We start from the raw sequence: 72089 nt of genomic DNA on the forward strand, positions 1-72089 counted from the left end.
ATCAGTTTCAGATCAGTGGTTAGGTTAGACAACAATCAGTCAAGTTCTTATCGGTTACTAGGTCAGACAGTAATTAGACAAGCTCCTCTCTGATGCACGCAGTGAGGAATAACTGTTCAGTTTTCTCTAATTACAGATTAGAATATGGCTTCATTTATTAATTGTGATGTTAAGTCTGTATACGACCCCAGCAGCAAGTATATATATATATCAGTAGGTTAACATTGCACGTTTCGTTCCATTTATTTAAAGCGAAGCAATCCCCTCAAAAATATCAAATAATCCTATCTTCATGTCTTCATCGTTATAAGGGTCAGAGGTTAGTTCATCGGTACAGAAGGAACAATCAAAGGTTAAGGCGAGGCCTCCATCAGGTCTAGGTCAAGGACAGTAAAAGCACTCAGAGAATGATGATGGCTGCAGGTCGGTAGTGTGGAGGAGGGGGAGGTCGAGATGGAGGGTTGTTTGCGTGGTCACGACTGGTGGTGGGGCGAGGGGGATGTGGTCAGGACATCTGTGAGGCGAGTAACGAAAATGGTGTCTGCGCCCTGGCGGTGAGTATTGTGATGAGATACCACGGGAAGCAACTCTGTGCCATGGCCACACCCTGACACAAGGGGGGAGTCTTTCAGCTCCCTCCGTCCGTGAAGAGGTCCCTCCTTGGTCTGGAGCTTCCCATATATCACTCACTGAACACTGTGTGTCTTTAGGGTTGAGGGGTTCTTAATGAGTTAAGGTATATTTTTCAATTAGTGTTCTATAGCAACATCCAATTAGCGTTTATTCAATTAGTGTTTGCAGTACTCAGTGCAAACCAGAAACCGGGGGATTGCTTATATATGTTAGTTTGGTAAACATTCTTTCACTTTATTTTAAGACAAAGTATACCATTTAGCTTTGTAGAAATGGAGAACTGAGTTCTGTATATGAACAATTGCTTGACAGTTATCAGCTCTTGCTGACGTAACATTTGTACATCGTGAGCGTCAGAAAGAAGACAAGACGATGAAAGCCAAGTGTGGCTAACCTGAAAGCATCCAGCACAATCTGCTTGCCTCTGTCCTTCCACCTTTTGACTAGTCCATGGCGAAGACATCTTTCATCTGATACTGTCATTGGTTATTTTCTTTCGGAGTGAGAATAAGATGCAGTTTGAGAAAATAGAACCATTTCTACCTCATATGAATTATAGATATACAGATATTTACTTGCGTGTAAACCACCTTCACGATAAAGCGATGTAAGTTCTCTTCAACCATAAGTAAGTAAAAGTGTCATTCAGCTTCGTTTGTATCGCGGACGTGCTTTGGGTGAGGCCGGACAGACTACAACTAAGTTTTACTGGCAACAACAGAATTTTAAAAAAAAAATCGGTTAAAGACGAAGACAGATGACCTTATTTGGCAAGAAATGGTTGAACCTCCCATTCGATGTAGGTTGCCATAACATGCTCGCTAATATGAATAAATGTCAGGAAGTGGGAGGTAGGGAAGCAAGGGCAACAACCTTCATGCGATATCACAAACTGACATCTGTGTCGGAATGACGACACTCACGAAGCCTGGAAACAGTATCCACAAGAGAGAAATACTGAATGATGAGCTCAGTTCACGGCAATGTAACGGCCTTCATTCCATCTTGTCGCGCATGACAACTTCTGGCAGCCCTCCCTCCACACCAGGGGAGACAAACCCTAAAAAAGGTGGGGAGAGAACGATGTTTAGATGTTGCTCACCTTCCATCTCTGTAAAAAGGAGGAAGACGTTTAGTTGTCCTGCTATTCAGGTTCATCCGCTTGTCTTTTTTATAATTAGGCAGAGGAGTGAGGCGAAAAGACAGGAGAGAAAAAAGGTGTAGTTAAGTCACTGTTTTTATTCTGTCTTTTCCTCCTTGCTCGCTACACTGTAATGAAAAGGTGTGGGGGGTTAGGGGTGTACACGAAGGGTGCACCCGGAAGGCTGCGGCTGAGGAGCGTCTGGCGACAAAGGTGACTACAGATAGTCGGGGGCAGCTCAGGCAGCCATGCAAGTAGAAAATTTATGAAAAAGGAAACAGGAAGGCTACGTGTTTGTGACCAGGCAGTGAGGAAGACAAATGGCTTGTGCCCCAGCCCGTCATAAGCTCCATCACTGGCGCACAGATCACGAACTGACTACACGTGGTTCCTGGGAATGCTGGGAAGTGTCGTGGTGTTGTCAGTTAGGACGTCGAACCTCCAGGTCGATCAACTGTGCGTGCGTGTGTGTGTTGAAAAGTTCTGGGAAATTATTTACCTGTCTAGGGGAAGTAAGCAGCGTTAAGTAACTGTCCTGGGCCTTATAAAGTTACATCTGTCCACGTTATCGTCATGCCCTTGCAGAAAGACAGATGCACATCAATGATGATGGCTACAGTTTCGCTGTTCCTTCTTTCGTATCTCACTCTCAGTGCCAGTGCCTATCCTTCTGGAAGAAGGGACCGTGTAAAGAACAAACAAAACAAGCATTGTTTCTTCTCTAAAATACATTCACAATATGATGTTTTTAAACGATGCATCATTGTCCTCATCCTCACCATCATCAACGAAGTTCTTATCGCTCATTCATTACCGGGGCGTAGAATAGCCGAAGAAGCTGTTGGTCATTCATTTCATGAATCGCATTGCAAGTTAGTAAACTGTGGCTAACCGGAAGCTTTGTACACACCTGCCTCGTTCTAGTAGTTAAGTGAAAAAAATCGTCTGCAAGCAGTCCATTAATACAAGTTCGTGGTGAGCTTCTTGAACATAGGGACATTTGTCCTTCTCATAATCGTGACTATAGGATGTTGGTGATAAATACACAGATAGTGTGTGTGCGCTGTGCACATATATATGTGTGTGAGCGTGCTTGTGTGTTTATGAGAGAGAGATGGCGGTGAGCTTATGAATAGAAAGATTACAGCTGAGAAGTGGAGGCGGGGTCCAGTCCCGCTAACACCGCTAACTACGCAGTGCTTGATGTACTAGCGCCTGGTCACACGCCAGGTAAAATGATCGGTGTTTATGACGAAACTGTAGAGAACCAATTAGTTTTAAATGTGTACTTGTGCGTTACTTGGTCTCGTGCCGAGCGCCTTTGAATTAGCACGAACCTCAGTTTCTCCTCCCCCTTTGTGTGACGGCACACTCTGACGGCCCCATCCAAGCTCCCCCTGCCTCGCACTCTCACAGATGGCGATAGCGTGACAAAGTTTTATTGTCCTTTGATTCCAGATTTTTTAAAAAAATAGTTCTTATCTTCACATATACGGTTACACTTCTTCAAAAGAGGTGTAACCTCTCTGAAAAAAAATTCACACATTCCTTCTGACATGCTTACAAACTACTATACAAATATTTATTGACATTATACATATTATATGATTACATGTTTAGATAGAGTAAAGATGGGGTACAAGAGAGGATGAGAGAGGAGACAACGTGAAAAGAACAGTTACAAAGTACACGTGATGCAGGTTCAGTAGAGAATGAAGCTGGACATCAAGCAATATGTCCGTGCACACGTGTTAGTGGATGCGGACAAAGGAAGTAGAGAGGTCTGCAGCAGACACCTGCGTGACGGAGTGCGGCCACGGTACGTTAACCTTAACCCAGAGGACAGGGCCAGGTGTGTGTAGTGATTAGTTCGTCTGTAAAGGCCTGGAAACGTACACCTGAAGATGACGAACGGACGGCATCCCATATACACCATAAAAAGCTATTGCTTCCATCCCAACCCTGTCCCTTAATTTTTTGTTTGTTAAAGCTATTACATGCTGAGTGATGGCAACGCTTAAAGCCTGTAAGTCTTCTAAATATTGTTAGAGAGAGCGAGAGAGGGAACTAGAGAGATAGAAATAGAGATCAAATTGTAAGAACGTCGTTGCTCAATTTCTGGTGGGCATCCATGCTCAGGTATTCCATATGTTTTACACTTATCCTTATGTTTCTTGTGATCATGAATTTCTTATGAAAGTGGTCACGCAGTGTTTAGTGCAGGACAGCAACATTTGCTCTACTTAATCTCCTCTAGCTCCTAAAGGATGGTTATGTCACTCACCAGGCTGGATGGCCTGAATCATCTCGAAAAGGTTGGGGCTGTACATCCTTCATAATTTGCTCTCTCTGGTGGAGACAGACAGACAGACAGACAGACAGACAGACAGACAGACAGACAGACAGACAGACAGACAGAGACAAAATCAGATGCTATGCTAGTTCATCCCATTTTTCCTGGATCCGGACCAATGCCCTAGAAGCGTGTTTTAAAATATTTAACGTAGTTGCACGTTTGCTTCACATCGCTGACGACCAGACGACGCCATCCCATCGTACCCTGGTCCTCGCCGCCTGTTTATTTCTCATCAAAATGAATGTTGGGGAGGGCAGAGTTCAGCTCCGCCGATCCGCTGTCTGAACAAAACTACAACCAGCTACAGGCCTGAGTTACAAGTGAACTTAGCAGCGAATGATGACAGTTCGTGCATGTGCTTTGCCCGCTGGATGCTTGCATACTGCACCTGCAGATGAAGTGTCGCTGTCATGTAGGGAGGGAATCTTGTAATCAAAATTTATGAGGGAAAAATTGCTGGCTTGCAGATATCGTCTTCGTAAAATTCTTACTCCTCTCAGCTCCTGCACATCAATTCAGCTGAACACAGGAGCAGTTAGACATGTGCACATGATTTCTTTACAATTAAAATCATGCTTTTGACCATACGTGTGTATAACGTACATGTGTGTATATATAAAATAAGTGTGTGAATGCCACAGAGAGAGACAGCGGGGACGGGACGCCATGTTGCCAGCATCATGTACATACACTGGCATTAAACAAGCACGCGCTTACACACAACGCTGTCTTTCGCTATCAAACTACGCCATTTGTCGATAAAAATGACGACAACATGGTACGTCACGACCTAAACTACGTCAATTGTCCCTTCTCCAAAATATAATTAAAACAAATGGACACTTGGTTGCTTCTTTGCACGGCGTAGCAAGACACTAGGCAGTCGCGTGAAGGTAAACTGTTTTTGATGTTGACGGCACGGAAACCGCCCGCCGGAGACAGTAGATTACTTCAAAGCAAATTTTGCTCTTTTTTTGTTGGTTTATATTTCAGTATCCAAAAGAGTTGTCTTATACATTATATTTAATGAAACTGTGTACATGATGCTCCTTATAACTTTATTACTCCAACTCCAAGGTAGAAATGCTGTACACTGATGGCAGGTTATTTTTCTAGACAGCTCCGCAAAAGAAATCTGTCAGGAATTAAACTACAACTAAAGTATCTTACTCAATTTACTTTCCATATAGGTTTCACTGTGAGAAGTAGTACAAATTGGTACACGCCAGCAAATTAAGTATCAGAATTATTTATCAGAAGCCATGATCGATTTTATGTCTCAGGACAAACCTCGTAGTCATGTTATGCCAGAAATCACCGACTGACATTGCAAAATTGTTTACTGTAAATGTTCAGCTTGTAGATACATACTGTCACAGGAATTTTAGTTCTAAGCACTATGACTAGACACCCGGGTTACATCAGCTATATCGCTCACATTATGAAACGCGCGGAGCTTTTGCGTCAGTACGACACGCCTGTTGTTCGCACTCAGTCCACGGCGTCAGACGCAGCCACCAAGCGGCTCGGACCCTGACGTCACCGCACGCACGGGGTCAGATGTGCTGCCGTGTCACGATTTTCCTCTGTAAAGTGTCGATACGAAATTCCAGACAGCGCAGTGCATCTCTAGGCATTCCATCCTCAGCAGCGGAGACAGGAAACGGTCGAACTGGTGTGAAGAGACATCGTGATGCTACACTCGTCCCGACAAATGTGAGTATCGCTGCCACTGAGCAATAAATAGTCGGATCGTTACGTGTTGCGCCTGCCACAGGAAGAAGCTGATCGATTTCTGACCTCCTAATCTGACCTAGTTGGGTGCATACATGCGCACTGGGGGTGAACCTCGGCGTACTGCTGACGCAATCACGCTCTGCGCTGCCGGCTTGTGAAAGTCGCTGTCACTGCACTAAATCCCGCATCAACCCAGCTGACTGGAACCCGCTACTACATTTCCACGATCGAGAGATTAATCTACTACGACTGTAAGTATACACTTCACGCATCAGATAGTAAAGTTTCCTTGACAGCGAAGATTTGTAGAATCGCTCATCTCCACTGCGGCGAGGGTCTAAGTGAAGGTGAAGGCCGCAATGTTTTCCGAATTTCAGGATTGGCTGTCGAGTTTAGAAGGGGGTTGTCCCTCGCCAACCAATGAGAATATCGTTTAGAGAAAAGCGTTGTGCTGTGTGAAAATCGACTCAGTTCACACCAAGTTTGACCACTGAGGCGAGTGGGAGAACTTTCGTCTGCTGTCGTGGAACATAAACTTTGTTTGGTAGCCAGCCAGCGTTGGTCTGGATCGTCTGTTTTCACACAACAGAAAGACCCGGACTTAACCGTTTGTGTAAAACCAGCCTTTCTGGTTGTGTAGTTAATATTCAGCCAAAAGCATTTCTGGATAGACCTATTTGTGCGTATCTTCACTGGCCACACCTGTAGGAGCTTTGAAGAAAAATGCAGGTGAGCTAAGTTTTACAACTTTTTGAATGATATTTCTGCGATTTAACTTTGCTGGCAACAGGTAGTCCTAGGCCCATATATTCTATGGCGATATTTTACTCTATATGCTGGCAGCTATTCATTCTATCGACATAATGTAGACGGTCCCTTTAATTAGTTATAAAACAATGATTGTCATGAACAACGACAGTCTCTTTCTCCGTTTAGAAAATATATTTGAATATGGATGTTATATAGCTCGTGAAAAAAAAAATTATCCAGATCACATGAACTTGCGCGGCTTTTAAACATCTTCCTCGATACTATAATGTAGATATTTTGTGTTACGTGCATATCATGATTTTCCGAAATTTCATAGAAAGGCAGAACAGAACTAACTCAATGAAAACTTAGAACAGAATTGGGAGGGGCGTATAAGGGTGGGGAATAGCACGTTGGGACAGTAATTTCAACAAGACTCTGAGCAGACGACGTTTTTCACGAAAGGGGAAGCTACTCTTGAGAATAAACGATTGACAACGCTAGTGCTAGCCGGAGGTGGCTTAACGCCGGTCGACTTGAGGTCTGTATTTTCTGCTTGATTTAATGCCGTTTTAAAGTACTAACACCGATAGAACTTTAAGTATTGTATATTTTATGTTGTCGCATAGTTTTACTGATCTACACTGACAGTTAACCAATGATCTGATAATGATTTAGCACCAGAGCCGAACACCATGTGACATTTTGCCATGATTGATTTGTGACCAAAACTAGCGAAAATGTGAAGAAAAACTGGAAAAGTCTTAATTTTTTTAAATATAAGAACTTTTCTTAGAAATTTGTTTATAAAACCTTACTGTCGAGTAAACTGAGTTGTCCTTCTGTCAACATAATCTGTATGAGTTTAAGGCAGCATTTCACGACTTGCAGTCACACGTTTCAGGAAAGTTGCACTTAGCCGTATTTACGGAGAAAGAAGAGAGGTTCATGATATACCAACACTGAGCAGAACCGTCAAACAGCAAATATATAATTTATCTAAACGCATATCGCATTGCTTCTTGTGAAATTGTTTTATAGATTAGTTACGAAAATGTTAGCGGAAGGCATCAGTATAAAGTGGCCGCGTGCAAACTGGTTCATCAATAATGAACACAGGAACCGCAGGGTGTCACACAAATATCATGCCGAAGGATTATTACTTTACCTTTAATGAGGTCTGGACATTTTGTGCTCGTCAGCTTGTACAGCCTCGTACAAAAGTCCGATAAATCGATACCGAATGGACTAGAAACGCGTAAAGCAGGGGGAGGATAATCGGAAACAAAGCGAAGACAGAGTACACTCAGCTGCCAAGCAGAGTAAGGCCCCGTTGTCATATGCGTGGCAGAGGCCACGTGAGTGGTCACTGTAGGGATTACCTAAAATTCCATTTGCAGTTGAGCTTGTGACGAAGTATAAAACAAATGCCTGCTGCTAATGTTACTCTCATTTACTGTCTTCTACCACAACATATTGGACGAAGTAAATGTAAATGAATCTCATTCCTTCTGCATTGCTGATATACACAACAGTGTGTGTGGTTGGTTGTCTACCTGACAACAGTGCATGTTCTTTTTAAAGTTCAGACAAAGAAAACACTTCTGCACATTAGCCTTATATTTACATATCTTTTCAAGGAAGCAACTATTTATTATTGATTGACAGAAGCTGTTAAATAAACTGTTATTATTTAAGTGTAAGGTGATTTGAGATAAAATACTTATAGCTGAGTTAATGTATACACTCTCCCATTATTCAAAGGATTTATATTGGGAGCATAGACATTGCTTTCTTAAGTAATTTAATAGTGTTTAATGTATGTTCTTAATGGTTAATGTGACCTTTGAAAGTTTAAAATGTTCACCACTTTTCTGTCCATACACAAAACAGTTTTTACCTATAATTTTCACTATAATCAGTGGTTCTCAAAGCATCTCAGACAACAGACCACTTTACTAAAGTAAAAAATGTAGTGGACCACCAAGGCCTAAAGTCACTCTGTACCGTGAATTTCAAATTTAAATTGCTGCATTTGTTTCATCACAATTCAAAACTAAATGTACTTTTGCAACAGTTCTGTAGTAATACGTTTACATAAAATTACATACTTTGCCAAGTACATATAAAAATGAAAAATAAGGAAGTGCACTGCATTAATAAGGATAATGGATGACATAGTAAAATGTCACAATGGTCACGCTGTGACATAAAGGCTTAAGCGAGTGTTTTATGTAAACTGCAAATGGCATAGATAAAATTAAAACTCATGTAAAATCAACTGGACTAATTAGCATATCTGGTGATTTAAACATCACTTTGCTGACATATGATGGTTGTTGGCTGCAGACCACCTGATTTATGTGTGCATCCCACACTTTGAGAACCACTGATTTTCATTTTGTTGCGTGTTCCTTGGGTTTTTGGTGTGGTAATTTTTTCTGAGTCCATAAGTTCTGACATTTTCAAAAGCATCTGGAATAAGGGCATTTGAGGGCAAAGTTTGCTGTCTTATGATCACTTTTGCATTGCATGTTATAAACTACTAAGCAGAAGTTTTACCATTTATATATTTGGTAGACACAGCAAGGAGACTGGATGTGCGATATATATCTCAAAATGTAAAAGTAATGTAATATCCCTCCCCCCCTCCATGTAGGCATTGTTTTTCATGTTTCCTATATTAGTATTTCTGTGGCACCAGATTTGGCGAATGTATGATTCTACTATTTTCAGACTGTTGGATAGATACATGTTACAAAGGGTAGGACCACCGTATAATAGATAATATAATGCTAAAAAGCTTATCAGAGATAGGAATCTTCTAATGCAATTGCAGCTAGGTAAGGAGCTCAGAAACTGTTAACACTTTGTTTTAGAGAACACCAGTTGGTAAACTAGAACTTTTTATAAATGTAGGCATGTCACTGCTGTATGTTCCATATCTGTACATGTATTATACTACCTATGGCCTTATCAACATTGAGGCATTTTTTAATCTAGTAGTTTGGTTCTTACAAATCTATCCCAGTCATGATCAAGTGGTGTTTACAGTTTAGAAGCTTTTCTTCTGAAAAGTTTATGTATTAAACTGTGGGGTGATTGAGGGAGGGATTTGTGGTTTGTGATGGTTTGATGGCATTGCTGTTTATCATTTAACAGTGCCCCCAAAGCCCTTAAATTTTAGTTCTGTCTCTTTCAGTTTTTATATCAAACATATTTCTTTCAAGATTTTGTCAAGTCTTTATGAAAGCTTAAATCATGTTTACTACACAGTCACAGAGATGTCATGGTTGAATGCTCAGGGTCAGCAAGTGCCATTAAGTACATGGCCATTTTTTGTTTTAACTCTTTCACAACCACTTGTTTGACTCAACATGTATTTTTCTACAGTGGACTGTCAAGCCATATTTGTTTTGGTCATGGTTTATTTCTATGGATTGTGCACACACTCAAAGAAAGCTTTATGGATTAGATATTTGGTCCATAAATTCTCATGCTGTTTTTGATTTTTTGTGCCTAGTAACCAGAATTGGTAGAACAACTATTTTGTTTCCTATTAGTATCCTTATTTTGAGAGGTCCAAGAATTTTCTGGTGGAAAAAAGTTGTGTTAGGTTTATTTGCAAAGGCTTTGAAAAAGTGGCATTGTACATGCCAGAACTACCTGCAAAAGGAATTGTTAACGTTGTGATGAAGCAGTTTTGAATGAAAAAATAAAGCTGACGAGAGATAACATTTTTGCAACATTATGCAGCCACTGAAGCAATGAAGGCATTGCCATTCAGAAGAAAATGGTCTTGTCACAGATCCCCTGTAAAATGAGCTTTACTGCTTGAATGTGTTGGACCAGATAATTCAACACAGACATTTTATGGCATGAATTATTAAAATCTTGATGTTTTAGTCCATGATAATGTTTGTCTGAAAGCCTAATAACCAGCCAGCAGGAATGGCTTCCTTTGTACTGGCTCTGGCAGTCAGTAGATTTAGTTTTTTCCACTGATTTTGGGACAGTGCCAGGACAGTTCGAAGACCGGCCTGCCCCCGTCAGCAAACACTGTGAGAGCTCCAGCTTACATGTATCTGAGATCAATGGCGCGATGCTGCTCCACAAGTCTGCTGAGTCAGTTTGACATTTGCAGCAGCCTCTCTCTCTCCCAGTCTCGCTCTCTCTATTTCGGGGCTCGCAGTTTTGTATCCACGGACACTAGTCCCTCGTCCCACCGCCCCCCTGCAGACCAGTGTGAGTGGTTGGATGTAGCATCGTAGGTGGTAGTTACTTCTTTCCTTTCCGTCCCGGGTGTCATCGTATCATCGATCGTCAGCTGTTCAAAGGGAGTCGCTGCGTGCAGTCGTCACTGCGTGCGCCAGTGTAAACACACACGTGGCAAGGAAGACACAACGAGGCATCGGGCAGCTGGTCATCTCGTCTGTGACTGCAAGGTGGCGATCGTCAGGTCTGGTAGCAGGATTCGGTGCACGGAGTCCAGTGTTATTGCTGTTGATGTTTTGTTGTTTTTGTGTGTGATGATACCGAGTAGGACAACGACTTCAGTGCTTATCATGGGAGGAGCAGGACCTGTGTATGTTCTCTTGCCGTTAGCAAGGTTTTCTTGATGAGGGACACTGGCTTTAATCGTCACATACAATATAGACAAACTTCTAGCGTATACCCTAGCTTTGTTATACTACGGTTGTGGCGGTGTGTAGGCTCTTACACAGCATTGCGTTTTAATACAATGCTTTCTGTCCTTCGACTTCGAACAGGCCGGAGGGTGGTATCGCTTTTCGTAGCCAGTATTTTATCTTTGAAGTGTCCGCGTTGGACGTCGGCGCTCGGCGTCAAAGTGAGGCATAAAACAAGGCACCCGGGCGAGCGGTACGACCTGGGTGTCACCCTGATACGTCACACAGCACCTAGGCGGGAGTCGTTCACACGGTCACCGCACTGCCCCTCCCCCTCCCACCTACCCACACCCGACACCTTTTTGACATCGTGTCTAGGTCTAATTTCCTTGGGATCTCATGTCAAAGTATTATTTGTTGAACGCTTGAATGCACCGACAGGCCAGCAACGACATTCTAAGGTTTCTAATATAATTAAGCACTTTGTACAAATGTTACAACATGTTATCATGCAAGCATGACGTCCACCCAGAGTCATCTGTAGGTACTAGCAGACTTAGCCTGCCCAGCATCGTATTGTAAAAGACTTGCAGTGGGTGCTACCGTGTGGTTGTGGGGAATTTCCACGAGAGATTAATCCCGTAACGTTGTTTCTCGCAGTGCCACATTCCTGACGCGTGGACTGATAAAATAAACCAGAACAGAGGGGTCAGCTGACGTACGTTACACGTGAACCGTAGCACGAGTGACTGGTGTGTTGTGCACTCTACGTGTCGCCAGCTGCGCAATTCACGAGGGGCGGCACTCGCCTCATTCCGTCTAACGGGTTGTTCCCGTACCTAGGGGGTAAAATGTTAGTAGTTATTATATCCTAAAAGCTCTACTTCACAAACAAATGGGGAGGGAAGGGACTGCACGTTTTTTTCTGTCGGATGGTAGCACACATTGATGAGAGCTGTAGATGTACGTCAACGCACGATACTGCACTACTTCAGTGCACTTAACCTGACCTGGGTGCACTTGTGGATGGTCTAGTTTGTTTGAAAGTGGAATCTGTCGGGAGTGAAAGGGATGATGCCCAGTGATATTCTTCTACTGATAATTTAGAACAAGGGGTGTAGGACACGATCAACCGCTTCACTGGACGAGTGACACAACGTGACGTGAATATGAACAGCTGCGACCCCAGGTTTGCCGACACCACCGTAGTGGGTTGTGTGTGTACCGCTGTAACCCACACTCAGTAGACACGTAGTTCGCTCTGACTGCTGGCATTGTGTTCGCAGCTTTTTATTGCCGTATTCAGAGAGTCTTCCCACATCGTAGCTAGTACACTATCTTATCACTTGCGTTCGTCTTGTCCAGTCCGTATGCGCACGCACACATGGGTAACGTTCACATCACGGAGGACCCCTTCAGATTGGAGTATTTGTGATCAAGTCCATCCCAAGCTGCCGACTTGCCGAATCTTGATCAGCGAGGTACATCACATGGTAGAAGGCAGGAGATAGTGTAGGGACGTGGCAGGAGATAGTGATAAAAATGACGACGTTCACACACGAGGTTTCTGACCACGTGCTCAGGCAGATTCTGTGACATCCCACGACTACACAAACACATAAAACAATCCTGCGAGAAGCTTGCAACAGGATAACAGGCCTTCCCCCCTCTCTCTGTCTCTCGCACCCATGATGGCATATCCAGTGGCGGTTTAAGGTAGTGTAGTTTTTTAATTGCCTTAGTTTGTGGTCACGTGATGAGACGCCGCTCAATGTTGGTCACGGATGATAAAGGTGTGTGACACATTCTGGAGACTGTGCTCCGCGCAGTTTGATGACTTGCTGTCCTGTGGGCGGCTACTTGAAGCGCATCTCCGCTGCACTACAGGCGCGTTGCCAGATCGTCCATCTACGATCACCGTAGAGACAAAAGTTCTGCGTGACGTCACGTCATCCTAGACGGGGGAGAGTATTTCGCAACAGGCATGCCAACTGTGTGCATGTCAATGCAAAAGGTGTTGTGAGAAATGTCAGTGATAAGGCTTGGAGAAGCAAGATTCTCTACAAACTTAAATGTGTGGCGATGAAATCGGATTAGATTTTGGACTCGAGCTTCCTCGCGCGCCGGACACGTAGCGGATCTTGTGTTTGTGTGTGTGTATAATAACACAGTCATACACACTTCGATAACGGGACATTACTTGTCTGGTTAATGACTGTCGACATGCTGCATCTGCACCCACAGCTCGCCCATCAGCTGAAGCTGTACACATCGCGCATTCTTGTTTGCTGATTTTGGCTTCGAATTTGGGAACGGATGACGTAGTCAGTGCCATGGGAAGTTTCAAACAGTAGAAAGAAGAAGAACGCTGACGTGACGTTTTTTGAACGGTATAGGAATAGCTTGTTCTGCTTCGAGACATTTTTACTTTTCAAAATTTCAAAAAGTTTGCCTTCTAGTGGGGCTGCCAAGAAGAGCGTGTATTTGTACATTTAAAAAAATCTATTTTTTCACGCTCCGATCTTCACAGGTCGTTTCACCAAAGGACAAGGACGCCGTCACACCCGCTTGTGAGCGTAGTCAGGCAGCCGGCGATCAGTGTGGTGTCGCCACACTCCAGGTGCGACTGTTCCTCAACATTGAGACTCGCGGCCTTCAGATAAGAAAACATAGCTTAGCTTGGACTGATTAGCGTGTCTGAGGTATCGAAGATCCAGTGTATTGTTGTCACGGGCTTTGTTAACACCGACCTAGTAACGACGTTGAGACCTGCCTGCAGTTGCGAATGTTCGGAAACAATTTTTGGATGTTTCATAACTTTTGCAGTTCATAGCTTTGCTCGTGGCGGCATATAGAAAAATAACTGGACCGTGTGCCATTTGACCTGTGTTTTCTATGGACTGGGCTCCAGTCGGACCGTGCTCATTCTTCCAGTCGCAGACAACTTGTGCCGGAACTGGAGTAACCCTTAACTCGACGTGCTCATGCAATTTTGGATTGCTGCCGTCTACAGATAAGAGATTGAAGTCTCCAGTGGTCTGGCACGGTGTGCACGCTCCTGCCAGACATTGACATTCTGAAGCCCCCAATAGTAAGGTAAAAGGTGAGACGTTAGGCAAGTCAGGTGGGGGTTCTGGGGGAAGGTCGCTTCCGTGGCGGTGTGCAAGACGGGCTGAAGCGATCGGGATTTGAAATACCAGCGCTCCGCTACGCGGTGCCGTCAAATATAGAGTGGTTGCCTACCTGTGTAGGTGTGTAGGGGTGCAGACCAGGTGTAACTGTACGGTGTGAACACTTAGCTTGCAGAGCTTAGCTGGATATCGAAGTGTTCGATTGTCATCAGCTGTATTTCGTGGTGCACAGTATAGGTGCAGGATAGCTGAGTGCGCTCTCCTGTGTGTTTGTGTGTAAAACGCTTACTGACCCATTCTCTTCCTACTGTCCCGTGCATGTAAGGGGTTACGCTTTCATCCGCAAGTCTGGAAAACCTACTCAGCAATCAAGACACCCTGCTTTCCAGCGGCATGTTGGATGCAGACTCAGTAAGTTTTTATTATTAAAATTAATATGCAATTATTAATAGTAATAATTAATTTTGCTTCCTGATTTTTTAACAGACTTTTGGTTGGGTTGGAGACGTTCCGTTAGTTTCCAGTAAGCTGGTGACAAACGAGGACTGGTGGATATCTTAAAGAGATTTCCGCCGATAACGTGCAGCAGCCACCGATGCTGAAAGTGTCAGTTGGTAAACAGTTCCTAGTTCTGCGTGCTGCTACAGGATTAGTTTTTTAGCCGAAAGGTTAGGTCAAGTGAAGACGATGCTAGGCGTGAAGGGTGAGAGGTCTGCGAGTGTAGCCTGTGGTTAGCGCCATCTAGCGAGACGGAAGTAACAGCTGTTGCTTTACGTAAGCTGGATGCTTCATAACCTCTGCTATCTTTTCACGACTATCTTGCTCTCTGTGCGTTTCAGGCTATACCCTTGCAGACAAGTCGGTGCTAGTCTAGAAGGTAGTTTTAACTGTTGCAAGACCGATCGTTTCCCAAAAGCGCGCGATAAGGAGCTCTATAAAACAACGACGTCAGTTAAAAAAAAAAAATCACCGAGTACTTCTTTGATTACTGCTTTCTTTTTCGTCTCATTCCAGCCCAACACACACTTTCCACGTTCTTTACGTTCTTTTTGTGGTACTGAGCACTTTTCGTTCCATGGAAAATAAACACCACCAAATGTTTACCTCCAGAGCAATGCATATTCATGAAATTGAAGGTGGTTTCTGTCTTCAGACAACAAGCTTTTGCATGTAGGTTAGGGAGGGAGTGATCGAAACAGAGTTGACCCTGCGATCGATTGTGAGGTTTGCTGATTGCACGTTGTACAAACTAATTAATGGTGGTGGTGATCTGAAGTGATGTGCACCCCTTCCCACCCCAGGTCCAACGCCTTGGTCGTGCACGTAATTTCACGTAACCCAGCACCGCACGATCGCCGCTATCGGCTATTGCGTCACCTGCACTCCACATTGGCTGCACCGTATTTATTGCTGGGTGCACGTAAATCTCTCATCGCGAGATGAAAGTCTTTCCTTCACTCACACACATCCACACACACACTTCTGAGAATGATTTTTTTTTTTAAAGCAGTTTTGAGCGAGTTGTATAAGCGTGGTGTTGGCAGTGCCGTGCTGGTGCAGCGTGCGGTAACAGGCTGTGGTGTTGCTGGCGCCATGTCAGGCAAACACGTCAGGGGCCGTTCGCTACCGGCATTGTGCCACTGCAGGAACCCGGGGCCTGGACTTGACGAAACGTTTAGGGAGGCCGTTATACCTGGTTTGTTACTGCCTTGCCGGTGCCGGCGGTGGCGGTGCGGACGGGCAATCAAACGGTGCTAGACTGGTGCCTGGGTCCAGACGCACGGCCATACTGTGGTAGTCTGTCAGCGACAGTGCTGGACGTGCAGGTTACTTTTGCACCTTTTGCGGCGAAGGCTTTGCTGACGAAGCAGACACAGGTGGGCGATGATTGCTTATTGTGTACCTGGCCTCTGGCATTTCAAACATAGAGAGGTGCGTGTGCGCGAATCCCGGTTGTCTATCCTGAAAAACCTGGTTGTGTTGTTTCTGAAGCGAGGAATGTTGGCAGCTTTCATGTTTGGATCTGGCGCAAGGTATCCCTGTTTCGCCTTTGATTGCGTCATAGCTTTTTGTGTGTGATTATGATTGGGTTGTTAGAGTCGGAGGTCAGGAAGGGCTGGGGTGGGAAAACAGTGAAGTGGAGATACTGTCATTCTTAAAACGTGCACTTGGCATAAAGAATATGGCTTGCAGAAACGATTAGCCGGAGATAGCAAAGTAGATGCTAACAGTTCCTAACGCAGCTTCTGACGTAACTAGAATAGTAAGGGCTGAACTGTTTATTTTTCTCTTTCAGTCCCACGTTGTGTGTCTGTGAGCGAATACTCTTCTGATATCTGAAGTCAGTAAGTTGACACACGGATTTCTTTCAAAAGAAAAGGTTACGGCTTTAACTCACTTAGCCGCTTTTGTGTTCAGTCTTCTGATCTCCGTCCGGCAGGTTCATCCAGTGCTTTACTACATGCATAAACACCTGGTTCAATCAGAATAATTCTCTCAAGGGGTGGGAGGGGCAGGAATTTCATATTATTACTGCATACCACCCCCGCGCCGTGTGGCGTTTTTGCTGCAGTCAATAATTGTAAACACTTCCACTCCGCCATTGACGTCATGCAGCACGGGCTGCCGTCTCGCTTCGTGCATCCGTGTGCTGTGCAGCAGCCTCTCCGTGTATCTCCGTCAGTGTGTAGCCTTAAACGCTCATTAATGCAGAGCAGACCCTGGGCGTGAAATTAGCAGACGTGAGTGGAGGCACAGGCCGCATACAATTAAAGAAAATCGGTAGGTGACTGCACATCTGGGCGGCCACGGCTGGTGCCGTGAGTGGTGCGGCGTGCCCATCGATTTCTGCCCACGTTTCCGCTCGGACGTGGAGAGACGTGGACTATGATTTCGATTCCCGCTTTGCGTGCTGTCTCTTTCTTTCTATTATTCTGCCCACACACACACAAACACGCACGCACGCACGCACACACACACACACGCCTACCATCACCACCACCACCGCCACCACCACCACCGCCACACTTTTCCTCTTCTCTCTCCGTCTCGTATGAATGCACTTAACGAAACACAAACATCGCTGAATACATGGATCGCTTACATTTAAAGTTTGCTACAGGGACACTTAGGAATGGGGGCGCTGGTTGCCTGTCTTTTGGCACCAAGCACACGTCCATGTCGCTCGCTGCTACTCACTTCTGTCACGCCGAAACGGCCCGGGCACGCCATCGATTGAGACAGCCCTGCAGGCATCGGCATTGACTGGCACTGGCCATTGCCAGACACGGCCAAGTGGCGAGATGGGGGCTGTCTGGCGACGCCTTCCTTCCCCAAATCCGTGGGTGTAGGAAGGAGAAGAGAGATGTGATGGGGAGGGGCAAGGGGGGATGGATTTGCCTGCGCTGCTGACTCGACGCTGCTACTGATGGTCCCAGGCATGCGTGTGCTGCCGGGTGGTCGTGGTGGTGTCGTCGTCGTCGTTGTTGCCTCTTGTGCAAGGGGAGGTTGCGTTGTGCGGTGTCGCTGGATGCTGTCGTCGGTGCTGACGTTAGTCTTGAGCGTGCCTCGTGGATTTTGCTAACTTGAGACTCATCCAAATTCTCACAGACTCAGCAGCTTCCACAAGATCCGTTAGCAGTGTTCTGTTGCAGTCTTTCTCAGCCGCTCTTTGAGGCACACCAGCGGCGGCTTTCGTGACGCCAAGTTTCTCGCACGTGATGGACTCGCGTGTCATGGCTCAGCAAGTGTTCAAGTAACAAAACGGCGTGGATCAATTGTAGTCGGCGAGGAGGCTGAGCTGACAGCAATGGCATTGCCAAGTAAACTGTCACTTATACCATTATGCTGCAGAACAGGCTGGGCGTGCTCGCAGCCCCATGCCGTCAAGCTGGATTGAAACGAACTTTTGAACCGCTTTCTGAATAATTTTTGTCAGCGAGGCGGAGGGACTTGTGTTTAGTCGGCGGTGACAGCGTGTTAGAAGGATGTTGCTTGCGTTTCCGGGAGCACCAAGGTGAAGAAGACGAGTCTCCTCCCAACAGCGAATGTTTGTTTTTCTGATAGCACAAACCTCTGGCCGCCGCCTAGGTCGTACCTAGATGTAACACTCACAGGTTCGGACTGTAGTCCGTTTCCGAAGTCAGGTATTTCATGAAATGTTTGAGTTAATTGTATGTGGGGTGTCGGGGGATGGTATGTGGACATAAAGTAAATAGCAGTCGTCCACGCGTATTTTTCAAAATGTCTATTCGTGCGAAAGAGTTTATTTTATGACTCACGGAAGTGGGATTATCATGTCCGGACATGTTGTTTTGTGGTAGCAGAAAGGTCTTAAATTAAAAAATCTCTTGTACCGATACTTCCGTGATAAGATTACCCTGTCGTTATCGGTTGGCGCGCTTTTAAGCTCGCAGTGAAGTACAACCCCCACTCCCCGAACGAAAGAGGGAAGGTGCGCCGTGTGCTGAGACGTGGTTGACAAACGTTTTTGTCTGTTGCAGGACGTGGAAGACGCTAGTATAGCTTACCACCTGGGAACGCTGTGGTCCAGCATGGATGTGGACACGATCAAGTGCGAGCCCACCAGCCCCTTCAGCCGCTGCCCACAAACCACGCTGGACGAGTCCTTCTCCCGCGACTTTTTCGCCGACTACCCCACGCAGGACGAGTACGGGTCGGACCGCTCGTACCAAGGCGACAGTCCCGAGAGCGGCAACATTTCACCGGTCAGTATAGAGAATGGCAAGATAGACTTCTGCTCCAGCAGCACCGTCTGCTCGGACCAGGACAGCCCCGATGAACTCAAGCGCTTGTGTCTTGTATGTGGTGACGTGGCTTCCGGATATCACTATGGGGTCTCTTCTTGCGAGGCGTGCAAGGCCTTCTTCAAACGTACAATTCAAGGTAGGGCAATGCTGTTTGTGATGGGATTTGCTTGGTTGCATCTTGGTCGTGTCGTGAGCATAAAGTATTAGGGTGAAAGGGAGAATGGGGGATGGGGAGGTCTTCGTTTTGTTTAGTTTTGTTTTGACTGTGAAGAAATTGCTGATTATCAATCAGGCCTTGGGTGTTTGCATCTACGTGCGTGCGTGTTGATTGCCAGGGAGCCTTCTTTGCGTCTCTGAACATGTCAAAGAAATATCTCTCGTGTGCCGTAAGAGGTTGATCTAGGTCAACAACGGCATGAAGTGAATATTTTGCTGGTCACGCCGCTATGCACACGGGGTGTCAGTGAAAGTCTCTGACGTCATTTGCCTCGATCCTGATTTTAAATTGCTTAACGCTTACCGCCGACTGTTGCCAGCAGTCTATTCAGGTCCGGTATTGACTGTAATAAGCTGTCGGACGGCGACTTTGTCAAACACCGTCGGCCGTATTGGCTTTGAGGCGATTCCGAACTCACACACACAGAGCTGCTAAAAAAGAAGTGTAGCGCCTTGACTTACCAAACACCACCGGGTTCAAATTAAAAGACTACTGTGCTCCAGTTATACTTTGCCCTACTTTCAGAGGTGTTCTCCGTTATCCCCCTACAGTAACCCACTCTAAAATAAAGGAATGCAAATTGTCAAATAAACTGCAGTCAACAGTGTTAGTAAGACGTGTCCTGGCATGAGGCTGCACCAATGCGATGTAGAGTCAGGCCTTCTGTACCACGCGTGTTTCTAGCGGAGAGATTGCTCCTTACAGAGGTCAGGGACACAAGCTGTATCCTACCCTGTGATTGCTGAAGCCCGCGTTTAGGACAAGGATTTCACCAAGAAATAAAAAGTGTAAATGTTACAAGGTCGCGGAGCACTAGCTATCATCCGGGTACACTTTGTCGTCTCATAAGTCAAATGCCAGTTAGCATTGCTAGCAAACGTTTGGTGAACCGTCGCTTCCTTAGTTCTAGTCTGATAGGTGCGTCTGGCAACTGTCAACCTACAGACTTTCAAATTGAGCACCACTCACCATCTGGAACAGTAGTTTTACTCGCTAAACCCACCCACTCTGCTACATTTTGGTGTTTGAACAATATGTTTTATGACACTTCAGTAGAGAATGTATTCTTATTAGAAGATAACGTACAAACTTAACTATACACAGTAATCTCAGAATGAAGTCGTTATTGAAATAGTGAACACGCACTAGCGAGTGTGTGGATCTTGTAGCGCGACTGTCTGGCGTGGGAACTGATAAAGCTCGTTGGTATGTTTGCATTACTAGACACGGAATGGGATCTTTATATCACACCTGGCTATCACTCTCTTTCTGTGTGTTGCAGGAAATATAGAGTACTCTTGTCCAGCCAGCGGCGAATGCGAGATCACAAAGCGTCGCAGAAAAGCATGTCAAGCATGTCGCTTCCAGAAGTGTTTACGAGTGGGCATGCTTAGAGAAGGTACGTCCACAGTCGCAATGCTCCGGTTACACACAGACACCTTGATTACATTCAGCCACGGCATTTCCATGCACCAGTGCCTAAACGTGTGATTAATGTTGAACAGTTAGTTCAGAAAGCTTCAGCTATAAGCATGTTTTTACCATACAGACGAGAGAGAGAGAGACCACCGTGGTGTTTTCAATAGGAGCGTACTAGTATGGATTTCATCATCTATTATGAGCCACCAATATTAGTTTTACACCTACCTTTTCTTTGAATCAAATCTTACACAAAGCTGTAAAACGTGAACGTTCCTCTTAGAAAAAGTATTATTACTTATGGCACACTTGACTTGCCAGAGCTATTCAAACCTATCGGCGGTCAGAGTGCTCTAATGAAGAGTGGGTCAAATGTAAATAGGAATAAAATCACGGGGGGAGTGGTAGCTAGAGTGCGTGCTTCTGTGACGTAAGTATACTGTTTTTGGTTTATTTTTTCCCAACATTCAGTAGTACAGTGGTTTTAATTAAAAAAAAAAAGCATTGTAACATCGAGTAAATAGCGACATAGGAGAGGGGAGACCTCCAGACAGTCATGTTCCTCAGGTGACGCACCTTACGTACAACACAACATGGCATGCTCATTACTAGATGGTAGTTGTGAACTTAAGTCATAGCTTTTTGAGATTCCTTCTCTGGCATGGCGATCACCTATCATTTTGGCGGCTAAGCAAGCCAGCATTTCTGTCTGCGAACACAGAGGAGTTATTGTTGCTGAGAAGACAGCGATAGCAGCCAGTCCTTTAATCATCCAAACATAGACAACCTCGTCAGCAGTGTCCTCGTGTTGTCGCTACTCAAGAGGGGTCTACGGTACACATGGCACATACTCGCCTATTTTCCAGCCAGCCGCTCTTGTTTCTGGTGCACACGTTAAACTGCTGGCTCGGCTCATCCGCGGACTGGCAACAGGTGGCGCAGTAGGTACGTCTGACGTCAACCGCGTCACCAGCGGTCTCCGGTCAAGCTGTTCATTAATCATGGAGGCCAAGACGAATGAGTGGGTAGGTAGGTAGGTAGGACCAGCAGGTATTAAAATTTGATCAGCAAGTCTATGGGCAGCAGTCTAGCTTGACGGAGACTTCAAATATTCTTGTTTAAAGCACAGCTACCTTTTAAGGGGTTTTTGGTGTTTTAGTTTTTTTAGAACGGAAAATTTGGTTGCCTGAATCATTCACACTCTTTCCTTATAGAAACTGCTGGTGTTAATGTAAGTAGGCGCCTGTTTCAGAGTACAGACGTACATTCGTCAGTGAGCAGTCAACAGTCGAGTTAGATTATAAGTGCGGAAAGTTTCCAATTGTAAATGTATGTAATATATATAATTTATACACATATTTTGATTCGAATTGCCGATTGAAATACCGCGATCGGTAAGCAGACGACAATGGGAGATGGGGGAAGATGGAGGAAGTTTTGACAAGATGCAGCATGTTTAGTGTAAAACAGTTTACGAACAAGATAAAAGACCGGGAGGGCATTGTGGGCCAGCAGACATGGGCTGTCTCGCACCACTCCCCCACTATAGCAGGTGCTGCTGTCACACGAGGTTCGGTAAGCTATTAGGCATGTCGCTACACGTTAAAGCCTGACGGCACGGCAGATTTATGGTCAGCAAATGGCACTCACCAAATGGACCGGCAGCTGCAAGAGGAGGTTCAGGCTGACACCAAGATGACGAGCACATTTTGTTGGCCCCCACCAAGAGGAGTTTTTTTTTTTTTAAAGTAAAAAGACAGTCCTGATCACCAACCATCTAGTGATATACTGTTAGTTTTTTCTAGACCAGGTTCCCCCTCCCACCACATTTTATGTGCTTGTGTGTTGGCGATGACAGCTTCAGTGAGTAGTCCTCGACCTGTCAGTTTTCCTTTCTAGCATTCTCGACCACACACACGTATGTCAAGAAACGAGTCAAGTGAGCAGTGCGTTGGTTAGTTTGAAAAATCAACGTAAAGCCTTTTTTTTTTTTTTTTTTTTTTTTGAAGTACGATATTTCGCAAGGCATAAAGCACAAAAACATCGATGAATTTTGTGAAATGATGCAACAGTCCATTATGATTCGTCACATCTGGGGTGAACAATTTACGAGGGCGTGTGTATATATATAGATAGATGTCGCCGATAAATCACCAAAGCCACGGTACCGATGATAAGAGTTTCCTGCAGATGACCGATAACAGGCGATACTTTTTTTGTCGTGTCAGACGAGACTCAGTTTATCTCACTTTTAAGAGGGACACTTTTGCGGTAGGTGTGTTTGCGTGTGTGAACCGTGCATCTAGCAATGACAGCCTGTCGCGCTTGGGGACACTACGACTGCGACAACTTGCGCATGTCTAAGCGCTGGGTGGAGGAGAGCTGAGTGCGCGAGTGACATTTTCACAGAGTTGATTTGCGCAGGTCGTGGAGCACCTAGCACGGCCTCGTGTTCAGTGAGAGGTCATTGGAACACTGCAGGTCACAGGTCACGCGGAAGTGCCCCACAAGGATTTGTACACGGCTCATGCACGTTGAGCTCAGCGTCTTGCGCCACCGTCACGTCCTCGTCACAAAGCGCTCACTACGGTGACCCTCGCACGTCACAGATGGTTCTTAGGCGAGTTGTAAGAACACGGAATTTTGTAAAATTATAGCTGATGGAATCCATCTTAGTCGCTGGTCCTGCCGGGTAGACACAGTTGACACGAAACTTGCGAAATATTCACAATGCTCGCTTTTAAAAAAAAAAACAACCTTTTACACGATCAGATTCAGTTTCCTTGATTCGGTTTGTGCGTGCGGAGGGTCGGACAAAAGAACAACAGAACGGTCTAAATATGTCATCGTCGTGTCAAGCATACATCTCGCGACACGTGACCCCAGTTGTGCTGACAGCCGGACACCATCACTTGTGTGGCTTGTCAGGCCAATTCCCATGTGTCATATATCCTAACCGCTTACAACGGTAACATTGAAAATAGTCCGCCATCGATCTGGCCTTCCGAGCCAACAGAGTAAGCATCTTTTATTGCAAGCTGTTGTGCAGCTGGCGACAGCTTTGCCTATTTAGCTTCCATCCTACATCCCTCCTATTTTTTGGTTACTATTTTGGACTAGTGAGCTACTTTTTAACGCCGCATGATGCAAAACTTTCAAAAACGAAATGTTCTGAAAGTAATAACATGTCGCAGCTGCGATCGAGTTTATGTTCAAGCCGCTTCAAGTCGAGTTGTATTAGGACTGCGACCTTTGGGTCAACCGCACTCTGTCCCATGGTGACGACAGAGTAAGCCCACCACCGCCTGCAAAGACTGCACGCTGTGGTGTTATGTATTACAGAATAAAGAAAGTCAGGCTGAGACTTAAAAACAGCTTTCTATAAGTGGGCATGTCGTTATTTAACCCCCCACTCCAGACATTGTGGCGGTGAAAATACTTGGTGGGCAAAATAACGACAGGTCGCGAGGGTCGCCTGCTAAAGGTAGACCGCAGTTCGCCCAGTGGCACGCGACAGGTAGTCTGGAATCCTGCAGGTCACTGGCGTTGGACACGCTTGCCGCCGACCGACGTTTCATCGATCCTCTGACGTACACATCACTGTCGTCAGGCGCGGGTGGCGTGACGTCACATCAAGCGCATGCTCGGAAGGCCCCGTCCCCTTACCCCACCCGGCAGGTGGTAGTCGTGCCCGGTGCGGTGCATAGCTATGACACCCACAGTTGTGTGCTAGTCCTAGCTTGATGGTGGGATGGATGCACAGCACATCGCAATGGGCCTTGAGACCGCCACATCCTCACAGCGAGTTTCAATTAGCCGAGCGTGCAGCAGGCAATGGTTAAGAGGGTTGAGGAGGCGGGAGGGGGAAGATTGTGAAAGTGATTACGTATATTAATGGAGTTACCCCCAGTTTACCTGCTTGGCCTTTTTGTATGCTGGAGGACACACCCATAACTCAAAAAGCTGACTGGTGGTGTCGGCTTGGCATACACTCAAATCTGGTGGGGTAGACAGCAGTTGGCGCACGCGCACACGCACACATACACACGGAAGGAGAAGACTGCCATGTCTCCAGGTTTGAATGTGGGCAGTTGGATTGTTGTGACAAAGAAAGGCGACGCTCCTGTACGAGACACGCCGGGAGCATGTAATGCGTAGGCCGTCAGCTCACACACACACGCTCACACACACACACTCTCCCACACAGACGCTCTCACACACACACACGCTCACACACACACACAGTCAGGTCTGTCAATTCCCCCAGTCACCTGTTTCCGTGGCAGGCATAAGGACGGCGTGGCGAAAAGACTGTCATTATTGCTGCATTCACAGTTCACGTCCACCAACCTCATACAACCGACATTCACTAGCCGCCAACACACATATTGCAACACAGGTCGACAGACGAGCGTCCGCAGTGGAAGTCTCCGCTGAAGGTGCTTTAACACCGTGAGTGTAAACCGCAGTTAAAGCCATCTACGAGGCCAAGTGTCTTCTACACACCTCCACAGCAAAAAGTGAAGGACACCATTGTTGTGACTTTCACATCCTGATAGCCTCCCTGTTCACTGAAACTCTTATACAAAGAAAACGCTCGTTTAATATTTCAAACCTGAATTTTTAATAAAGGAAATATTGAGGGATAGTCACTTTTCTATTTTTGATTAGTTCATTGTCCGTACAGTTCGTTGTGTGTTTGAGAGAGAGAGAGTCAGGATGTGTGTGATGTCTGCCATAGAATGGTGTTAGCTCGTACGCTCGTAAAGCGGTTTTGGTTCAGGAGAAAGGCGATGTAGAAATAAGATGCTGATGGTTGACGATAACGATGATGATGATGTTTGTTACGACATTCATTAACGTTATTTCTACATTTTTCTGTATGTTAACTACATCTTTAGCAATTTCAGAACTTTTTGTTATTTTTTGGCCGCATGACTTGAAAACTCCTGGATCTTTGTTGTTGTTTTTTTTTTGGATCGCAGACATGCCCTCAGAATAATTAAGCACACACAAAAAAATGCAGCTAGCGAGAGTTTCGTAAACAGGCATGCGGTGATGAGAAGCTGAGAAGGGAAGGAGGGAAAGGGTAGTGGAGCTCCTGTATATCAAGTCGGTTTGTTTACAAACCGGGATGAGTGAAGGAAAGGACACACCGTTGAGTCTGCTAAGCACTGACAGAAACGAGGATGAATAGCAAAGAGAGGAATGTAATCGTTAGTGACCTTTTTAACCCGGACACATTGTCGAACATGTTACATTGTTTGGGAAAGTTCTTGTATATGTCCGTGATGGAAACATGCTCCACGTTATGTGTCCGGTTTTGAAGGCCTTTTGGGATTAATGAGTGCATCGGGTAGTTAGGTCAGTTGCCTGTTTGATGTATTCATCGCCACACATCCAGATAAAGGTCTTTCCTTTCACAATTACCATAAGCCTTCAGCTGAAGATCTTTAACTTTTCGAATGATCATATCTGTCAGTTCAGCTTCACTAATCTCTCCTAGGTCCCTTTGTCTCTCTCTCACACACACACATACAGGGGAGAGCGTGAGAAAAAAAGAACAAAAACAAAAAAACAATTTACAGGTAATCACTTCATGTATTGAGGGCTTGCTCTGTTCGAGCGGAACGATCAGGGGTTATAAAGGTAGAAATGCAATTTCTTGATGAGAGGCGTTTGTAGTGTTGCTTACTTAAGAAACACCTATACTTATTAGCTGTACATGGTACAAAAGATGTAGTTTGATTAGGAGACACTAAGCAACAATCGTCTGTTTGTTTTGTCCAGGAGTGCGGTTGGACAGAGTACGAGGAGGACGGCAGAAGTACAAGCGGAGCATCGACAGCCAGATCACAATGGTGCAGCCCGTGGTGTCGGTCGTTAAGAAGTCATGCCAGGACTGTGAGTTGCCTCTTCTTCACTTTCTTGTTTAGTTCAAACTGTAAAGTTGACATGTAAATGGCTTATTGCGTCGCTGGATGGGATCTTAAGAATGGAAAGTGGCGCAGTTTGTCCTTGTTGCACTGGCTAATGGATACGGAATTGATATCCTTGTCCTTTTGGACTTTATACATACAAATACCACTCCGCTTGATGCCCGCAAAATGTCTCATGAATTGTACATGGTGCCAATTCTCGCACAAATCGCCACACGTGCAGTCAGTACAGAAGGACTTGTCTGTGCAGACAGAAGCGCCAGTGCCGTGGAAGGTCTGGTCATCAAGAACCTCTTGGTTTTTGCTCAGATTACGAACTTAAGGACCGTTTTCTTCCTCTTTCTTTGTCACTGTCCACGTTAGAGAGAAATCACACAATAAAATTAGTTTTGCGATTCTTTTCTCTTCGAACATTGAAGGACAGTGATACTTTGGAGATAATTTACAAGCAAAATCTTCTTCCAGTCTGCTGCTGAGAGTTCTCTCCGAACATGTTGCAAGTCTCACACTCCCCCTCATAATTCTTAGCATCTGTTCACCACGCTGCCATTGCGTACTTTTTATGCAGGGAAATTACGGTGATGTCGGTGGTATGAAGTGCGTTTTTACGATGACGAAACGCACGTGTCAACGGCCGACTGCTCACTATACTTCACCTCTCGGTAGCTGGCCCCATTTTCTGACAGGGCAACACCGAGGTCACGTGAATTTAGTTAGGTGGCTGGGCATAGGGCGTGACTGGGATTCACCAGAACGCTGTACACTTGCTGTTCAAGTCTCTTCCTCGCTTTGCACAGACGCGAGCGCCCGCGTGCACCCAAGTGCATATCCATTACCGCGCGCGCAACCATATAGCTGTCTGAGGATGAACGAACTTTCTTGCCACTCCACTTTATACATTTTTTAAAAGCGTTTGCTCGCTTGTGCAAGTTATTTATGAAATGATATATTTTCTTCGTTTACCGGAAGTAGCTATTAGTGTTAAAAAGTACAACGCTCATATTTCGTGGATGCCTCGAGACACTGGGTGAGGCGGATGTGGTAGGTCTGTTTAGCCAATCGCCTTCACCCTGCACACGAGAGGAGCTAGAGAATACCTTCGATGCATGTGAAGACGACGGATGTCAGTGACTGGTAGGGGACCGCCTGTAACGGCGCGAACGTTTGTCATTGTCAGTGGCTGACAGTGTGCTCACTGAAAAAACAGGGGCCTGCTTGTCCCTCCGCACTCCGGTAGGGGCAGCACTGATTGCACCCAGTCGAAATGTAATCGCACCTGGCATCTTTAGGGCCGTGTTCATTCACTCTCTTACACACGCACTCCCATCAGCTCAACAGCTGACTCCCTGTCGCCCCCTCGGCAACGTTGGACAAAGCGAAGTTATAGGGAGGGTGTGCACGGATTGATGTAAAAATAGAACGCCCTGTTGTAAACTGAGGACGGGGATACTCTTGATTTGAAAGGATGCTGAATGAACACCTATTCACTCGGTAGCCTTCTTGACAGATTTGCTCCCGGTATTGTTGTGTCCTTCTGCAGCCTAGCCTGTCGTATAGTTTGCTCTTGAAACAGTTGTTGCTCACGGATGTGTATGCGTGCTTGCGTGTAGCTGGTATGGGTGAGCGCTAGACATAACTATGGCGACTTAACGGGGGAGGAAATAATTGTGCGGAGAGAAAGGTGCAGTGACGACACGGAGGTGGAGAGAAAGAACTGTGCCTGAGGGCAGTAGGTTTGCTGACATGGCTTAGCAACGACACTTTTCATGGCTTGAGATTTCCGCGTCGCCGTCATCCGTCCGTCTTCTCCAGAAAGCCTGGACAATATCACAGGCCTGCAAAACACTGTCAGTGACAGGCCTTTGACCTAGTTGCGACTCGCGAACAGGATGTGAGGAGGTATGATTCATAAGCACTGAGTTTTGCGACGCCGTCAAGGAAGTCCGACATGACAGCTTTCTGGCCTGTGAGCTGGTTAGGGTAGCTGGCATACTTCAGTGTCATGGCGTCGACACCCAGGCCTAGCCCCTTGCTAGCCCTCGCCTTGCCCCTGCTAGCCCTCGCCTTGCCCCTGCTAGCCCTCGCCTTGTCCAGGCGTCTGTGGTAACGGAAAGCCTGTGATAATAGAAGCCAAGTCATCAGAGGGAAATGTGCTCTTGTAGTTATGGGTTTGGGGTAGCGCGAGTGGGCGATGCCAACCTGTAAGTAATGCGGGTATTTGTCCTTGTCCAGGTTCTCTGTCGTATTTATTTCGCCCGGTAAAGTCCCAGTTAGTCTGAAATGCGGATTGTTTTTGAGATCTGCAAATTGTTCCGAAAGCAGACATTTGCAAACAAGTAGCCAGGGCCATCTGCTAACAGGATATTATTTTCTGAGCCTAGAAGAGGTTCCTAGACGACGGCTCAAAACATCACTAGAATGTGTCCAGATCCTTGCTGCTAAACCTTATGTTTGAGAAGGGGTAATCATCGGAGGGGGGGGAGCAGGATACGGACACCTTGGTTTAAGGATCCTGCTTTATCAACCGAGGCACGCGACTACAGCAGCTCTGTCGCAAAACAGGATACAGGAGCAGCGCAAACACGCGGCCTTTTAGGCAAAGATGCATCAGGACCGACCAGAAAAGACCCCTAGACAGCTAATGCACATGCGCTGCTGTCCATCCCCTGAAAACACTTGTACAGAAATTTTCAAATATCTAGCACTGCTTTTAAAGCCATTAAAACGCCCCACGACATTAACTTGTACAAACTCAGTTTTAATATGGGTGGTGGTTTTTTGTGTGTGTTTGTTTTGCTACGCAACGGATTATGTGTACACAATTTATTTTGCTCCCACTTTTTTAAAATTATTTTTTTCATGGATTGGTCGGATGGGGATGAAGTAATAGTGGAGTAAGGCTGCTGAAGTGGGTATTTCATTCAATATCTGGGTTTGTTAATAGGCTGGTGACAGCTGTGTGTGTGTGAGAGAGAAGTGTTATGGTATCTAGCTGTTGCATGTGAACTGAACAAGTAAAAGTTCAGACTAGTCTTTCACTGCATTTGTGTGTGGAACTGGGTAGAGAACGTAACTCTAGTGGATATCCTATGGAAGATTTTCGTCATCTGTCGTTGGCAGTGTCGGACAACAAGATCCTGAACACTCTTCTCGCCCTGGAGTCACAGCTGGACAAACTGTTTGCATCATCCGACCCATTTCTACCCGACGACGACGTTAAGTTCAGGGCAGCTGTGTCTGATCTAGCTGATCGGGAACTGGTCATCACTATCAGCTGGGCCAAGCAGGTTCCAGGTAGGCACTTTTTACCCATTTATCTGCTTTTGATGGGCCCTCGGGCTTGGAAGCCTTAGGTCTGTTAAATGTAAGAGGATGGCATGATAAACAACAGGAGTCCAATAGGGGACCATGATCCCTTTTGTTGTTGGGACCGCTAGAGTACTTCGAGGGTTCCGGTATTGTTGTCTTTTGCTGGCATACACCTCTATGAGACAATCGGTTTGCTGCAGGTTTTACAAACCTATCGCTCATGGACCAGATGAACCAGCTGCAGCATTCCTGGCTGGAGATCCTCTGCCTCAACCTGGTCTTCCGCTCCTGCCCCTACAACGGCCACGTTTGCTACGCCGAAGATCTGCGCGTGCCCGCCAGCATGGTGGAGACCTACAAAATCCCGCCAGAACTCGACAATCTGACGCGCAAAGTTTGCAAGATGTTCACCTCCCTCGGGGTTAGCAAAGAGGAGTATGTGCTGCTCAAGGCTATAATCCTGTGTAACATAAGTAAGTGTCACCCTTACAGGTTGCAATCTAAGTAAAGCCTTAGATGTGGTTTTAGTTGCACTTTTGTGTTGTTGAAAGAATCGTTCTCGTAATTTCTGATGCTCGTTTGCAACCAGCAAGAAGAAAAAGTAACGGTACTTATCTGGGCTCAAGTTGATCTAAGACTGTGCGCATGTGTGTGCGTGTTAATGAGAACTTGGTTTAGCTGTACGCCTTAAACATGGTGGCTGTTCTTGCAGACGTGATGGTGGAGACGTGGGAGACCGTACGAGGTCTTCAGGACAAGCTGCAGGACTCCCTGATCGAGTGCATCAAGGTTCGTCACTGTGGCAACCCCCATCGACTGGGGCATCTCTACTTTCTCCTGCCCCTCATCAACCACATAAAGCTTCTGGCCAAGCAATTCTGGTTCGACCTGAAGAAGGACGGTCGTGTCATGATGCACAAACTGTTCTTAGAAATGCTGGAGGCAGATTCCTGAGGATTGGCCCGCCCTCCTTAGATAGTGAGGACTTTAGTAATGGAAATTGTAGGTATTTGTAAGATCCTCTAGCCAGCAGCCAGTTTAGCACGGTCCACGAAAAAGCTATTTTGGTTTGATTTTTGACGAAACAGTGAAGTCCTGTTTTATTGGGTTGATTTCTTAAGGCATTTTTGTGTGTTTTGTTGTCACTAAGTCGTAGATCATTTATATAAAATAACGCATGTACGTCTCACAGCCCGCTTGCGTCCGTAGGTCGTTTCATTTGAAGTTGATGTTGCTGTTGTGTCTTTCGTTTTTATGCAAATCATTATACACAAGAGTTTTAAGTATTTGTGAATATTGTGAACTTTAGTTCAGATTTTCAGTTTATTGTTTGGCTTTCTGACCGACATAACAGAATTTTGTCACCTTGTCAGAGCTGATCAGAAATAGTGATTGTAGGCTTTCAGATGTAAACCGTTTTCAATTTGTTTGCCTGCAGTGTCACTAGAAATAGCTGTGTGAGTCCTTAGCAGTTTTTTTTTAAACTGTATGTATTGTAGGCCCTGGGTCAAATTTTGTTTTTCGAACTGAACGAACTCTTAGAGATAACCTTTCGTGGACAATTGTTGGTCAGCCAAAATCCACTCCAAAGAGTACTTCACCAATCATTTCTGTGCATTGAGACAATGTTAACGTCAGCAGAAATAACAAACATTGTGTAGTTACTGTGGTGTATTCAAATACGCAGGGGAGAAAAAGCAAAGAAAGTGAAACACTTGAAAATGGACTGTGAGCGAGCTAGTGACGCTGGTGGCCTTTTCTTTGGAACACCGCCGCATAAATGTGAATATTATGACTTCTTTACGACAAGGTATGAAACTCAAGACCATAATTTGTGTTTTGTGCCATTTTCCCGTCGACTCTTGCCTCAAACTGCCAAGATTTGTTCGAGAGGAGTTGAATGGCGCAGGCTTGGTGCTGCGTGATGACATAAGGTGTAGTTCAAAGGGAGGACAGGCAGTCATTTACCGTGTGACCGGCAACAGTGAGTCATCCAAGTTGAGAGAGGCTGGAAAAACAACCACAGAAAAGGCTCCTCATTTTCTGTTTCACGTCAGCCCACTTCGAGAACATTCGATTAGACAAACTAAAAAATAAATTGAAAGAGAAAAAAGAGGTAAAGTCAGGGAAGTGAGATTAGTGATGACAACACGTGCTATCTGTGAAAGGCGATTGTGAGCAGTGAGTAAAGTTGTCACATTTTATCATCATATAGAAAAAAAAAAAGAGAATAATGCAGTTGTGATGGAGAAATCGGTAGGAGAGAAAAATCAAGTAGTGACTGGCTTGAGGCGTTGACTGGTACCTGAGAGATGGTCACTGAAGGGCTTACACCGGTAGCAGAAGTAATGACGGGCATAAACAAAATCAAGAACTGCCAACATTGGAGGCGAGAACACCTGGACGGTGCTTATTGCACTAAAAGCATGTTGGTGCAGAACTGGACTGAGCTAGACATTGTCAAAGGAGGGACGGAGTCGCTTGACTTTATTCCCTCTGTTGTCGCTGTGTGACGATGGAACGAGTTTCACTGACGACTGGCCTGCAGCACAGTCTGTGGTGAAAAGAACGCCACCTGAGAAGTACATAGAGGAAACTGGAGCGAACATCACTATGTAACTACCTGTTTGTTTGTTTGAGTTTGTTTGTTTTTTTTCTTGTACCATCTTAAGTCGCTTGGCTAATAAGATTGTATATGGATGTGTTTTAGCCATGTGATTCTGTAGTAATAGCAGTTGAATCATTGTTTGGTCTCCTGCAGTCTATGTAAACATGTTACCGTTAGCAACAATGTACACGTCAGACCGCTGTGCCACCAGTTTCCACATTGAGTATCTAACTTCACATCTACTTGTGACCTAAAATTGGGGGCGGTTCGTTCAGTTGCATTCATTGTTTATTTTTGGTTGTTTGCCATATAGTCGGAAGCATAAACAGCAAGATATATTCCCCACTATGTAGGCGCACAGGCAACGGGGTCTACCTACGTAGCGCAGACCAAAGCAGCAAATGTATGATTAGCAGCTGCTTTGCGATGGCGTTGGTGTGTTTGCTGGACTGTTAATTGGATTTCACCGATATCCATTTGCTCTCAGCACCCAGGGAAATACAGAATGGGGTGTGGCGTGTAGTCACGCAAAACGCTGAGACCAGTGTTTCCCGGGGGAGTGCGGGGCCGTTGACGTGTTCCACCATCCGAGTCCTTACAGAAGTCGCAACCCGACTTCGTGCTATGTTTTGACCGAGGCTGTGTAACAGGAACGTGATGACCGATTATAGGGTCTGTGGTCAGACGAGGCTTGATACAATCCGCTTAGGGACTATCTTGGCCACCTTGCCTCCTGTCCTGTATGTACACCTTCATAGACTCACACAGACACACACTTTTTTATAGTCACTTTCTTCCCTTCCGTTTGACGTTCAGTAACTCGATGAGCAGTTGTCCACCTGTATTATTCAAACCACAAACAGTTTACCATGTAGGTCAAGTATTTACGCCTTCATTTGCCAGCGACCCTCGGCTAGTATTAGACATGCATTGCGCCTACAAAGCTGATTACAAGAACATGGGGTAGTGGTTGGGAACTCGTCATCGGTTTTTTTTCCCCAGTTTCTTAACGATGGCGCAGATGACTTTACGCCCTTTGACAGTGTAATAGAAAAGAGAGGATAGGCAGACACAATACCCATCCCAGATGGTCGTCAAACATCTTGTCCTGATAAAGTTGCAGCGACAGCTGGCTTACGGTGTAGGTCTCATGTTTTTGACTGAGTACACCCACGTGAGCAGCTGCTTCTTCGCCCTTTCTGTGGTATGTACAAAGCGCGACAGATCGTTTCTTTGTTGGATGTCCTCCGAGGACTGAAGATCCATGCGCCGTATGCGTATACTATCTATCATACACAGGCTAGCTGTTCACTAAGCCCTGCTGTTAGACTGTCTGGGCAACAGATGACTTACCAAGTCGGATAAGTAGTTAGAATTGTGGGAAGCCTAGACGCCGACAGCCCTAGGGAGCTGTGTAAAACTTTCAAATCGATGTAGATGATGTGTGTGAGAGGGAGGGAGCAGGGGCTGTAGGGGGACGTTAGTTGGTTTGTGCATAACTCACAGTTTTGTCCAAGTTGCTGTTTTTGGCAGCTCATCAAGTGTTGGTCATCGACTGTGTTTGTGTGTGTTGTTGTTTTTTTTTCTTTTGTTGGAACGGCTAGAGGTTGTACAACACAAGCTAAGTCTTCTGATTTGCCGTGAGTTTTGATTAATGATACTTGATGTGTATTTCTGTGTAACAGATGTAGCCTTGTTCATTGTAGATGTACTATCAAGCATAAGTAAAAGCATTTAACTGGACAAAAGATAGAATATACCGACGTATGAATCACTTTATGACTCGTCACAAACAGCTACAAACAAATCATTTACTCTCCCCTCCCCATCCCCCAGTCCTCCTTCACCCCGTTAGTGTATCTCTAACACCGAGGTCGTACGAAGAGATGGCAGCCGTTAGTCAGTCAACACGATTAATCAATTCTTGACCTCATGTACTCGTTGGTCAGCAAATCATCAGATATCATCGTTGTCGTCACGCTCTCCCTTCATGTAACAGAGAAAGGCAGCACTTATATCCCGGCATTCAAAGTTGTAACTGGCATAAACCAGTTTTTCTGTGTGACGTAATGACCCGAGCACGAGGTGGTGGCGAGTCGTGCTGTATGTCCCGTGCGATGTGTTTGTCATGTGGTTGACACGTGCTGTGTGCGTGCGCGTGCTGTTTTGTTCCCGTCTTGCTTGTCGTCGCTGTCCCCCCCAACTCGCCCCGTTCATGATCAAAGTGTTGATGACGAAACGAGGCAACCGTCCACGTGTCGCGCGCAAAGCCTTCATTCAAAATACGTCATTCGTTACGTCACGAGCCCGTCTGAGGTAGGGGGCGGGATTCCTGGAGAATATTGTAAAGTGGGACGGGTGTCCCAGGCAAGTCATGACGTTCTCCCACCTGTGCAAGGTTGGTTGTTGTTAGTTTGCTTCGCATCTTCTTCCTTTCCGATACCAGAGTGAGGCTGGTGTCATCAGGTCTCTCGGTCAGCAGGACCCTCAGCTGGCGCTGTGGCAGATGGCAAGGCGTTCACTAGAATGTCTTCCTACTTTGGTTATTTTGGTTGGTTTGTGTGTTGTAATGTTTTGTTGTTGTTTTGCATTGACAGCCTTGGCAGCTCCATCGATGTAGATTTCATTCTGTGCACCTAGGAAGCTGGCGGTCATTTTTCTGTCCTCTCCGCGGGCGATTAATTTATTCCTTTGATTACCTAAGTGTTATCGTGGTCTCAATGACCCCGGTTGTTGTGCTTGTGTTGTGTCAACTTCCAGATTGTCCTCCATCTGCAACTGGAATCTTTCACAACGGGCAAACAGTAAGTTTATATCACTTTGACCAGGCGAGGGGGGGAGGATGTAACCGTCGGGTAGAACTATCGCTCCTTCACACCCGGACTGCGCCCATTCCATCTCACCGTACACTGCGTAGTGCTTTCGACTTCGTAGGCAGCTACAGATGACGTAGTGATTCGTTTTTGTCACTGATCACCAGATTGCCATGTTTATAGACCCGAGCAGGCTGCACCTACAGCTTGTCTTCCAGTTTTCTTCCAGAGCTCGCTCATATTTTTAGACGCTGACGTTTCTTTGACTAGGATTTCTCCACATGTGAGTTTGTTCGCTCGCACGTTCAGCTCGCCGTACGACTGTGTGAAGCTTGCCTTAGATGCTGCTTGCCAACTAACGCGTTGCGAATAATGGGAAGCGTCGTTTTGTCCACGCACGACCCGAGTTTGCCTCCCTCCGCTAATAGCATGTCGACATCTTTTATTGTCTTGTTAACACCGTGACTCCCCAACTCCATTTCCCTGAGGACTTTTGTAACTATGTGTCAGGTCATGCACAGAAGGACAAATCATGACTGAACGATGATGCAGATGTAAAGGAATGTTTGTGGTTGTCATTAGCTTCTTTCTTCTGAACACTTTAAAAAGCGGATTTAAAAAGCAGAGGCTTGCTGTGTAACCTGTAGCAAATGGCGACGGGCAGTAATGGTCAGATGTTTCGATTGGCCTCATCATATGGCGATCTCAGGTAAATGTGACTGTGACCTTGCCTCCATTTCTCTTGACACCTTATTTGACTTACCTGAAATACCTCGCTACTCCAACTGAGATCAGTAGTCCTGTCCACTATCTCGTTATCACTAGGGCGCTAGGCTGTCGCCAAACCTACAGGAGGCCGCTTTGGGTTTTTTTCCCTTGCACGTTATGACATGAAGTTACTCGGAGATGCGGGAAACGTGGTAGTTTGGGGGCATTCCATGGTCCTCTCTCCTAGCTGTTTTTGTGCGTATATTCGAAGAAAGCAGCAGTAGCACGGAAAAACATCTTGCAGGAATTACCCAGCCCCATCCGACATTTAGCTTCCCTTGCATGACTACCAAGACATTTGACCTTTGCGGTATACACAGGAACGTAGCTAACGACACTGCCCTAATCAGAAAGCCGTGTTGTAAAGTGGCGTCGCTTGATGCCAACTAGGCCAAAACGGTCACCAGCCGCCACTCGGAGCAAAGAGGTCACCGCAACACTGATCACGTGACGACGTACTTCCAGTAGTCCCCTTCGTTTCGCGTTTTCTCAAATGTTTGAGGACGGGGAAGGATTCAAACCTTCGCGGACTTGTGTCTTGCCCTCTCTCGTTGCCCATGTTGCGTACCTGCTCTTCTCGTCGTTCTCTCTCTCTCCTTATTCCTCGTTTTGGTTCTTATCGCGGACAAATGCCAAAGTAACACAGAGAGGAACTGTTGGCACGCCGGGAGGAAGGAGGAGGGAACAACAGGCTCGCGCCAGCTGCGGAGATTGCGCTCCTGCTATCGGTGTCTTGGCCTTGCTGCAAGTGAGGGGCACAAGCCACGCGCCGGCATCCAGTCTTCCAGTCTTTCTTTTACTCTCTCCAGCCTAGCACTTTTCCTCCCCAACCCCTCCGCCTTTTCCTGTCTCTATCAGCCAGAAGACATCGACCTTTAACCCCCCAACGAATTTTTTTTTTGGTCGCCACATGGGTATGGCCTTTTACTTCTGTCGGAAAATGGAGACCACTGCCCCTTGCCCCTTGCCCCTTGCCCAAAAGCGGTAGCGAAGGCACTGCGACCGCCGGGGAGGTCTGGGCTGGCAAGATCATCCAGACCTTACCGTCAGTTGGCTGGCCACAGTGTTCGTCTATGTCCACTCAGATCCCCAAACCCAATTAGGAAATGGTACCATCCTGCCATAGTTTCCTGCAGCTTTCGCAAAGGCTCCCTCCTTTAGCTTGCGATTACCAGCGTGTCCGATGCATAATCACGGGAAGTAGAACGCACAAGTATGCAAGCATAAACAGCAGCTGCACTTGCTGGAGCCTCGCTAATCATCAAGTTCTGGTACTCCTCCCCTCCCTCCCACACACACGTGTCTTCATGCACTGGACATTCATCCACCCTCAAAGCTAGCTCTTGCTGTCCCTTCAATCCTTTTTCTTAAAGAAGCAGCTAGCACTAACCTCCTTTCAAAAGGAAAGCCCATCAAACCTATTGTTCTTTGCCTGTGTATGCGAAGGGAAGTGTAGGGTTCTGTGTACCTTTCTTTGTTTTGCTGTTATCCTAAAACTTACAAAACTTTTTGTCTCTGATTATTTTGTGGTAAACAACGCAACACGCTTGGCTATCATAGTAGAAATGTTTCTGTGTGGGAAAGTCCCACGACCACTCTGCTGCTGCTGTTCGTGGTCCCGAAGTTAACATTTGAGATTACCAACAGGCAGTTGTAGTGGGTGAGGATTTGAGAAAGCGTTTGATAGTCTTCATCAGCCGAATATGTTGTCCCAATGAATTGTTTTTGACTTTCTCTGCAAGTACTGTACAAATGGTGATGTAAAACAGAGTTAAAAGAACACATGACTACAAATTCATTGCCATCTTGTTGTTCATAGAGACGTTTTAACCGAACGGGTAGCTTTCTGCTTGTTATTTGAATTGATTTCTGGACAAAATATGATGCCAGTTTGCTCTTTGGCATGTGTGTTTAACTTAACGATCTTGCAGCTTACATAGCATATATATACATATATATATATATAAAACCTTCAGCCCCCTGTTTGTGTTTACATTCCCTCGATCTTTTAAATATTTTGTTTTTGGTTTTTGGAGTTTCAACATGTTGTTCCACACACATTGTATCTCGGTCTGCATGAATGTTGCTAGTATTTTTTCACAAATTTATTAACAGAGTTATCTTTTCATATTGCCGGGATCTTTCTTAAGACATCAGAGTTAACTTCATCCTTTGTGATATGTGCATATAGCATACGGTTTCGTGTAGCATCATTGACGAGGTGAGTTAGTCGATTTCTGTGTTAAAGAATTGAGAATTTAGTTAAAGGTAGCCAAGATCATTTCTAATACGGCAGTTACCAGTGTTTACTGAACCTATCACCAGGCCTCATTCATGGAGAGAGCCTTTTCTTGGCCTTCGGTGACGTCACCTGATGGGACAAACGTGACGTCATCGACATCAAAATATATGTATAGATGTGCGTATTATTGCGCTCGTGGTATGTTTATCAAACATGATGGGGGTTGTGTTCATCTAAACTCTTCTCCTTTCTATGCTATTTTTTGTTCAATTTTTTGAACACTTTTTGCGGGTCTATCAAAGGCACACTTGCACACCAGTTTCTTGGTTTTATTGGTTTTGTAAGGGGAAGGAAGGAAAGACAAATTATCGGAAAAAGACGATTCAAAGCCTTAATGAAATGCTCCCAGCAAGTCAGAGAGCTCATCCTGGAGCTTGATTAATTACGTGGCGAGGACACAGCCGCCATGACGTAGCACACCGTGGGTGCCGATGGCAGGATGACGACCAGCATGATCCAGTGCAGGTCCCCCACAGTCTCGCCACGGAGGTGTCTGCTTCGAATCCGCCTAAGAACAGTCTGACTGTGCGGTGTATTTTCGACGCTGCACATCATCTTACCGGGTCTGGGGACAGAGGGAGTAGTAGGACCCGCTTCCCTAGTAGCACCTGTCGCCGCGGTAGGGATGCACAGCTGATTCTTGAAAGACTTAAGCAGACGTGGCGGTCAGCCATCTCGGTCTTGACTAGGGATGGAAAAGAAAAAAAAATGTCAGCTGAGTGTGACGACTGGTGCGTCGTGTGCAGGCGGTGATCACCACTTGTCTTCCTCCCCAGGCCCGCTTTCTTTTGTTGGTGCGTCGTGGGTCAGTTTTGGGTTTTTCTGCATTGTTCTGTTCTTGAGATAGGTTCGACTAAACGTTGGTTGCGGAGATATGCAAAAGTAGATCAGAAAAAGGTTTTTCTTTTTTCTTATTTGATTCTGTTTCTCTTCGTGTGAAGATTATCTTTGATTTCACCATCAGTTTCAAAGATGGTAAAGATTGTTAAGTTTCAGACACACAAGTCGTTTGCACCTTGATTTAATCATTGATTTTGAATCCCTTCTCCAAATTTCATCCTAACGTGGGTTAGTAGTTGGGACGGGATGCATATTGTTATACCAAGATAATATATTCTGATTCCTTGGCCCTGCCCAAGCCCACTATGCATACTCTAAAACAGTCGCCAAACTAGAGAAATAGAAGTGAGACTCCCCTGTACTTAGTGTATTTTCTGAGTTGCTAATCCAGTCTCGTGAGCAGCAGTGCACAGCTCAACTCAGAACTAGATTGGAATCCAGACCACTGCCGTTCTCACACTAGCATGGCGAGTATTACTGCCTAGGCCATACTTCATATCAACGTCCTTTGTCTCGAGATCATCCATTGTCTTGCTTCGAGCTTCACTTGGGATGAACTTCCTCAAAGGCTCTTCCTGCCATGTGTCAACAGTGGTGACAACATTTATTCTTGTTTGGGTCTGTATGCAAGCTTACAGTTTCACGGTAACGAGACCCATGTGATTGATCTACACCCAAGTTGTTATTGTTGTTGGTATCATAACCAGTCACCAAGCGTTCACGCGCATATACTGATGTGATAGTGCACGAATGTTAGACCGTAGAGCAGCCGTCCGCTTCAGCATGGATTGAATGTCATACAGTTACTGTTGAAGTGGAGGCTGACAGGTGTGTGCTGTACTTTTTTTCCTGCCCTATTTTTTTTTTCACCCCCTTTTGCGTGTAACATACCATGTTGTTGACTCTCATCCCACTGTCCCTTCCAGACACTTATCTCCAGAGCCGGTACGTCTCACGTAAACCCTCTCACCACCACCACTACTACCAACCATTTTTGATTTGTTCGCTTGCTGGTCGTCAAGATCCCACCTTCACACCCCCACCCCACTTTCATTTTGTGCTTCACTAGTTTGTATCAAGCGCGCACCTACTATAGCGGACACCATGCAGCACGTAAACCCGCTTCAGAGGCCACTCGTCTCCAGGCCAGCTCTATGACCACCTGATGCGAAGACGCCTGGTCACGTGGACTGACTTCTGCTCGCGATGCACCTTCCACTTCTTCTCTCTACCCACAGAAGACGCCAGTCTGGTGTCCTCTCTACTCAGACGCCTCGTTGCCCACAACCACCAGATCCTGTCCTGTCCTGGTCTCCTTTGTTTCCCCGCGGAGATGCGCGCGTCTTCGTAAGGCGGTGCTGTGCTGATTTTGCGACGAGTGGCCACTCTAGTCGGGTTCAGCTGCATGGTGATGGCATTGTACTATTTTTTCCTGAGTTCTGCTTGCTCAGCCAAAAATACATGTATCTGGAATTTTTTGAGTACAGTTAAAGTAGTTATTTTTTTTTGTGTACTTTTGTGTGTCTCAAATACTTTTTTCCCCCCGCTGTGGAATGTGAAAGTGACTGTCTGAGGGCAATCGTTTTCACGCAGAAGCAACATCTACACCTAGATATTGCACGCGTGAACGTGGTCTCGTCCTTAGGGGTCAACACTTTGTTATAGCCGGGTAGTATGTATCCGTGTGCGTGCGTGCGCTTGTGTGTGTGAGCGAGACAGAGAGCGAGCGAGAGAGAACTGTCTTAAACCTACTGTAGACATTTTTTTCGGAAAAAAAGAGGTGCTTTACAAAGCCGATGGCCACATATGTTTTATTTATCTCAGCTCTCCTATTCCATAAGCATTTATTTAATTGTGATGAGTTAATTACAATGCAAAGGAGAAACAAATCCGAGTCGCATCTTCAACATCTCGCCAAAATTAAATGTCTCAAGTTTTGAATGCGTGAATTTTGAAATTTTGAGCCAGTCTCTCTCTCTCTCCTCCCTTCTCATTCTTTCTCTCTGCTTTTTTTTTTTTTCCTTTTTATGTATTATTTTGAACTGCATGGAGTATAATCTGGACGTCTTGTAGAATCTGAGTAAGACGACGTCCTCGACACGGTTTGCGCATTTCAGATCGAAAGAAGAAAATTGCGATTCTGTAGAAGATTCGCAGAAAAGGTGAACTGTGTGTCAGCAGACGTGCAGAGCGCCCAGCGCTAGTTATAGAGATGAGTTGACAAACATTATGTAACTGCGTTTATCAGGTTTTTAAAACTTTGAGTTTACTACTAAAGTCTTCTGACATTCTTCTGGCCGACCGGTGATGAAGGCTCAGAAGCACTCTTGTTTGGTTTGAGTTTTCGTAGTTAGCTGTGGTTGCAGTTCTGTCTGGTTTGTCTTTATTTTCATTTCCTAATTCCTCATCTACTTCTTCTTGGCGGGTGTGCGTGCTTTCGAGTGTATGTGTGTTCACCTAGTAGAGTGAGTGTCGGCTCTGTGTAGCTTCGAAATCGAGATAATAACTGCATTTTAATACCTATTTTAGGCGTTGAATATCTCCTGTTGAATCTATATATCGGATTTTTTTTAAGAGACTCCTGGTTTGTTGTGTATATAGCAATAAAACATCAAAGCAGAAATATTACTTTGTTGTTCACTATTTGCAAGTCACTTACAGACTGAAAGTGAAGGGCGTGTGTGTGTGACTCTGTGTGTGTATGTGAGAGAGAGAGATAACCTGTTCTGTTAATTCTAAACGGCAGAGCTGAAAAACGGGAAATGCCAAACACACCCACACACAGTTTCCAATTCAAATAAAGAATGTAAAGGCAGTGTGAGAGGCTATAACATTAGTGAGTTGGTGTAAAGTTTGTATGTAAGAAGTGTCACTTCTGTCTCAAGTACCTGCCTGAGGGAAGTATCACTGGCCATGTGGCAAGTATTACTGTCTGTCGGGAAAGTACTACTATCCATATAGCAAGTGTGAGATACTTGACTGGCTGATTGTCGGCGTGTAACACCACACCAGCGAGAACAGACCACACGATAAAATACTAAAGATACACCTAGCAATATATTTGACGATGAACATGCACGAGGAAATTATTTTTTGCTCATCGCACTGACTCATTAGAATCACGGCGAATAAAGCTGCCAACCCACGAGTGAGCTGTGTGACCAGTGACGAGAGTGTGTAGCCAGGTATCAGTGTGTGATACTAGTGATTAGCGCTGTCACCACTACAGGTAGGATTGGTAGTCCTGGGTTCACATCTCGTCTCGGGCGCGCTATTCTTTCTCTGCATGCGGCAGCTGTTTAGATATAGCCGTAGTTGCTGTCTGGGCCTAAAACACCAATCCCCCTTCTCAATATTTGATTTTTAAAAAAAAACCTGGAAAGTAATGGCCAGTGTCGTGAGTATGGTAGCTGTTCTTTTTGTGAGCATTTGACAATTAAATCTGAACGATTCGGGGTTAGTGTGCTTAAGATCGCGCCCATTAAAAAAAGAACGAGCACAATACAACTTTATTTATCCATAAGGACAATTCAAGATAGTGCTCGCACTGCTTAATACATACATGTACATGTTGCAATATATTCTCTCTCACACACAGCAGCAGATACAGTGGGTGACCCCAGGTCACCTAAGCCTAGTACAAGATGACGGCCAGTAGAGTTTATCAAGTGAGTGAGTTGCGAGGACGATTAGTTCTACATCCAGACATCATGTACCTACAGCCAGACCGAACAATTAGCCCAAACTGCCTCATCACCTCTGAAAATAATCAGCTGTAGTCGCCGTCGCCGCCACCACCACGAAGACCAACAATATCACTGGACACGATAAAGAAATAAAAAAAAAAAGTGTCAGTATTTTGGGACTGACGGAGAAAAGCATCCCTGGGGTGTGTGGTGGGAGTTGTCTTCATCTAGCAGCATCAACTGACTGACGCCCCGGGGCACAGGTGCTGACGTAGGGCAGGGTGCCCCCTGCAGCTGTCTGGCAGGGCACCACACTGACGCACGCTGACGCACATTCACAGGTCATGCTAAGACATCTAGAGGCTGAGCTCTACATGTGAAATATACTGGACAAATCAATGAAGGTCTCACATTTCTGGTGAGTTTTTGTTTGTTTGTTTGTCAGTCCGTCAGCATGTTTGTGAGCCTTTGTTAGACAAGAATATCAACAACGTGCAAGACAAGTGTTCGCTTCACATCGGTAGCTGCGCTGATGTTGTATCCTTGTCTTTAACCTACGATGTTGTTTTTAGTCAGTAGGAAGAAAATAGATTAGTAAGCAGGATAATCATCTAATGGCAATGCTATTTAAAGAATTGAGAAAACGCCGTCTTCTAACTCTCTTTTTTACCAGAGGAAGTACGCAGAGGGTGGGGGTGTCACGTGACGGTCACCAGCTAAGGTTGTCAGGTGGTACTGCAGGAGGACATTGTATCTGCACAGGTTAGGTTTAGCACGAGCTTGTATTACTAGACTGCTGGTAGACGATTTTTTCCAGTTAACTGACTGAAACGAGGCATGCTACTACAAAGCTTCCGGTTTAGTCACATTCTTTGTTTAGGCTCGCCGAGACTAACAGCGGAGAACTTCGCAAGAGACTAAGCGTTGGTCTCGGCAGACAGACAGCAATCCACCTACACATGTCAATGGGTTTAGTCATAACTTGCTGCACATTTTACTGCTTTAACTAGTTTCACTGACATCTCGTTTTGCTCTTCCACTTCCAGAAAGTGGCGGTTGTCGTCTCCGATGGTTTTCTTGGCAAGCGAACCTGCAGTGAGGATGGGGAGAGAGTCCACCGTGTGACACAATTCGTGGTAACAGATACCGAATGATGGTGGTGGCAGTATTTACTGCTGGGGGATGTACAACCAGTAGAATACATTCTATAATAAATACTCTAACGAATGTGTTTTTATCTCCCAAGAGCCTTCATCGTACTTTTTGCTTTTTCCCTTCGAGACATCTTGGTGTTCTTGAACAAAACATCCCAAGACGAGTGTTTGATGGGATGTGGGGCACCTACCACGTGTTTGGTGAGATGTGGGGCACCTACCACGTGTTTGGTGGGATGTGGGGCACCTACCACGTGTTTGGTGAGATGTGGGACACCCAGCAACGGAAAGTATAGTTGGCGGTCACATTCCAAGACGCGAGAAGAAATGTGGTGTGGATGCAAAGGTTTCCCACATTCATCAGCTATTGGCTTCTTGAATTGGATGATGCCAGTCCGTCGTGCATGACTGCACACTGACATTGCACAATGCTCATACAAAAAGAAGGAAATAAAAAGTCGCATTCACAGTTTGTCACGTTCTGCTCCACTGACTGGAAATGGCAGAGGCAAGAACTTTTTTGCTAGAAAGTAACAAGAAAAAGAAAAAAAGACGTTTGTTTCCTAACGTGCTAATAATAATAATAATAATAATAATAATAATAATAAGACGCTTAACACTGGAAATATTTCTCCAAAATTAGGTGGAATCATTTATCGCGGAGGGTCGAATATAGGTTATGACTACAAAGTACGGCTGTACAATTCCCTCATTGTTCACATTCTACTTTTGCGAGGTGTACTTGCTGATACCGGAAAGCGAATCCAGACAGTCCAAGTGCCCGAAAAACTGCTCTGAATCTCCTCCATGGAACTCAAGGTCACTGATTTTGTGCGGAGCCGCCACCCTGGTATGATGGAGGAGAGGACAGAACAACGGCACATCATGTACGGGTGGACAAGTAGGACTTTCGCTAGTTTCGCCACGGAGACAAACAAGGAAGACAGTTTCTGAGTCATGTAGCTAAAGGGGTAGACACTAAGAATTGTCACATTGTTACCACTTTTGTTTATTTTATAGCACATCATAGAAAATATTGCAATGCAAATTGCACTGCATGTATGTTTAACGGACAGACGTTAATTAGCACATCATGGCCTCCACACGATGACCTCATCACGCCAGTCCAGGGTCTCCAGATCAGAAGATTGGGTTGTTTTGCTTTTTTTTTTTTTAGTAATACTTGGTTTGAGGAAATGGAATAACTATATAACAAAGAATACTGTAAGAATTTCGGCTTGATATTTTCTTAACTATTTAATATATTTTCTTTTCTTGAATATTTAGGAGCGTACAGAACTTTTTTAATGTTGCAAGACTCGAAAACTTCTGTTATCTGCTCCCTCATTTTATTAAATTATTAAAGGCTGGTTTTTTTGTTTTGTTTTGTTTTTTTGTTTGTTTGTTTGTTTGTTTTGTTTTTGTTGTTTTTTTTTACTTTGTTACGATGATTTACTTACAATGGAACAAAAAAAAAGTAAATTTTGTTTATGATGAAGCCTGGGATGAAGCCAAGACTAACAATAACGATATGATGGGGAGGAGAGGGAGGAAGAGAAACATGGGGTACAGGTGCACCCCAGTGTGGACTAATACATTAATATCGTAGGGTGGACTAAGACCTAAAATTAACGTCGTAGACCTCAGTGGGTGACATGAACAACTTCAGCTGAGCAGCCGCGATGGTCGGGTAGAGATAGGTATCTGGGTGGCAGCCCTGCAAGGCCACACGACCCTGGTTAGAAAGCACTTGGTGAGCCGCCTGCCAACAAAACCAGGGCCAGGACAAGCAGGAACCCTCAGGGTTGTGGTGGTGGTAGAGGGTGATGGTGGTGGTGGTGGCGTGCAGAGACGGAGGAGCCCAGCGTGACCGTGCCGTGATTATGTGGGTGGCTGGAACTCCAGCAGGAACAAAGACAGCAATGAGAGCGAGCACATGCGGTTAGCACCAGAAGCTCGCAGGCGACACAACAGGAACAAAAGGTTGTAACCTGACCTCCGCCATAGTCGTGGCGCCAGCTCGCCAAATCTGTCCGACAGGTGTAGTAGACTTGCTGGGTAGTTGGCGGGCCAAACAACCAACAGACAGACGTACAGAGGACAGGTCAACAACAACAGGAGGACAGTGACCCGAATCTTCTTCCTCCATTGGTGATCTGACAAAATGTCGTTAAGGGATCTGGTAGGTCACCTAGGTGGTGGTATAGTGCCTTGAGTTCTCTCAGTATTCTATCAAGTTTGTTTACATACTCGTGCACACATATACATACACAAACACAGAAGACAATAGAGACACACATTAACACAATCCCCATGCACCAATTACCAATTACCCGTGCTAAGTTATAGAAACAAAGTACATTTTCCCGACACACCACAAAGCTACCCGACTTTTTATATACTGAAGTGAAGACCAACAAGTAACCTTGAGACTTTACAACGGAGGTATGGAAGGACTGGTAAACACGACAGATAACACAACAAATATATACAACGAAAATATACACATTAATGTACACATGACATGCTTCTGTCATTATGAAGATGTAAGTGTAAATACCAGTACACAGAATGTACGTACAGCTGTACACACTTGCATCTACTCAGGCCATAGTAAACACGTGCACACGCGTACGAACATGTCTCTACTCCATACGTGTATCCATTGAGAGTGTACAGATGTCCACTGAGTGTACATATGTACACATATTTCCTAAATGCACACAGGTGTACATATTTGTATCTACTCAGTGTATGTATGCCCCTGTGTACAAACTGCTGTCTGTATGTCTGACCGGCTTTAGTCCCACCCCGATGTGCTACGCACTTTTCCAGTTCAAAGACTTGGACTCGGGTGACGTGTGAAGTAGGATCAGATGTTTTATTGCCGGGTACTTGGTATCGCCATGACACTCATCCACCCAGGCCTAAGGTACAAGTCACATTCCTTGGTGTCACATGCTTGTTGACACTATAGCAGTTTCTTTTTCAAACTTGGTTTTTATTGCCAGATACAATTCTGTCTGCCTGTCTGTCTGCTACAGGAGAAAGGGACGTGCAAATCTATATAAATGTAATTTAGAATGAGAATAATGTAAGTGAACACTGCACACAGACATCCTGACCACACTGAACACGTCGTTCATTCTACACACGTCCCTTGTGTACCCGCTCCTAGCAATTTGCAATGCACATGTGATCTGTCTGTCTCTCTCACACAGAGCTATACTAGTGCACAATAAGTCTACATGATTCAAGTCTACATTGGACGTCTAACTGTCCTTCGCAGTCCCCGCCATTGTGACGTACTGTGTGTAGACAAATCGCTGTTATGTCAACAGGACATCAACATTGGTGTGAAGACATCGCACATCTCCTTTAGCTGTTCTCGGAGAAGGACCGTGAATAAAGAAGTTACAATATATACAGCTGTAACTTAAAAAAAAATTAGCAAAGAACTTTCCTAATATGACATATGTGCTTTAAGTCTCCCAGTGAACAATAAAGCACGTTACTTGTCTTCATGTCTTTCGTAGCCCGACCTCTGTCACCAATAACGAAACAAACCAACAGGTCTGCCTCTGGTGACTTATCATCAGTTGTACTCCACCAGCTACTGGAAGTGCACGAGCATAGATACCAGGAGATTCCAGCTTGTGGCTGAAGGACAACAACAGCTGACCACACCTACGTCATAAGTTGAGGTCATTAGACCGAAACGAGCAGCCGCATCATACACTCATCACTTCTTGCTGGAGGTTGAACCGCGCTCACTCTTTCTTTCTCTCATTCAAGGCCGTTGCACAACTTCAGTTGCTGGTTCGTCGTAAAACATCACTTCATACCCCCCTCTCTCTCTCTGTGTATATATATATTGCACCCCGTCCATCCACCCGACACGCCACGTCGGTATCCACGCACACACCGCCTGCAGGCCACAGCAAGTGAACGTGAGCAACGGGTGGCATTGTGAGCGGCGCATACAATGATCGTCGATAACATCAAGCACGATAAGGAGAACGTGTGAAAAATAAAACTGGAGCAGCCTTGGGAAAATCCTTGACCGTCTGGATATTTGTCGTCTGTTCTCTCGCCTGCCACATCGAGGTGACCTTTGCCTCGCTCACGGCGCGTGCATTGTCTCTTCACAGACCTGTCGTAGCGCACGTGCGGTAAAGATGCCGAGAACGCAGCGCCCACAGTGAGTGCATGTGAATCATTTGGCAACAATCCCAGCTTTTGGTCGGTAACTAGACCTAAACATTAGCCGACAGAATGCGGCTTCCCACCAAATAAACTTACTCCATGCATTGTTACACGCTTCTCTCTCTCTCACACATTCTCTCTCGCTCACCACTCACTCATTTACTCACAAAAAAGGGGGGGGGAGCAGAGCAAAACTGGGTGGGTGGGTGGAAAACTCTCACTGTGTGTATTTGTTTACGAATGAGCTCGTGCCTCTATGTAAACAAGACGGAAGAAGGTGAACTTGCTGATACATATTGTTACAAAGCCACTTGCAGGGTTGACCAATGAAATATCTCGCACACTTCTTGTCACACCTGTGTCTGTCTCCGCAAACTGACTGAACGAAATCTTTGCAGAAAGAAACATTTTTACTCACACAACTCACATAGTCTCCATCAAAGAGCCCTGAAAGTTTTTGTCCCTTGTAAGTGGACGTGCGGAAGGCATGCTGGGACAGGAAGACAGCAAGGTGCCTGTGAGTAGTCCCGTGACCACGCCCTGTCATTTTTGTTCGCTTAAATAGACAGTTTTTTAAAATCTGCTCATTGAGAAGATGATGTGCAGTGGACGACCTTTAATCAGACTTTTTTCACAAAGCTTTTGAAGGGAGTGGGGCGAAGGCAGTCATCCACACCGACGATGAAGCCATCAAATCGGCCATCTTGAAACTTTTTTTCCAAGGAATATATTAACGCAGTTTCTATGTAGGGAAGAAAATCTACATCTCAGCAAGCTTGTAGAAGCAATAAACAACAACAAAAGGACGATAAAACTCAGTTGATAACAATGCGAGGCGAGACACCAAACATTACAGATGACTCGACACACAAAGCGTTACAGATTCCTCAACATCGTATTCTGATTGTGTCGGTGAAGGTGTAACAGTCTTGTCGACGTCACGATGGCCTCGGTGACTGTACCTTTACAAGCACTTGTTCAAGGTACAGTTGTGACGTCACGTTGGTGCACTGGCGTGACCTTTGCGGCAAGAGCTTTATGGCGGCTTTATGAACAGTCGCAGAGTGAGCAGCCTGCAGGTGAATGCCTGCAAAAGCCGTTAGAGGCGCACTCGATGGAGTAACGCTTCTTGTGATGAAGGGATAATCGCTGACCTGTGACACGAGGTCAACATTGTCTCACGAACTCTGGCAATAAAGCAGCACTCTCGCCGGCAGAGTGAGTGGAGTTCGTCATCGCTTCCATAGGACAACCCTTGATGTGGACATAATCACTCTGAGTCTTGTCACGAATTTTTACTTATCGGGGCCTGGATTATTTTTATATTTAGGTCAACGACACAGTTCGTAGTATCAGCTGGTGTGGACAGGCTTCCGTCTTCGCGAGACGATTCGACGGCGGCAGCCATAGGTGTTACTGAAAATAGCTTTTATGAAGTTGACTTCCGCTTCAGTCATAATTACTTCCCCCCCTCTGGTTAAAAAAAACAAAATAAAAACCAATGATGAATATATGTTTGACTAACTTTTCACAGTGCCAAAGGTAGCACACACCTTTGAACAACCAAATAAATTTGATGATGAAGGTTTCGATTTTCATTATTAAATGAAAAAAAGCAATGACAAACTACATTTGGTGTCTGACATTTGGTGTCTGACACAATTAATTTTAAAACGAAAAAGGAAGAGCTGTACTTTCTAATTTCTAGGTAAACAATGTTTTTAAAAAATTTATCTCTGTTTAAGAATAAAATGCTGTTTATTTTCAGAAGTATCTGGACTTAATATGGACAAGAATATAGCTTTAAAAAAAATTAATACACGTAAACGAGGGGATTCTTGCTTTGGTAAGCATCATATAAACTCAGCCTTCTGTTACAGAAATCATTAACCATCATAGCATTATCCGAAATAAAACATGTTTCAGGCAGGGAACCGCTTTAGACATGCTAAGAATTTTGTGTTTTTAAAGCAATTTTTTATGTGTCCACACACAGAGCTTGCATTTGTGTACACATCTACAAAACGTCTTGCAATTTGCGGCATCCTCTCCCCTTCTTGAGTTTTGGTTTTATAATCATTCACGAACAATTCAAATGTGTTGGATTTCTGACAGGAGAAGTGGCCAAGGGATGTCTATGAATTATTAGACTGAAGGGACTTCTTGTTCATTGTGGTGAGGACGTGCACGTGACGCTAGTAATATAATATTGTGTATTTACTATGTCTCTGCTTTGTTTTTCATTTACCGAGTCTTTTATTATCTACACGCTAGTAGACAGTCTGTTAAAATTTTCATTTATGAGAGACTGACAGACTCTTTACTTACATGTAGATAATTCGCAATGGCTTCAAACCCTTTGCAAGCAATTAGAATTGGCGGCTAACCTTACAGGGTTTAGTCGGGAGGAGAAGGCAGGAGAGGACGTGACCTGAGACCGGTATCAACCCAGTGTCAACCGATCAACCCACCGGCACACACTGGATGTAACCTGACTGTGCACGTGTTTTGTTGTGTCGTATCTTCTCCACTCTAGGTGTCGTTTACAGCCACTGTTCAGTTAATAGTCCTCGTGATTTGTTTCTCTGTTCAGTTAATAGTCCTCGTGACGTCAGAGACGTTGAGAAGTTCGAGAGAACATTTGTGAACATTACTCAGCTGAGTGATCATAAAGAAGCTGTGAATTCGTGAGAAGAGTGTTGGGAAGACTGTTGATCGCCAGAGATTAGGGCTTGTCAGAGCCACATGTCACACCTGAGTGAACATTAAGGTGTGTAAGATTTATAGACACTTCCTGGCTTCTCTCGTCAGTATTTATTTTTCGTTTTCATGAACAGAAGTCTGGCGCCCTGAGACCGATCCACGTGTTGTTTATGGGTGTGAATGTGTAGGTCACGTGAGTGCATGTTGTGACAGCATACAACCGATCTTACTGATCATAATGAACGCTCACACAAGCTGTTCAGTCTCTTTCCATGTTCATAATGCAGTCGACCATTTGGGTAAAGGTAACATTAATATGAGTACATGGCTGTCATCTCACACTCTTTCGATGTTAGTAGGTACTCCAAGCTCATTTTTGTATTAATAATAAGCAAAAATAAATGTGAATATAATTTTCATGCCTATTTCAATGATAAAACCTATAGCTGATAGTTTTTGAATAAAATTTGTGACTCCCCGGGCCGAGACGCTTGGGGAGAGTAGTTCCAAGTCGCTTATTGATATTTACTTGGCTGCCAGTCAAAAAATAAACCCTACTATTCTACAATAAAAGTATTGTTCTTCATTCATGCTTAAACCGAAATAATACAAATGTGCAGTGTGTCGCAAAGTGAGGGAAGTTTCCATAAGCTGAGTCACAATAACAACAGCTTGCTAAGTTTGGAGTATCTATAGTGGTAGGTACATACTGCAGTCCACCATTGGACTCTGTGATGCCATTGCCCGCTGATTGGCTACAGTGGTATCGATGAAGGCCTGCAGTCTCGATATCGATACAGTCTATGTCTTGACCTCAGGTCTGTGTGTCCCAGACTTGATTTCGTCTTTGCCCTCCCACCCACTGGGCCTGCGAGCTGCTGGACCTGTCTAAACTGTTTGCCGGCACCAGACCGATGACCTCTGTGCACTGGCAGCCATGTCAGCGGGCGACGAGGGGATGGAGAAAAGACTGCCTGTCAAGATTATGGTCACGAGCTGGTGATTAAGAAACTATAAATGGCGGTCTCAGAGGGCGGTCATAGAAACTGTGACGGTTTGCCTGCGACTTTTGCACAACAAAGAAAAGCAAGTAAACAGATGTAGAAAGGTGATAACATTTGCAATGACGGGTCCCTGGTTCTGCAGTGTCATGGCTGCCAAGTGAAGCGGCTGTCGGATTCGAACTTTGGCATTTCACTCGCCGGGGATTGCCAACTGACAGCGAGGATCACCACGGCTACCGCCAGTCTTTCGCAAACCGGAAGTGATAATGTACTGCACGCTGCTCGCAGACTTTATCTTTTCTTGCTCCTCGAGAACCTTCTTGTCTGCACAGTACGTGGCCGCGATGGCTGGCTTGTGGAGGCAATGTGGCTTTTATTGTGTGCGTGGCAAGCCATGCAGCTCCTCAAAATGGCAAATCGGGGAGATAAACAATTTTTTTTCAAAATAAAGTTATCGCTGCTGGAGAACACGATCTTCCGTTTTTGAGATGACCACGACTGATGCGTCTTCAGGCATATTTATAGACCACATAGCGTGGGCTTATCTTGTGTATCTTATTTATCTTATATGTACAACCCACCGCATGCAGCCATGTGTGAAGATATTTACTATGTAGCCTTGACTCACACGTGACTACAGGTCACCGCGGTTTATTTGAGATCGTCATCATTCACACGAAGGGTGGCAGACGAACGTACGTCCTTACCTGGCGTGTCATGTGATAGTTACCTGGATTCTGTGACAGATTTGTTAGCCTGTTTATCTGAACACCTGATCCCTGGCTACTCACCAGCTCGACAAACAGGAAGCGAATGGACAGATGGGGAACAACAAAATCTTGCAAATGCAAAAGTATCTGATGGCTTCCTAAGTGCACTGTCTCTGCTACACGTGATGCTCGACACCCAGCAACATCATGAAAAGGTCAACGAGGAGGAATTCATAGAAACGGATTAAGAGGCGTAGCGCAGCGCGTGCGGTGAAGAAATGCACACTGCGAGTGGTCTCCTCCTCTACCCTCCATTTGTCGATTACGTAAATGGCCGACAGAAAAACAAAAAGTCTCAAAAAAAAAAAAAAAAAATCAACCTCTGCTTTCATCTACAGCGCATGCGCCATCCCCCATTCCCACCCTAAGCATCTCTCCTCCTGCATCCCGTTCTCCGACTTCCAGACATGAGAGTTCTTCTTTCCGAGTGCTTATATGTCGATGTCTTGTCCGTTTGCTTGCGAAGAAAGGGGGGAGGTTAATTTTGTCGGCATCGATTGCGCAAGTGCCGAGATCGTCTAGTCTCGTCGTTGGGCTATACATAGGACTGCTTGCGTCACGCGCGTGCCTGTCGACGTGACGGAGGTTGGCGGGCTGCTGCTGACGTCAGAGGCAGCGCTAGCGAACAGCAGCTGCGTCCCGTGGAGTGGGAACTGAGCAGCGCTCGCCACGACTATGGAGCTACATTAGAGATTACAAGAAGCAATATCCGAAACTGTAATTTGATTTCTTCCTCTCAGTAATTTGCTCACGCGCAGCAGCCACCGCGCACAGTCACGTGCGTCCGGACCGGTCTGCAGCACATTCCTGGTCCAAGTCCGGCAAAAATTAATCTGGACAAGAGTGTGAAGGCGTCGGCAGAACATTTTTGTTCAGACTGAGCATGGACCAGTGACAGATGACCTGGTCATGCATGACAGTTGAAGCTGCTGGACATACACGGAGTTCGTGCTTGGGCGGCTTGTCAAGTGTAAACAAAACGTCAGTGTTTGTTGACAGCACGTGCTAGTTGATTATTTCCTACTTCTTTCACTTTGTATCGTTGTTGGTGGGGAGTCGGACAAGTTCTCACTCATCTACAACATTATTGATGCATTAGGAGCCTGAAGTATCGTCAGAAGTTTCTCCTCCTTCTTTCTCTCATGGCATGCCGATATGTAGAAATGCAGGCAACCATCTTGGTTTTTGGCTTCAGACAGATTGAAGCTACTACTTCGTTATTAAATCATCAGCTCTTTATATCAACACATGCTGGAACAATTATTGAGTACCATTACCTTTTAAAACCGTTTATGTATAATTTTCTCTCTTCACGGTACAAAGTAGTTCTACCCTCATTCACAGTATAAAGTGACTCTAGCCTCAAGTGTAACACTTGCGCTGTAGTTTGATCTCAGCAGACGAGAGGTCCTGCTCGTTTTCTCTTGATCGTAGTTACCTACTGTCGATGCTCCCGCTGATGGTGTTCCCAAACAGACTTCCCTCCTGGGGCTAGGGAGGATCTGGCACAGAGTGAGAGACAAAGTCTTGTGTCGGTTGCTGGCAGTTTGCGACTTCGTGGCTAAACTCGTATCTCTCTCGAGATGTCACAGTGCAGCCCGCTATTCCTCCCTCACCCCAACACCTACGAGTCTCAGTGAAGGAGAAACTTTAGACACGTGAGGTCGACAACTGATATCATCTCTCAGCGAAACCTTGCTTTGAATCATTACCTTGAAAACAAAACTACGAAACATGGCGCTGGACTGAACAAGGCTTCAAACTACTAGGGAGTGTATTCGGTTAATGGTGGGAGCCAGACTTTCCAAAGTCCTAAATAACCGGAAAAACGCTTTAAAAAAATAAAAATCAGCAGCTCGTTATCACCTGTCCCCACCTCAGTGTCCACACTTGCACATTCCGTCACGCGCCAGTAACTGTCGCAGCTTCTCTTGTCTGCCCTTTGACTCTGCACCTTTAACATTCAGGTTATAATTTATAAATACAATTTTTTTTAATTTTAATTTTAATTTTTTTTTTTTTACAAAAAAAGTGGGGAATTTGGCATTTAAATGAAAGTCAAGGCCAATACTTTTAAAAAAATATATTCAGTTACTCTTTACAAACGTCCTCGGTGCACGTGCGACACCCCATATCTCCAATCTACACAGATGCACGCATATACACAATTATACGTTGAAGGGTTCGGGGTGACGCGAGAGAGATAGACAGATAAAGAAGAAAACAAAAAAGAAATAAAACAGCTGTTTTATAATTTGCAAAAAATGAGGGCGCCACTATAGTTTGACTTGCTAGCACGTGATGAAAAGAACGCACAGGGTGTTATCTCCCCCTGCTAGTTGCAACCCCGTTACCCAGCGAGTCCTGGGCCCTTATCCCCGCCACATCGACATGGGGTTACAGACGGTATCAGACAACAAACACATTGTACACTCGGCCTGACTACCGCTCACTAGTAGCTGTTGTTGCCTGCAGTAGACATGTATTCACTTACAGCTGTGGGCGGGGGACTGACACTGGGGCAGTAGACGAGAAAGTGAGTTGATGACTGCGAGAACAAGTTCCTGTACACATTAGTTTTGTTTATCTCGGGCAAACAACCACATGCTCTGATCGTCAGATTGACGCCTGAGGAGAGAATGAACCTCGGAAACTATTGTACTATTGTCTTGAGAGCTATGAACTGTGCTTGAACCTTTTAAACTAATAATCTGCAGAGAGAAGAGGAGAAGGACAATAACCGTTATTTCTATGTGACCCTAGGTCGTTAATAGGGTTAGGGGATGTAATGTGTCAAGAAAAAACAAGCCTTACCAAAACCCTAAACAATGCCATGGAAATACCGGGGAGTACTTGTGGACTCATCGTTCTTCTATGGCTGCTTCTTGACGAATATTTTAACCTTAAAGACCATACTTGGCTTTTTTTTTATTTACAGATATAAATTAATATTAGGAAGATAAGTCAATCCCCTTAACCCACTCAACGTGACGCATGCGCGCAGAGAAAGGGAAGAGAGATGGCGCCACCTGTTGTTATATATATGTGTGTATATACACATGATATGATGACTGCTATTTGGCGTTATCTCTTTCAACAGGTTCGCGAGATCCGTGTGAATACTTTTTATACTTGTTGACAAAAGTTGTGTGGGACAGGAGCGGTATGAAGACCTGCAGTTGTGTGGGTGATAGAGAGAGGTGGGGTCGGGACACAAGGAGAAGGAATAGAGGAAGGACAGATTATTAAGGAAGAAAATAGTTCAAGCTTTCCATTCCATACCAAGTACGACATTAGTGACAATGGGGATGAGCAGGAAAAGCAGCCAACCCCGAAAATAGGAAAGAGGGAAGAGTACAATATTGACCTTTGCCTGGAGAAAAGCAAATAAACACCTTCACATCCTGCAAATAAAACTCTAATCACAACAGAGAACGCAGAGATTAACTCCACCAATCCTATCCTTAGTTTGTGTGGCTAGACAGAGAGATAGAGAGAAAGATGAACACCACGGAACGGACATCTCGAAGGCGTGGTGGTGTGACCTTTGCACTTTAACGGGGAAAGACACAAAGCTGTCCCTCATCACTCAAACTGCCGCTAAAATCCTGTTTGTTGTAGGACAACTGATTGGTCAACTGATTCCTGTTGTTTCATGCATTCTTTATAAAGGCCACTTCCTGTAACGTTCACAGGGAGGATGGGAAATAATGGAGGCTGGCTAATGGTTGAGTCTACGCCAGCCAGCAACTCGGGTTAAATGAAGATAAAATATATTAGAAAAACCTGGCATATGGCTGAAAATAGCTAACACATTTCTGTTTTGGGGAAGTGGAAAAGCAGTTATAGTGTGACTCTCATCTCCCCAAACCCACAGATGGTGTGGAGTAGGGAAGAGATTCTAGTCCTGCTTCAGATGCTGAATGTTGTGTCGGTCCTCCTCCCTGTAACAAAACTTAGGTCTCGACAGTGAGTTACTCACATTCCTCGAAGGGTCCTTTATTTAAATGGAAGCAGTGTTAGTGTTATTTTTTTTGTGGGGAGGGGACACAAGAAAAATGTCGGCACCGTAATGTTTGTCTAGTCCATGTTCCTGAATGAAGACAATGCCTTCCATCATGAAAGACTTAGCACCGAGTAGTAATGTCAGCAGCTGAAACAGAAGCAGAAGATAAGCCACAGCCGTGCAGAAATAATAACACAATAAGAATTCCATAATAAATAAAAGCAGGTGAAAGTCCATTGTCTAGGGAAGCTTTCGCTGCCAACTCGAGGCTCCCACAAACTCCAGAAAGGAGTTGTAGCCTCAGATTGATACTGTTTCCTGTGTCTGTCTGCTGACGTGCGGTCTATTTTCTCGCGATGCACGGTGCCAACACTCGCAGCCTCCATCTTCCTGCTCCTCCCCCTCCCCAAACTCCCCCAGTAACACCGTGTGGCCACAAGACGTTACGCAGGCGCTCGTGACGTCACGCAGGGGAACGTTCGCCATGTTGCACGTGTTTGACATTCTTTGCCGGGGAAGCGGGCGCTGCCTATTTCTGGACGCTCTTCCCTTCTTCCAAGAAATAAGCTGTGGGCGTGAGCTCTCCCAGAGAGGTAAACAATTGTACAGCCCGCTCGTCCCCCTGACTGCCTTTTCTCTTTCCCTCTCTCTCTCTCACCTGGACAGGTAGCACAAGGAGGTTGTGGAAGGGGGAGAGGTAACGGGACTTGATTTTTCCCTGTAAGGCTCGTTTTTGGCTTCAGGTTTGGAGGCCTGGAGGTTCCGATGTTTCGCGATGTCGACGAGGGGCAAACGTTGACTGGTTTCCAGGGTTGTACTTGTATCGGTGCACAGTAGTGCGGTGTAAACACAACTTGTTGTCTGTGCAACCAGTGACCCAGTCCTGATGCTGGATGCGGACGGAAGCTGGCGAAAATGACCTAACATCATGCGCTTTCGGAAAGCACGCTACTAATATGTACTTTGAAATAATGGTGGGTAGGTTTTTTTTTAATTCGAATCAATCACTACCTGGAAACGAACTGTTCATGTTTTAAAGCTTCTGGAATCTTACGCACCCTCCGCACCCAACAGCGTAAACACGTGAAAGGTTCAGGTGAACACCAGATACCAGTCACCTGACATACTAGCATCTTTAATTCTTTTTATTATTTACTACAGATGCACAACATATATAAAATACATATACAATATTTAACAATACAAAAAACAACATGTAGACATAAGGTAATAAATGTAAGAGTATATCCATCAGTAAAACGAGCCACCAAATATTTCTTTGTCAATTCCTCGTCACCTACACTGAAAAAAACAAACAAAAACAAGAAACCAAACAAACAAACAAAAGCAGGTGGCCATAGAGACTGGCTGTAATTATTAGAATCCTGTGGGAGGCCGGCCACGTGGATGAATGTCCATTTTTTTAAAGCACTGCCACCGTCACCAAAGCCACCACCATCCACACCACATGTTTCACGGACTTGGAAAACAGATGGCTGGGTAGACAGTACACGGGTACCGTGTGGATGTGTGTGAACCAGGGATGAGGCCTCATGGCTCTTGCTCATGTAGTCTTCATACATCAGACTGGACGTGAGTGCCGGACCTGCTCTCGGAGACAGTCTCCATCATTTAAAGCATTTAAATGGAGTACGAGGTCACTTCACCACGTGACTTTGTAGGTGAAGCTGTAATGTGGACTTTGCAGACTTGTACAACATTGTCACTTGATGAATGTTGTATTGCTTCTGACTTCCTGAGTTTGCATAACCTTCTGGTTTCATGAAATTTTGCTGAAGCTTTAACTTTTGAGGGGAAATCTGTTTTGGTTCAGATGAATACCTGTTAACAACAACAGCAACAACAACAATAAATCCAGAACCCTTAAGGGTAAGCGTAAACTTTAACTACAGCTTAATGAAGCCAAAGAATAAAAATGACAAGACAGAATTTACTGTCAAAACGCCTTCCAGTTTTTGTCTCTAATTTACCGGTGAGTTCCTTGCACCTGTATCTGTCTTTCTCGTTTTTTTCACAGACCACTCATCTGACTCCCTTCATACAAACCGCTCTCATCTGAGAACCATCACTCATGTGAACCACTGATCCAGTTTGCAGACGTACCACGGGTGACCTTACATAATGATGTTTGCCAATCGTTTATCTCTCAGTCCATCTTGTCCTCGCTCTCGCAAGCTCTCGCACAAAAACAAACGCACGCACCCACACACACACACAAGTACAGCCAAGACAGATATGATGGGAAGCTAGCTTTAGCCTCCATGCCAACGCATGTAGCCTCGCTTTAGCCTGCTCGCCATTTTTATCCTGGCTTCACGTCACGAGAGGAGGCAGCGGGCCCAGTCGGGGCTGGTGACGTCAGTGCTTTCCTCCCTACCTGCAGCGTGCGTGTGTGCGTGCGTTATCCGCCCGTGCGTACACGTGTGTACAATATGCAAGCATGTGCGTACCTGCTTCACTCAGTTACAGCAGCTGATACGTGTGACCAGTATGATGGTGTCAGACCATCACCTACCTGCAGGCCCATGATTCCGAGCGTTGGTCTGACGCCACGGACTCCGTTATAGCGCTGCAGGTTTTTTTCCTCCTCATTCTTCCCTCCTACACGCCTCCTTCTTCCCCGTCAATACCCACAGGAGATGCCGATGGGTTGTTTACTTTTCGTGACCTTACCCTAGTAACGACATGCACCAGTGTGACGTCAGTCGCCCCTGGCCACAGCGCCAGTACCTCCTCCCCCAGCGGCAGAACAGCGGAAACAGATTTCCTCCCTGAGTGCCTTTGATAGATTCCATGGTAAGTGCGGCCAGACTGCCGTGCACACAGCCAGCTCTGACGTCAAGCACGCGCGTGCACCATACCTGTGACGCAGTGACTGTTTTTGTGACACGGCGTGCGTAGGTGCAAGTGTGTGTGTGTGGTGTGTGTGGTTTGTGCGGTGTGTGTGTGTGGTGTGTGTGTGTGTGGTGTGTGTGGTTTGTGCGGTGTGTGTGTGGTGTGTGTGTAGGTATGTGTGTATGTGTAGGTGTGTGTGTTGTCTGTGTGTGTGCTGAAGGATGCTGGGCCACTTGCCCAACACTTTATATGTTTACATCGCACCTGCTGCTTTGTCTGTGGAACGGTTCACCATCCCTAACGTATATCACCTTTCCTCTAAAGAGAAAATCGTTGTAGTCCGCTTAAAACTATGATTTTATGTTTCCAAAAAAATTAACCCAATTAAACTTAACGTTGCTATTTATAAATCACCAGTGTTTTTTTCACAGATGGCGGTTAAACATGTGGTTGGCAACGAAGTAACAGCGGGACCGTAGCTTTTTAACCGGAAGTCGTGCTGTTCCTGGCGTGAAGAGGCACCATGGCGGGATGTGTGTCGGTGCAGACAGAATGCCCAGTCACGTGATGAGATTGGTGCTATAGACTGCAAGAATTTCCAGGCGTCGGTCAGTGAGGTCGGTCTAGACAAAACTGTCCGGAAGTAACAAGGAAGGTCACGCATGCGCTGATCGCCGGGTCATCAGAACATGATGCTTGTCACACCATCGAGTGCAGCTGGCGACCAGCAGGACGTGAGTCTCCCACCACAGGTTCATCACCAGCAGTCACGTGATCCTGACTTTATATAACCACCGAGAGTTTCTGAACTTTGGAAGCCACTGTGTGTCAGCACTACAGACTAGAACTTAAAGCATTAAATGTTTGTTGGCATTAAAAAAAAAAAACACATTAAAAACATATGTGCAGCCTGTGAATCCGACCGCTGGTTTGAATCACATGCTTTATAAGGATTCTGCCAATGGAGAAGCCAGTCCTGCCATTGTTCACTCTGTACTGCAGCTCTTGTGACCAGACCAACTTAACATCCTGTACGTATTGTGGGTTTGACTATCAGACCATCATCCCTACCTATCTTGTTTGCCTCTTGACACTAGCACTGAATTCCAACGTTTTGTCTAAAATGAAATATGTTGATGTCTTCCAAACCTTCTACCAGTCTTCAAAGAAGGAAGAACTGACATCAATAAAGTAGCAAGACTGCTCACCGAGGAGGATGCACGACTTGTTTGCTATGATTACATGTGTTATGATGATAAACTAGTCTGGTGTTTTCTTTAAGGTGTAGGTAAAGAAGCTGCACGGAATAATCCAATTATTTATCTTTATCATTTCAGGATCCTGTAGTGATAAATCTTGTTTTTGAAGTCTCTTGAAGTACAGTCTTGGGGCAATAAAATGAAGGAGACTAGTTTACGGCATATTGAATTGAGAAATTCATCTTTTTTTTTCTTTTTTTTTTTTTTTTTTTGTTGGAGAGAGAAGAGATGAAACTAGTGATGTATTGTGCATTCAGTTCAGGTCGAAATAACACGATGGTATACTTTTAACCTTCCTTTATACTCAGATGAACGACAAGACTGTGTAATATGTTTTTATATAGTTTGTCCACAGGACAGGTCGCTATCAAAGACATTTCACTTGAGCTACAACACTACAACACTACAACACGAGTATGTATTTGTAGCTCAGTAAATTTGTATGAGTTACCAACCACATGACGAAATCAGACCAGTACAAAATTCCGAATCCCCCGAAGACCAGTGCAGGGACCAGGGAGAGTTGCAAGACCCAGATGGAGGCTGTACAGCGATGACGCAGGCCGCCGTGTGCACGCCGTAACATCAAGATGTCTGGCAGCCTTCAGTCATGTTTACTCAGTGCTAGTGCTATAACTGGCTTCAGTTTAGAGGAAGGGGCTGAAGTTTGTGGAAACCAAGGCTAGAGCCGCTCCAGGGGAAAAAAGAAGCCTATTAAGATCAGAAAAAAGACGCAGAATCGCCTGCACGCGCCTTAATGATGCACTGGAGGTTGGGGAACTCTGTGGAAGATTGATGATCTGCCGTCCTTCTGGTTGGTCGCCTCATCGGTAACAGCTCTGTAGAACATTTATTTGCTATTTACTTCTTTATTTACTTTTTACTTGAGGCAGGCACAGCATCGCAAGCAAGGAGCATGATGGGATGAGCAGCAGGGTTCCACTACATACATGCAGGCTCAACTAAGATGATACAGGTAGGAGGGGAGAGATGTTAGTGTGAGGAAGCCGTGTCCTAAAAATATTCCTTTCCTTTATTAAAATGTTAGTCGATAAATTATTGTGTGTCTTCAATTTGTTTCTTTTCAAAACACAACACGTGACGTTTAAGGATTATTCTCTGTGTGTGTAGGGCTTAGAAGAGACATTTGGGGAATCTGTGTATGTGTGTGTATGTCATTATTTTAGCTTGTTAGTAATGTGCTGTAACTTACAGCCAGAAAACAAATAAATCTGCCACCGTTAGCACTTTAACTTACGTCTCCCCCCGTCCAGCTTTGTCCCCCTCCACGTCAGCTCTCAGGTTGTTACTAATGGGACTCACTGTCCAGAACTCATCCGTAAGACAGCGGGAGCGACAGAAGAGCAGTGTAGTCGGGAGAAGAGAATATGGAGAGTATGTAAGCAAGGGGTGTGTGGGTGTGTGTGGTGGGGGAGCAAGGGGCAGTGAGAGGCAATCAAGAGTATGTAAGCAGGGCGGGGGTGTGTGGGTGGGTGTGTGGGGTTGGGGAGCAAGGGGCAGTGAGAGGCAATCAAGACGTGTGAACTGTGGGGCCAGCAGTGGGTCTGACCCCCGCACTTGCTCCCACGTGCATTGCCACGAACAGTGCGCGTCCTGCGGTCCTCACCAAGATTAATGTCCGCACAAGTCGACTCTGCAGACGTTTTTGTAGTCCCCTGGCCAGCAGCCAAGCCCCCCGGTGTTTGACAACAAAGCCAAGTCTGCCAGGTATAACATTCTTATCTGCCGATAACACCGTCTGACCCCACCGGCCCTCGCTTTTCTAATGAGTCCTTGGCTTTCAGCTGGAAACGGAACTTGTTGCACGAATTAAACAGCGGAGTTTATAGGCCGCCATTGTTCGGTCCTCCCTGTAGGATCTGAAATCCGACCTCCAAGTATGTATGTGTGTGATCGAAGGGTGTGTGATTGGAAGTGGGTGTACAGTGGTGTGTGAGTTAGGGAGGTGTGAGACTGTGTTTGTTTTGAAAGGATGTGTGTATGTGCGTGCGTGTTAGAGAGAGGAAGAGAGAGAGAAAAAAAAAAGAAAAGTATAATTAACTTTACTGTTATTTAATTCCATCCACTTTTTGACAAACTTGCACATCTGTCGACTACAAAAAGTGTCCCACTTGCTGGCTAGAGATTACTCACCTGAGCTAACTTACTGAAGTGCACGCGCGCACACCCCGACATGCACAGACCTGCACTCGCTCCCCCACAAACAATGGGACACCCCGTCCCCCACCTCACCCCCACCTCCACTGCAGCGACCACCGTGAGCGCCGGTCGTCAGACGATGTGAGTCTTCAGGTGTAGTGTGGTCAGTGGAGGTGCGGACACACACAAACACACGAGGTGAGGTTGCAGGTGACTGAGCAAGTCTAACATGTCTTATCAGGCCTCGCAGGTTCTGGCTTTTCCGTCAACATTCGTGAGGTGTGTGTGACCTGTGGTGACCCCAGCACTGTCGGACTGTAGCTACCCAGACTCTCACTGCTGCTTCACTTGTGCCGCTGATATCACGTGGTTAAATGATATCAGGAAAACCTTCAGGTCAATGTATAACTTGTTCGTTTGGTCAGGTTACACCTGGCACACCTGGCATCTCACTGTCATACATATCTTGATGAGCATTAGATATGCAAGTCTTGTCATACACCAGCACGTGATTGCACCCCGCGAAATGGCCTTTTGTACCCGTCAGCGCCCTCCTACCCGTCAGGCGCATGTCGCAGGCAACAGATCGACCCCACACACACACATACACACATATACACACATATACACACATATATATACACACACATAGACGGTGCACATTTAAAAATGCACCAGTTTAAAAACCATTGTGCGCTACACTTGTCATCCTTCCGTGTGAGATGAAGCTCAATAAGGCACGTGACTGGAGCCTGCATAGCTTGTGGCAGTGTAGCAGTGATGTATGAATCCTAGTGTAGTCAAGGTTTGATGTAGGGAGCCTGGTTCTTAGGGTCAATGCAACGCGATGTTTGCAATGGTCACGACATGAATGTGGTTCATTATGTAAAGTTTGCCGTTCACAAAATAAAATTTACGGTGCACTATAAAAGACTGGTAATTCACGAAAACGATTTGCGACGCCCTTTAAAAGGTTTTTGTTGCACTGTATGAGGTTAGAAGTAGAACTTGTTTGTGGACAAAGCTTCTACTATTATAGCTTTGAAGTAATGAGTACAACACACTCCCAGGGCTATTTAGTGCTATGCACTTTTTGCTGGATGACTTTTTACTCAGATGACACAATGCGTACTTGTGCAGTCAAAGATTACACTCTGCGTGTGAAACAGTCTGTGTGTGTGTGTGACGCCCGTGCGTCTAGTTCACGATCTGCGCCACACCACCGCTCCGCTCTGCGTTTGCCAGGGACTCACGCCCCGCGCCCCTCACCACCGCCGTGTGCGCTGCCCAACTGTCCACAGCACGTGCTGACGCCTGCAGCAGGTGGTCAGACATTGACGGAGGGGTGTGAGCAACGTGACGAAGCCACTGGCCGATGCGCTGGGCCGTCTGTCCCTTTCCTGTTTTCCGTATTTGTTTTGCGTCCCACGCTCGGCGGAGCGACGTCTGCCAGCACCTCGCGAGTGGTTGCGAGTTGTCTCCCATGAGAACGAGGAGACAGGCCAGCTTGTCGTTCCTTTCCTCCTCCGGAAGCTCGTTTGACCACAAAAGTCAGCAGGTTTCCGTCTTGCCGCCATCAGGATGTATGTACACCGTTTAATAAGATCGCAGCCCACTGCACGCACGCTTTCACAAGGAAAGAAAAGAATAAAGAAAACCCCAAGCCGGTGGTTCCTCCTCTTGGGTGTAATGGAAAGCTCACTCCCTCATGCACAAAGAGACATAACCATTGTTTCTCCTGCAATTTTGACCTCTCACAAAATCATTTGTTTTTTTGATAGGAATGTGTCATTTTCATTTTATGGAAACTTTTATTCGACTTTAGGAATCTGCATTATTTGCTTTTACTGTATGGAAACTGCATTTGTCTTTATGTTTATGAAACCGGTAGTTGCTCCCCTACCCATTAAATAACGGTCATACACATTGTCCACATCATGAGGCTAGTAGGCCAGTGTCACACCCATCTGGGACAGGTCAACAGTCGAGCGAGACGTCACACTCACCACCTGGCCGTTGTCCCCAATCATCGCTAAGGACTCTGCAGTCCAGCCACCCGTTTGCTGCAGGCCTCCATCCACTGCATAGTAAGGGGACGAGACGGGTACCAGGCGAGGCCACTTTAAGCACGAACGCGGGAAAGAGACGTAAAGAAGACGTAAAACATGCGTCGTCACGTACAGTCACGTGCAGCACACTTTAGCGCTGGCTCGTACGTTGGTTCACAGCGATGTCGTCAGCAAGAAAGGTCACAGAAACTTTACTGTGGCTCGTAAACTGCGGTTATGGACTGTAACTAACAAAATAAAGTGGGTTTTAAGGCGGGATTTGATCACAGGAGATCCCGACTACAGGTACAAAAGTTACAAGTTACAGCTCGCCTCCTTCCTCGCTACAAACATCGTCACTGCCTTCAAAATGGTGGAAAGGCCTGACCTTTTGTTTAGAAACAAGAGTGAAGAAAATGAAATTATATTTGTGAGTTATATCGGGAATAATCCTAGTAATGTAGTTACATTTGCTGTACATACATATCACACCATAACAGCATACAATTACTGTTCAAACAAACTACTTTAATATGTTTTTCTCCATCAAACTTCTGGCAGTCAGATGTCGTGGACCTAGACTGGTATTAACAGTTTATAACCTTCCAGTCCCTGTGTAAGTGTGTCAAGCGAATGTTGCATCAACAGCCCGCCATGCTGGGTGCTCGGGTCCACCCGGGCTTTGCGACTGCTGCTCCAATCGGGGTTAGTGTTTCAAGATTAGACAAGAAATATTTCGGCTTTGTGGCGATAACCTCATTTGCTCATTATTTCACTAGCAATCGACGGCTGAACACGTGTTCAAAGGTCGAAAGACGAGAGTGATAAGAGTGAGTGTGCTCCTTGTGCAGGTGCTTGGTACAGATACGTAGCATAGGTACATGGTACAGGTATGAAGTACAGGTGTCCGTTATTGTGAAACAGCAGCTAATGCTTCACTTTCCACGGTTAGAATTTCACTGAGGTTTGAAGAAATCAGTCATTTTAGTACTTTGAACAGATTAGAGAGCTAGAACAAGCGGGTAGAAGATTCACAAGTCTGTCGAGGGTTTTAAATTTTGTTTAACTGCTCTCAGTTACCTTCCAGCAGCGAGATGACTCATCAGTTTGAGTGCCAGTGATTGTACCCCGGGTACTTCGTATGTTGCTGAATGTAATCAAGGTGTTTTACCACCCTAAAACTGTAGCTGATGTACCCGGGTACCCGGGGGTGTACCAGCTAAAATGTTTGTTGCCGTGAGAACGAAGCTTGAAACTTGAAACCTACTTTCTCAACATTACCGTAAGTCATCTTTTAAGTTCTAGACACGGGAGCCTCACTAAACGCACACGAAACTTACAGACAGACAGACAGACGAACGGACGGATGGACGGACGAACGGACGGACAGACGGACAGACAGAGTCCTCACTTATCAATTGTATCTCTTCGTTCTCAGCACATTCGCACAAACAAATAAAGCCATCAGGTATTGTGAGGAGAACCTGAGCCGTGTCGTCTGTCGAGGGTCGTAAATGCCGAGGACATAATGAATGCGAGCGCCATTAGCACCTCCAGGACGTCTCAGACCTTGTTTATCACGAGTGACAACAGCCGCCACAATGAAGGGAAAGGAAATACACGAGGCCAGACCTGCCGACACGTCACGTAGTATTCACGTAGCATTCAGTGTGTGGGAACGTCCACCTGGCCATGGCCCTCTTCAGATCTCGTCATGTCTCGTGCAAAATCACGGACTGTTTGCAGAAAGTAACGTGTGTGTGTTTGCGTGTGTGTGTTTGGTCAGTGTTTGACTTTGTCGTCAAATCGAACTTTTCATTCTCGCATTCAAATCAAAGTCTTTTCCTTCAACTAGGTGACAAAAGTTTGTCCTACAAGGCCTGAATATCTGTGTATCTGAGGAGTTCAAACAAACGCCACCCTGCATCTGACTTGAGGTGGAATAAACTGCACCCCGGGTGTTTGTATCCCGCTCTATGATTCTACAGACACAGGTACCCCACAGTCCACTGCGCTGGCTGAGCGAAACAAACTTTCTACTGTAGACGAAGAAGTATTTTTATGTTTCATTACACGTTATTGTGTGTACTTGCGAAGAAACGAACCCTGGCGGTTACCTATGTGCAGATGCTGGAGTGTACTTGGTCTGACGGTAGAAAACAGTGTTCAGTTCAAAAACTTTGATCGCTTTTTATCTTTTTGTGACAGAATAATATTTGGTCATTATTAAGTTTGACTATTCATTTCTATTTTCAAGCAGTATACTGTAACTGTAACAGTTGTGACTACCACCTGTAAGTTTATCACATGACCGTTATTATTTGACGTCAGAGATTTATCTCGCACAGCATCACAGCACCACGTCCACACCAGGTAATAACATTTAATGACCATCACACGGCCCTCACCTCGCTTTGCGAGTCTTGTTCGAGTGTTTGATGTCATGTGATAACAGCCGACAGTATCGGGATGTCGCATTCAGCAAAAGTAATAAATACACAAATAAAAGTGCAATGTAAACAATGTTGAACTAACGGCGACATGCGGAGGGCAGATGCTCTGATTTTTTGTCGGAAGTAGGCAAGCAAAGTTATGCAACACGAACAGACTAGAATAATTTGATAAGAGAAACTAGAACTATTTGATGAGAGACCCAAACAGACCAGAATGAACTGAAAAGAGAGAATAATAGACTAGAAATATTTGATAAGAAGTTGAAGCTAGAATTTTACGAGGTTTTTATGAGATATCACTGAAGCTTAGCAGAGTCTTCTTAAAGATGGAGTTGGATATCAGTCACATTTCGTTACTACCACAATAAAAACTTCAGGTAAGTAAATGTCATCAGCCACACGTCGCTAGTACACCTGCTAGTTGCAGACACGGAGATGTGAGAGTAGAACGATCAGACCTGACCTCACAGCCATGACGCCGATGTTGCAGGTTGTAAGGGTCCTCTACAGGACCGGTGACCTCCCTTTGATTTTGTTTTTAATTAACGAGAGAAGCCAATTAAAGCCAAGCGTACATATCCAGCAAACCCGACCTTGAACTAGAAATGTCTGAACCTTGAGAGGTCAGGTGAGCATACCCGGGGTGTTGTGTAAATGGTTTACAGTGGGACACTGTGTTTAATTAATCTCATTCAGACCAGGAAGGACATTGATGGACATTGGACAACATCCTTGTGTGTTTGGATATATAAACAACATTATATACACATGCACGTGCTATATGTATGTATGCGCGTTCGTATACGCGTGCACCTGTGTGTGTGTGTGTAAAGAATTCCTAGAGTTATTAAGGTTGACTAGACACGCATGAAGTCGTTTTTCCCATGAAAGTTTACATCCTATCAAGATCTTCTCCACGCACAAACACACTCATCAACACTAAAAGCTGGCGAGGAGAGGGGAAGGCTGTGACCCTGCGAGTCTTACTCGCAATATGAAAAACATGTCATGATGACGGCGTGTGTGACATCATTAACGACATCAACACAAGCCAGCCTGTCACAAGTGGTCCGTACATGTAATATACAAACAACGATATTACAGAGACACAACAAAGTAGGTTGACAAATAAAGAGGTCTGGTAGTGTGGAGAGTACACTGCACCTCTCACCTTCTCTCTTTCTCTGAGTCTAATGATGAGCACAGTGTAGCGGTGGTGGTTGTGTGTGAATGAAAGAGAGAAAGGTCAAGGAAATTTTTATTTTTAAAATAGAACGAGTAGAAAAAAAAGAGATAGACGGAGATTTTATTTTATTATGACAGTTTACTTTACAGTGTCTTGTAATAAATAAATATGAAATGTAAACTAACACGGAATAATCCCACAGGACTGACATCTGGTCATAGTAATGACGTCTTGTAGTAATGACGTCTTGTCGTAATGATGACGTCCAATGACGTTATCTTCTTATACTACACTTGTGAAGTTGTTTGCAGTGTGGTCGCCATCAAATGCTGGTGTAAACGCGTGTCTACCAAACAGTAAAGTCTGTGTGGCTGTCGTTTGTCTCAGTAATTACCTGTAGACAGGAACTTAAGCTGACAAACTCTATTCCACTTGGACCCTTGCAGGAACATAGTACATGACAACACAGCAGGTGAGAACGTAGTGGATGAAAATCAAACAAAAAACGCTTCAAACTGTTGATGGCGAGTGTGAACACTCACTGAACAGTCAGCACTGGAAGTATGTGAACAACAGTACGACCACAGCTGTGACGTGCTCTGACGTATCCTTGCTCATCCTGGCCGAGATAAAGCGAGATTAGTAACACTGCGGACAGTATGTAACTGCACTGATATGACAGATCAAGTGACGCACCAAGGGAGTTGATAACATCCCACCAGGTGAAACACTCGGGTGTACAGCTGATACTTTCGTCCCCGGGTAGATCTCGACTGCCGAAGCACGCGCAGGGCCAAACGCTGCCACTTGTCAGACACAGTAAAACCTTCCTACTAACACTCGCTAAACTCCACCATAATCAGGTTCGTAATTAAGAGGGTTAAGTAATCAGTAATCACATCAACAAGTCTTGTTTTCATTCCAGGAATCTGGACTTGAACCATCTATAAGTTTAAGTTCATTTAGTTATTGTTGAAGATTTATAGGACAGCTGTATTGTGCGAGATGGTCATACGTATAAACATTCTGTTACTGTGCAAGACAGTTCCAATAATAAATTGTCAAAGACAACTTGACAAATACAGCTGTCAATGTATGACAATTGTATAGAAAGGACAGTGTAGACAAGCTCTTTCTTTCTGCATTTACAGCTGTAGTCGTCATAGTACGAAACAGCTGTCTTTGTGAGTGTCTATAGAGACATTTGCAGCTGCAGTCGTCATAGTACGGGACAGCTGTCCTTGTGAGTGTCCATAGATGTTTACAGCTGTAGTGATAGCATGGGACAGCTGTCCTTGTGAGTGTTCACGGCCAGACATCCTATCGGGCAGCTGGCACAATGAGCTGGGTAGCTCCACGCGGCGTTCTCACGAAGGTGCGCAATTCAAACCTGTACAGGTAACACGCTGGCGACCTCTGGGGTCACCCTACACCTTTTAAGACCGATGCCAGTTTCGCTCATTTGATCACTCATCCAACTCAGGTAAAAGAGAGATTAGGGTTAGGATTTTTATTGCGTGGGGGCTAGGGAACAGGGTGAGGTAGCAACAGACACACTGAGGATCTTGTTGACGGTGTTTTCTTTATGGAGGAGACTTGATAGCTTGTTGACGAGGCGGCTTACGTTAGGACCGCGTGGAGGAACCTGCAGGTGGGGAGGAGGTGATGAAGGCTACTGAGTTGTGCAGGAAGGGGTCAGGTAGAGGGGTTGGGGGAGGATGTCACGACAAATCTTGTTTCGTATCATAAAAGTAACGGAATCCGAAAACAAGAAATATGTACCAAGTCTACATTTCCAGCAGAGAGATGCGGATAAAAATATTTTTAGCGCTGCTAGTTCTATCATCTTCTGCCAAGCCCATTCTTTAAGAAGAAGAAGGCGATGTGTAGAATAAATATACAGATGTGAGTAGCCTCATCTTCATTCAAAGCAGCAAGAGTGCACAAGAGAGATGCCGGAAGGCAGCGACAGGCCGTCCACGCACCCGGTCTGGGACTTCACAAGCACGCGACTCTTTGATGTGCCGCGCGGGTCCTTACCTTATCAGTCTGGCATTTCGTAAGAATGATGACAGTTTCACGCAGATATCGTCTTGTAAGTGCTTCGTGTTTTCTTCTACTTACAGCACGTGACACCATTCTCTCTCAGCGCTCCACAGAACTCAAATCTGCACGCGCACAGGTGAAGTGCATCAGGCTGTAGGACAGGTGCACCTGATGCACGTCTTTCTCCTCTCTTCCTCCTTCTTCTTAGGATAAAGATGAGGATAATGTCGACAAACCTATACGTCATCTCCTTTTCTCTATTCTTTCTTTTATTCTTCTCTCTCTCACACACACGCAGTAACACGGATACCTCCACCCTGAGGGACACGTCACACGTACCTTACACCTCGTGCACATGTATTTTATTTTTCTGGGACATACTTCGACGCTAGAAGAGCTCTCACGGGAAGATGATACGAAGGAGAATAAAAACCAGGGAGAGCGAGATCAGACAGAATTTCAATCCCTCCCTTCCCGATTGTCTGTCTTTCCGGCCATTGCTTGCTTTCTTCGCGTCTTTTATTCTCACTTCTCTCTCTCTCCTTTCCTTAAATTGTCAAGATGTCATGTCATCAGTCAGCTATCGACTACTCTCCTTCATGTTTTGTCTGTTGTTAGACCTCATCTTTTATCTCTTCTTTCCTTTCATTAAATTCTCGCTGTTGTGAGTTTCGTAGTCTTTTTCATTGAGTACTTCAGGCAACTCAGTCAGTTGCTCTCATTTGTTTCATTATTTCGTGCTTGCAGGGGAAAGGGAAGCTGGTGATGGCGCTTGCTGTTGCCCGTTAAGATGGCTACCTCTCCACACACACATTGACGGCTACATTTACTGACACTGGATTTGAATCTTCGTTCGGCAGAGTCCACAGTCCATTGTGTCAAAATGAGATCATCACGTAACGATCGTTATCTCATCTGTTACATTATCGCTGCTACATTAGAGGCGTTACGCCACACGTGACATCACATTGTTTGCTGTAAATAGCTTCTCAGCCATCGTGTCTTCCTCACACCATTTTTACACCTTTGTCAACCAGTTCTTTTCTCAGCCAACCAAGCCATTTGCAAGATCAAGCTACAAGATGAGTCAGGAGATGTTGTTACAAACTACACTTATTTTGACACGGACGAGTGGCAAACATGACCCCGCTGGACGGTTCACACACGACAGACAAAGACGAGAAAGACAACA

At 45.4% G+C, this 72089-nt stretch overlaps 1 protein-coding gene across 6 annotated transcripts; it reads left to right on the plus strand.

The window, feature by feature from the left end:
* The first annotated feature begins 4999 nt into the window (after positions 1–4999).
* LOC112569743 (estrogen-related receptor gamma-like) lies at positions 5000–41983 on the plus strand. 6 transcript variants are annotated; one of them, XM_025247617.1, is made up of 7 exons: positions 5000–5023; positions 18879–19281; positions 20645–20761; positions 26572–26685; positions 29841–30014; positions 30230–30502; positions 30742–41983. In XM_025247617.1, the coding sequence occupies exons 2-7, from the start codon at positions 18930–18932 to the stop codon at positions 30981–30983; spliced, it is 1272 nt and encodes a 423-aa protein (XP_025103402.1). In that variant the 5' UTR covers positions 5000–5023; positions 18879–18929; the 3' UTR covers positions 30984–41983. The 6 variants fall into 6 exon arrangements, with proteins under 6 accessions (XP_025103402.1, XP_025103399.1, XP_025103398.1 ...); XM_025247614.1 differs by lacking the exon at positions 5000–5023 and adding an exon at positions 5964–6118; XM_025247613.1 differs by lacking the exon at positions 5000–5023 and adding an exon at positions 6330–6596.
* The last annotated feature ends 30106 nt before the right edge of the window (positions 41984–72089 follow it).

The sequence above is a fragment of the Pomacea canaliculata genome, linkage group LG8, assembly GCF_003073045.1.
Source record: "Pomacea canaliculata isolate SZHN2017 linkage group LG8, ASM307304v1, whole genome shotgun sequence".
Taxonomy (NCBI): domain Eukaryota; kingdom Metazoa; phylum Mollusca; class Gastropoda; order Architaenioglossa; family Ampullariidae; genus Pomacea; species Pomacea canaliculata.

Coding starts and splice junctions, on each gene's coding strand:
- LOC112569743 (XM_025247612.1), top strand. Junction 19,282..20,644: donor CTTCAAACGTACAATTCAAG/GTAGGGCAATGC, acceptor TGTGTGTTGCAG/GAAATATAGAGTACTCTTGT. Junction 30,015..30,229: donor CTGGGCCAAGCAGGTTCCAG/GTAGGCACTTTT, acceptor GGTTTGCTGCAG/GTTTTACAAACCTATCGCTC.